Genomic DNA, 72,089 nt, shown 5'->3' on the forward strand with positions numbered 1-72,089 from the left:
TTGTGCAATTATTTAATTTTAAAAAGGGAGATTTAATTAGTAATCAGATTATTGGTTGTCATATTAATTTATTAATTTGACTAGAGTTAATTTATTAGATAAATTAACTATAGGATGACATAAATTAATTAAATTTTAAATATTATACTAAAGATGTCTTAGGATAGAACTAAATAAGATTAATTAATTGTGTAATTAGATTTAGGTTTCCACACCCATAATAACGTCCTAATCTAAAAAAATCTCTGTTAGGAGTTTAGACCAAGTTAGGAGTCTTTACATATATTTAGTACATTAGTTTTTGTGAGAGGACTAGACCTTGTTAGAGGTCTCAACCCTATTAGGAGTTGTAATGTAATGGGAGCTCACTGCTCTATAATGATACATAATCTATATGAAAAGTTATAGATACAATACCAAAATGGTTGTACTAATATCTGCAATATTTGATTAGTCCTTTGTGTATCTCACATTTGATTCTACCCACATAACTGTAGTTCATATTTTACCATCAAAACAACATCATAGCATCATACATAAAGTTCACATAACATGTACATACCCATACTTCACATGACCAAATTCTTCTCTTTATATACCCTTCCAACTATATTTTTCAGTTGACCTCGATGATGAAATGTGTAACACTTCTCCAAAATCAATTACTAAAACTTGCTAACTAAGGGTTAACATCTACGATGTCATCTCTACATTACCAAGTAACTGAATTGACAAGGAAATTCAATTCCTTAGGCCAAAATGCTTGACTGTTTTTTGTTATCTAATATTATATGATATAGACTTTCCTTTACATTCTTTAATCAAAACATGTGCTAACTATCATATTACCTCAAATGAGAACATTGAGATCATATATAGACTCCATTCTATCAAATATCCAAAATTGTGGCTAATAAGAATTAACTTGCTAAGATTTTTGATCAAAATTAATACATCTACAAACATTTTTCACAAGTTATACTTGGTCAATTTTATTAGAAAACCAATACCAAATTTGAACATAAAAGAAACCTTACCATTTGTTTGTATTGCCATGAATGAAAAACATTCATGTCTTAATATTTGATTACTTGCCAACAATAACTCAAAAGACTATCATGCTTAAGGTTGGGTACATGAATTCATGTCAGCTTGACAAATTTGAATATGAAGTTAGTTAGATACTTATCCATATCTTATGACAATGATGGAATAGGATAGGATTTGAGCCTGTATATTATATCCCCTCTTTTCATTAAGATATTGTGATAGGGAACACTCATTGATGTTCGATACCTGCAAACTTGTATAAAAGAGGAGAATAAACAAACACACACACACGCACACACACACACACAAACATAGATATATAGATATATATATTTGTGTATGTATATGTATATGTATATATATGTAGTTATCTGTGTGTGTGTGTGTGTGTGTGTGTGTGTGTGTGTGTGTGTGTGTAGAGAGAGAGAGAGAGAGAGAACAATGGCAAGAAGTAGTACATCATGTAGATCATGATTCACAAGTGAATACAAATCACTCCCTCAACCACATCAAGCATGTCAAGTAGAAAGGTGAAAAAAATGCACACCATACACATGCAAGTGTGGGGTAGTCAAATTTTACATAATCTTCATGAAAATAACCAACAAACACATGAAAAGTGGCCAAAAGAGTCTGCCATCAATAATGAAAAGTAAACTATTAGAGGAGTATTATAAAATCTCTATTGGAATTTTTTGACTTTCACTTGCATTATATAATGTATGTTATTGCATATGGCTTCAATGTTTTAAATTTTCTTTAACAAGAAAATTTATTTGTGTTTTTTTTATCACTATGTCCAAGGATTCCAAGTGGAGTTTTATACTAAGCATGTTAAGAATATCTCATGGGTGGCTTGCCTCATTAAATCTTAGGATATGAGAATTGACATGTGTGGATATTAATACTCCCTATATTTTGTACTCTAGTAGCTAGGTCTAGTAGGATTGTCTAGTACCCTTGTTTATTATTTTATGTTGCATATGGTATTACAATTTGATTGTGTATTTGCATGTTGAGTGTTCTACAAATTTTCTTCTTAAGAGACTTGATGATCTACATTTGTATGTGATGATTGGTGTGAGTGTATACCCACATTCCCTTGTATGCTTACTTCCTTGTTTGGATCATAAAACTACCTCTACAAGCACAATAGATTGGTCCTGAGGGTTCCACATGGTTAGGTGGAATGATCAACCAACATTGGTGATTGATGTATAAGTGATGGAAAAAATTGAGAGTTTTAATGAATTATGGATCATTTATATCAATTACTCTCTAAATTTAACATATATTCTTGTATTTATATTTCTAGTTGTTGTAATCACACACACACACACACACACACACACACACACACACACACACACACACACACACAATTAAGTGTATTTGACCTTAATTTTGGAAATTTGGTAATCTACAATGTGGAGGATGTATGTATTTGGATTTGCATTGGTGTTAGCATTTTGTTTTTTTGCAGTTTTGTTGAGCAAATATCTTTGTGCTTTTATGCATTTATGGAAGAATGTCATTCCCTTGGGTCTAGGCACAAATTAGTTGTCAAGGATTTGAATACCCTTTTTAAGTTTGTGGTAATTTTGACACATTCATAGTTGACTTTTGGGAATTTTTAGTTCATATTGTTTGGTTCTTTGAACCTTTGTATAGTTGGTTTTGAGGACCAACCTAGTCTCTTCCTTGATAAGTCACATGTCATTGATTGAATTGGTTCCTTAATTCTTGGTGTATGTTGTTTGGGGCTTCAAGATATAGTTCATATAATGTAACCATTTCATTTTAGTTGAATGTTTTGGATTTTTCATGAAACCCATTGAAGTTCTTGGAGACTTCTACTTTTGCACAATCATTGTCTCGATTATATTCTCTTATACAATGTGAGTTATGTTTATGCACTTATGTCATTGATATAAAAAAAAAATTGTGTGCATTTTACCTTTTGTTCTGAGGGTTTCTTGATAGAGAATTACAATTTATCCATGTTCTAAAAAGGTATCAAGGAATTTTTATTGATTTTAAACTCAAATTTCATTATTAGATCTTAATACTTCGTAAATTTCGTCTACCCAGTGCCTTTTCTTCCAATCCTTCTTCCATAAACTAAAGTTGTCTTCATATTTAAGAGGAGGGAAGATGATACAAAAGTTGAGGTACCAAGCACTTATATACTACAAGAATCTATACTATACTAAACATATATGAGTTGTTTATGTTTGGTGTGAGGTTCCAATTTTCACACTTTCAAGTTAATTAAGTAGTTTATTCTTCAAAACTTTCAATTAAAGTAACATGCATACTACATTTAGCTATCTTCACCTTTCTCACATCCTTGATAAGTTTTTATTATATCAATGACTAATAGTAGTTAGAAAAAAGTAAATCCTTGTATTGCATTAGATTATAGATTGAATTTTAATTCAACATAGTCATTTCAAACTTCAAAATACCCTTGCTAATAGGGTAAGGCAACAAGAGATGAAGTCTTTGCTAACAAGTCCAAGGTAATAACAAAAGAAAATTAAAATATTTTCTTAAAATAAACAAGTATAATTATTTTGTTACATTTGGTACCCAATTCACATTTCTTGGAAAAATGAAAAAAATGAAAAAATTACTATAGCTATTTATTTCTTGTGTTTAAATCAAAGCATTCGTTTAGTCCATTATTGTTGCAAATAAAAAATTACATTACCAAAGTCCTTGCTAGTAGGTCTAATACAATGAAGCTTATGAAAAACACAATGAAGCTTACAAAAAACACAATCATAAAAATAAAAACACATGTGACACTTTTATAAGGAATTGATCAACACAAACAAAAAAGTATGTACTTTAACCAAACAAAAGTGGCCTTTTGTAGTTTTTATTTAAAAATGATGTAATTAGTGACATGTTAAACTCTTGATTTGTAATGTTTTTTAAAAATAAAAATAATAATGTGATGTATCTTGTTTTAATTTAAAGAAAAAAATTGCACTATTCAAAATTTGAGACTACTTCAGTCTAGTTAGAGTTATAAAAGAAAGAGATGAAAATTATTATTTGTCCTTCATCATTTCTAAAATATACTTCAATAGCAAATATATGCATTTATTTGTTATGCATATTTCTTTTGTAGTAAACTTTTAATGTCAAACATACTATAATTTGTGATATTGCTATCAAGATTTAATTGTGTAATTTTTTAGTCAAACTCATTGACCCATGTTTCATGAGTAGTGATTCAACATGAATCCATCTCTCATGAGAATAAATAGAACACTTAGTACTCATTGGATCTAGGTGATGCTCACAAGGGTGAAGCACTGGGACTTCCCGAGAGGTCACCCATCCTAGTACTACTCCAACTTGAGTGTGCTTAACTATGAACTTGCTATGGAAATTATCTCCTGCTTATCAACACTATACTTTGATAATTTCCATTTAATGTCAACATTTTTCTGATATTTTTCTTACCATTTTCAAAAATTAAATTATAATACCCTTTCAAAAAGGACCATATATATAATTTCTAATTATTCTTATCTTTTATTACTATAGTCTCTCTATATCCCTCCTTCCACCCACTGTATGTGTCTTACACATGCACACATGCACACACGCACACATACACGCATGCACATGTGCACGCACGCGTACACACACACACATACATATTTTGTAGACTTATTTTTTTAAAATATATATTTTAGTTTCTTTAAATTTGTACCCATTAACAGAATATTCAATTCAAGTGTAAAGTTTAAAATAAAATTGTAAATGATGGATAAACTACCAAATAGATAGTTTTTGGCAAAAGGGTTTTAAGTGAAAATTTTTACCTAAATTTTTTCAACCAAATTTTTCACCAACCCAAATTTCACAAAGAAAAATTTAAACTTTTGGTTTCAACCAAAATCCCATGGATTGGATGAACCTAGTTCTAGGCAAACTTCTTTCATTGAAAAGGTTTTGATAGGATCTTTTTTATTGGATGATTGTATGACATGGGTCTATGTTTTTACCAAAAAAGATCAAAATTCTCTCAAACTAAAAAAAAAAAATCCAAGAAGGTAATCAAATCATCAATCAAGTAAATGAATAAAAAAAGAGAAAGCCAAACAAATATTATACTTAAATACACCAAAATTTGACATATTCATTTATTATATCTTATATAATTAAACTTGTGTGTTAGAGAGTTTTGGGTAGAATCCATCATTTTAATAAACTTATATGAACTCTTTCAAGCTCCAAGGTAATTAATCAAGAACAAGTTCAAGAGAAAACTCTCATCCTATAACAAATATAGGGAGATAATATCAAGAAGAGAAACCAAGACAAAAATAGAGAGATAATTAGCCCAACACCAAGAATTGATATGAGTAGAAAATTGTTGGCTAATACCTTTGTTTTAGATTACGGTAAAAGCATGTTTAGAAGGGACCCCGAAACCCTTTAACAAAAAGCAGAAAGATAAAGCATTACAACCCAACCAGGAAAAAGAAACCTGCAACAAATTGTAGAACAGTATCAAAATCAGGTTTTACAGGGACCTGAAACCATTAGAAAAGTCCAAAAACAAATTAACCCAGGTTTTACAGGGACCTGGAACCACAAACAGTCAAAACAATAAAAACCAAAAATAGGACCAGAAACCCCAACCAGAAACCAGACCAGACAGAAACTAAACCAAGGAACTCGACCCAGAGCCACTATTGCAGCTCCAAGATCATTTTAGCAGCTTCCTTACCAATTGCTACAGTCTCTTGAATGGTATCAGCAGCCGAAGCAGCAACAACTTTCATTGCACTCTTCCTCGAGATCTGCCTTGTTCTTTTGCTCGGACCCTCAACCGAAGTAATATCTTCATTAGCCCTTTTGCCCAAGCTTGCAGCAGCCGCACATATACTCAAGGTGACCTGTTCCATCTTAGTGCCACTCTCCTTGATTAGCATTTTGAGGTTCTGCTCAGAGTTGTTAAGTTTGTTAGGAATGTCTCCCATCTACCCTTCTAGTTGGCTAAGTTTGACATTGATAGTATTTAGGTTATGTTGGAGAATTTCCACCTTTTTTCTTCAAACCCATCATTTCATTGTAGATCCAGGAATCTACTTTGAGCATGGTGTCGGCTTTATCCTTTGCAGAATGCAAGAAGGTGAGCATGGTATCCCTCTGCATTGAATCACTATCATCTTCAACAGTCCCGCGTGGGGGGGAGCGGATATTGTCATTGTTTTCCTCCATTTCCATTTGATACTCCTTTCGAACCCTGGCAGAGTCCTCTATGTGAGCAGAGTCCTTCCTTTTTTCTTCCTCTATCCCCTTGACAGGAGAAGCAGTCTTAGCCAAATGGTCCTCCTTATTCTTCTCAACATGGTTCCCAATAGTGTTATCTTTCACTTTATCAGCCCCACTAGATATAACCTGGTTACCCTCATTAACAGATTTACTCTGTTTAGAATTACCTTCACTATTGGCTTCCTCTTTCCCTTTTTCATTATTACCTTCAGTCTTTGGGTACTCGTCCAAATTAGAGCTTAAATCCTCGACGTCAGTATCTTCCTCATCCTCAAGGTTAATATTCTCACAGCTTTCCGATTTCTCAGTCTTAGACTCCTCATCCTCATGTTTTTGAGAAGCCGAGGGTTTCAAATTCAGGGCTTTATCTTTACCTTTAACAGAGTCACCCTTCTTACTCTTAATGGAGTCCTTCTTGTCCTTAGAGGGAGTAGAGGCAATGTGTTTATTTTTACAATACCTCTCAATAAGAAGAATCAACTCTTCATGTAGAATGGGTCTAGACTCTTTCTTCTTATGAGCTTCTAAACTATGAAGTAAAGAAAATTGCAAAAAGAAGGGGAAAGATATTCTATCTTTGTGTCTAAAGTGATTTAAAAAAACAAAGTGGCATTTATGAACTCTTTTACTTCTTCCATCAAGTATGAAATATTCACGGATACAGCAAAGAACATCCCTCCAAATCTCCTTTATCTGATGCACATCGAAGAAATCACAACTCTTTTCCAATTGCTTCTCCTCGTCTTCCGTTTTCATTTGTAGGCTGCATTTCAAATACTGGTTTTCTTGGTGAATTTTATGCCCACCATGGGGAGCCCCGTGATCTCTGCAATAAAATCCTCCGTAAGTTTCACAGTAACACCATGGAGAGTGACTTTGTCATTGGACCAGTTCTTAAAGAAAGCTGTAGTGATGTGTGGCTTAAAACCATTGAGTCGCTCTAGATAACAAGTCACATTTCCTTTCTGCAGAATTTTCCATACATCCTCACGAGCCTTCCAGGCATCACAGTTTTTTGGTTCCTGCTTGCGCGGTTTGCCCCCCATCTGTAGAGAATAAAGAACGCACTCAAACTAGAGTAACCAGACCCAGAGAGTGAAAGGGTTAAAATGAAAACTATTTTTCATCCCATCAAAAGAGACTCCCTTTTTCAGAGATACGTGTGAAAACCACATCACATTCATTTGAGTGTACTTCCTTGGGGAAGAAAATCTGGCAATAATATGATCACTCCACGAAATCATTAACTTTCTAATCTTTACAAATCTTTCCCACTTGCGCATGGATGGCTTCATAATGAATAATTGCTTTGAGATCAACTTGGTTAGTTAATTCATCGATTCACCTCACTATTTGCCCCGTTAGGACAACATAGTTAGCAATCTAATCAACAACACCATTGGCCTCCCGAAAGGTATGGGATATGACAACTTTTTCAAATTTTTGAATAAGGTATTTGATCTCCTTGATTGTGGCCTCTATCAACCATGAGATAAAGCTTTTATTATTTAGGATATTAACAATATTTAGAGAGTCACCTTCCAATCATAAATTCAGACATCCCAAATCCACGACAATTTTCATAGTATAAAGGGTAGTCGTTGCTTCAGCAATGTGACTATTAGTCCTGCCTATAGGGATTGCTATAACATCTTTAACATTTCCCATATGATCTCTCAAAACACCTCCACAACTCGCACTTCCCAGGTTGCCCTTAGCAGCACCATCAAAGTTACCTTTAATCCAACCATAAGGGGGGGAACTCCAAGTGATGATCAATCTTGGGTTATCAGTTTGAAGTTTAGGATTTTTAGAAAGCATTGGATTATCAACAGGAAAGGTTTGATCAGGGTTCTTCAGAGATCTGAAATTCTCCTTAAAAGCTCTAATAGTATTCTGACCAAGCACCCATCCTGGAACCTCTCTGTTTCTAAAATTTCTATTATTTCTTTCTTTCCAAATACCCCACCAGAGATGAGGAAGAGTAATTTTCCATAGGAATTGAACATCAGAATTCTTAGAAGGGCATTGCCAAATTTTAAAAGAAGATTCCACATTGTTTTGATGAACCTAGGTCAAGTTCCAATACATAAGAATCTCAGTCCAGACTTGTTGGGTATAAGAGTAGTTTAGAAATAGGTGCTCTCTATCTTCAAATCCATTCTTGCATAAAATACACCTATTCACCAAATTTATACCTCTTTTCTGCAAGTTATCAAGGGTCAAAATTTTATTTTGAAGCAAGACCCAAAAGAAGATGTTAATTTTAGGAATGAGACCCTTAGTCCAAGCTTGAGACCAAAAGGGAAGATTTTCCTTCTCCTTAGAAACAAAGAAAGAAGAAACTTTGAATTGCCCACTAGGGTCAGCATACCAAATAATCTCATCCTCAAAAGAAGGATGGAGAGAAACAACATTGAGAGATAATTGGATGTAATTGAAGCTTTGATCAATGTCCTTCAAGTTCACCCAAGAGTCGTTCTGCTAGTAATGACTAACAAGAGTGCCATATCTCTGCTTGCATAAGTCAACTTATGTCATATCTTGAACATCTTAAATCAGGGGGTGATCCTTAAGCTAGACATCTTCCCAAAATCTCACCCTAATCCCATTACCAATTTTCCAAGAGCACCCTTCTCCAAGAATTTTCTTTGTTCCCTGCATAACTCCCCACATGGAGGAAGGATGAATAACATCAGAAGAAGAGAAGAAATCAGAAAGAGAAACAAAATTAAGAAGGTACTTGTGTTTCCAAATGGTGCTCCACTCTTTGTTTTCATGGAAAACATGCCATCATTGTTTAGCTAGAAGAGCTTTATTCATGCTTCTGATTTTCCGGATGCCCAGTCCACCTTCCCTGACCGGTTTACAAACTTGGTCCCAAGCAATTAAAGGCATTCTCTTTTTTTCCTCTGAACCAGTCCATAAAAAATTCCTTTGAATTTTGTCAATAGCCTCAACAAATTTAGTTGGGATTTTAAAAAGACTTAAAGCATAAGTTGGTATACTTTTGAGAGAAGGTTTAAGAAGAATTAATTTACCAGCCTGGCTTAAAAGGTTCCCTTTCCAACCAACCAACTTCTTGCTGAATTTATTAATAAGGTCTTCCCAGAAGGAATCCGAAGCCTTCAAGCCTAAAGGAAGACCTAGATAGGAAGAAGGGAAAGAACCTATAGAACAACCAAGGATTTTGGCAATTTTATGTTGTCGAAGAAAAGGGGTATTGAGAAAAAACACAACACTTTTATTCCAGTTAACCAGTTGGCCCGAGGCAGAAGAATAAAGATTAATTGCTAGCTTCAAATTTCTGACTTCCCTGACTTCAGATTTCCCCATAAAGATGGTATCATCAACAAATTGGCCATGAGAACATATAAGAGGATGAGAAGAGGCTTGCTAATACCTTTGTTACTAATGCTTAGTAGGATCTAAATTTAATCCATTATAAAAACACACCTAAGTAGACATGAATTATCATAAGAACTCTTTAGAGGTTTGTTTAAGATCACCATTGCATTACAACCACAATAATGTGCATGAACACAACCATGTTACATAAATAACTTTGTCCTTGTAAAGTGATTGCTTAAGTTGACATAATAACTACTATGCACACAAACCTTGTTGACACTTGTACTCGACTATCTTCCCTTGTGAAAATGTTAGTAATCAAATACCTCATTCCATTGGCTTTTATCATGTCATCATGCATCATTTTTCCATGTGTAGGTTAGAGATGCAATGCATGTAGTGTCCTAGGTTTAGCTCATATAGAGTAATGGTGAGGAGAACTAGAACACCATACCAAGGTCAATAACAATAAGCAAGCATGTAATATGCTTCTAAATTAAATACAAGATGTATTTAATAATTGTTTACATTTTACAAGTGAATGGGTTCTTCTTTAAGTTTTAGATGTTATATTTTGAATTAGGGTTAGTCCTTGTATACACCACCCTACAACACATGTAACTAGATAAGAATTATCATAACAACACTTCAAAGGTTTGCTTTAGTTCGCCGATACATTACAACCACAATAATGTGCATGAACAAAATCACCTTTAATTAACAACTCCTCCTTCCGAAGTGATTGATTAAGTTAACAACAACTATTATGCACACAAACATTGTTGACACTTGTACTTGATTATTTTAACTTATGAACATCTTAATCCTTTAAACACTCCATTCCATTGACTTCTACCATGGGACCATGCACAATTTTTTTGTATGTAGGTTAAACAAGTCAAAGTGCATGATGTCCTAGGTTTAACTCATTAGAGCAATGAGGAGTAGATTTGGAGCAAGATAACCAAGGTCAATAACATCAAACAACCATGCAATATGCTTCTGGAACACTAATGCAAATTGATGTAATAATTCTTTATCTTTTATAAGTAGATATGTTCTTAACATTTTAGAATTTTTTTTTTTTTTTTTTTTGGAAGTCATCAACAAACAAGTTTTAAATATTATATTTGAATTAAGACTCGATCTTAAATACACCACCTTAACATGTAATTTTAAAAAAATACTTTAATTTACTCAAACAACTTTAAAAAAGAAATACAAATTTAATTGACTTTCACAACAACAATAAAATTATTAATAAATATAAAAATTAACTATTAAAATATAATAGAAATATCATTTATTGACTCACAACTTCTTAAAAAGAAAAAAAAAACTTCAATTGACTTTCCCAACAACAATAATTTTTTTTAATAAATATAAAAATAAACTTTTAAAAATAATAGGAATATCATTTACCTCAGAGCAACCCAAAAAATCATTGACATATAACTTTCGCAAGTGCAATATGATTTTCAATAATAATAATAAAATAATAATAATAACGTCGGGCTGGCTATGGAGGAGTGAAATATCTGGCGACAAGGTGCATAACATGAAATTGACCGGAAGATAAAACGGAGCCCGTGTACAACTAATGCAGTCACAACTACCAGTCCTTCAGCAATCGCAACATGAAAATGGAGGGAGGGGGAAGGTGTTGTGAGTGTTTTTCAAGAGCAAGATGTCTCAGTATGAATATGTACAGCTTAACAGTTTGCTGCCCAACTACGACAGCAGTCACAGACGGCTGGGTTTTGGCAAATCAACATGGTGTGAGTGTAAAGCACAATGCAAGCTTGCAGCGCCCACCATCGTTGCCTCTCTCTTTCAGTACATGTTCTTCCTTGTTGCCGAGCTCATGGCTGGCCATCTCAGCAAGTTTGATTTGGCTGCTTTGGCCATTGCCTTCACTCTTGTCAGGGGAATTGGTTATGGTTTCATGGTAATTCTGTTTCATTTTTGTACAATTTTTTCTTTATGCATCCACATACAAAACATCAATTAATTATCGGTACAATTGTTGTATGAAGTTTAAACAGTCGGCACTTTCCGCTTTTCAAAATTTTGGGGCATCCCAAGCTATAATGACAAACAACATGGGGACTCTTTACTTTTGGACCAGACATTGTCCAGTAACCATCTAAAACACTGCTAAACAGTAAATTGGTATCAGTAATGTGCCCGTCAAACGACTGACATAATGTGAATTAGGTTGAAAATGCCTCAGTGCTTGAACGGTTTCTCAACGAATGATTTCTACATTAGTTGTTAAATCTTTCAACTTCTCATGTCTGACACTGACTCCAAACCTGATGAATTTGCTTCAAAATTGGCAGGCATATCCACTATTCAAAAAATTGGTTTTGCAATTGATTCTTTGATCCATGGTCTCACAGCAGAAGTTAAAAGACATTTATTACAACACATCAGATGTTAAAGACATTCATTATATCTAAGTTAATCCATTGGAACTTGAGTAGGATCAGACACATGCCTACTATTAACCCAACAAAACCTATCTCCTCTGTAGACTTTTTCTCCTTAATGTACTAGGTGAAAAATTTAGAGCCTTCAATGCCAAATTTCAATCAATTCATCTTGGATCTCACTTTTAGACCTTGAACATTATGAATTTGAATTCTTCTCCGCTTATGCTTGGCACTCAGCAATTCCTCATCAAACGGATTGTCTTGCAAATTAGACTCAACAGCCAAAAGATTCTCTTGTAACACATTCTTATATCTCCTTGATTGTCTCTTCTTTCAAACCACTTGAAAGAGATATCTCCAACTATTGAAATTGGTGTTCCATCTGTCAATGTGGGATCGCTTAATCAGCAGGATCCTGTTGATTTCTTGTAGAGTAGCATTTCTTTCATTATAGTTTTCAATTTTGAGCATGTGAGCGTTTAGTTTAAAACTGCACATCTTTTAACCTCACTCTGCATTATGTTCTTTATAAGAAGGGTCCTAATCTCAGTAGGTTGATGGTCTGATAGTGCGGGAGGACACATTTTAACAAAGCTACATCAATTTGGTCAATACTTCAGTTATCACTATTAACATAAATTCTATCTAGTCTACTATAAATCCCCTTGTGACCTTTTTGAGAGTTACACCAAGTAAACCATTCTCTTCTGACCCTTTTAAGCCCTTAAAAAGGATCATACAGCTTCAGAGTGTTTTTCATCTTAAACCAAAAAAGAAACATCATTTCATTTTCAACCCATATCAAGATCCTTGAAATTTTTATCAAATCTTCTAACAATATATTATCTTTCAGGTGACTCTAGACCTCTAACATCCTGGCTAGTGAAAGTAGTTAAATTTAGAACCAGATAAAACAGAGAAGAAAAATTCTGAAACTAAAAAACACACAAGAACAAGTTATTTGTCCTGGGAAAACCCTCCACTCGAGGGTGAAAAAACCCAGCCACACCAAATTTGATCCCTTATTGAAGGCACAAAATTTGGATACAATGCTTTTAAACTAATCAGCCGATAAATCTAATCAGGGATTGGTAACTCTTAACAATCAATAGAAGTATTCCCTTTTAACAGTTCAAGCCACACCTGCTTAGCATTCACAATACATACTAAACTTTATGTATCTCACAGATACTGCGAACATGATGAACAAATCATACACAAAATGTCTGAAGCAGATGAAACAATAAGCAGCTACGGTGATGTCTGTAGCAGACATGATGATAGCTGTTTCCATTACAATAATATCACTCCAACTTAAACTTGAATAACTACAACTTTCAAAACTCTTGTCAATGCTCAACACTGCCAAGAAAGACTATACCAGAGGTAGACAAAGAGACACCACTTGAAGTACGATAAACACTTGACAAAATTTACATCACATGCCATTCCATATTCCATCAACCATGTGGTCTCAATCTTTATTGAACCGTCTGCAAGACAGAATAAAATCGGATGACTGTAGAAGACCTTCACAACAGGAGCGTTGCCAGAAAGTACAGTAATCTCAATGGAGCTTTTTACACAACGATACTTCATTATAGATTGTGATGGTTATGGGACAGTCATTTCACCTTCAAAATCCATCATAAGAAGGAGATCAACCGCAGAGGGAAATGATCTGGCAACCGTAAAAGAGCTGCTTCAAAACATACTCATGATGGCAATAGTAATACAGAAGAATAAAGGAAGCAGAGATGATCAAACTGATCAGCAAAACCAACAAAAGAATCATATAATGATAGAACTGTTCATGATAATCTTTGCAGAAAATAGAGAAATGAAAGAACAGTCCACCAATAAATAGGTTGGCTGCAACATAGGAGAAAAGATGACTTCATATAAGCATAGCCATCACAGGTACAATTGGTAGCCCCTGTCGCTATCAAAACATTAGCACTCCCTCTTTGCAAAGGAGATATCATTTACAGATCTCATGCCAGGGAGTCACTTTACATGACAAACACAATGGCTATACACATGCGTTGAACTTCATCACATATTCTCTCAATGTGATAGCATAATGGATTCACTTAACATGATGTTCACCATGGCTACTCCCATGAGTGAAATAAATACAAGCTCACATCATAGAGTCACTCAACATGACATCCACTGTGGCTACTCCCATGAGTGGAAAGAGTGATGAGGGTTTTCACCTCAAATTTGTCGATCTCAAAGAAAGATGCATTACAGGTGCTTTCACCCCAAATTTCTCCATCACAAAGGAAAATGCTTAACAAAGGCTTTCACCTCAAATTTGTCCATGACAGAAAAATGCATTACAACATGAAGCAAGAATCACTGAAGCTGATACGCTCTGTCAACAAGAGCATCACTCTCCATGATATCGTGTTTTTCTTGAAAATAAGAAAACTTCACTCTAGCAAGTGACTTGGTGAGAATGTCAGCTGTCTTCTCATCAATGCTAATTTACTTAAGTTCAGTTGCTTTCCTTTGAAACATATCTCTTAAATAGTGATACTTGATCTCCACAAGGTTGGTTCTATCATGAAAAACAAGATTAAAGAAAGATTAACACAACTTTCTTGTCACAAGGAATCATTGTTGGTTCCAAGGTCTGCCTAAACAGTCCTGTGAGAAGCTTTCCAAGCCACACTGCTTCTCCAGCTGCCATACAAGCTTGCAACATATTCAAGCTGTACTATGAGCTATACATGACTGTTTCTTGCTGCACCATGAAATCATCACAAAACCTAAGCTGAAATAACAATCAGAAGTACTCTTCTTGTCTGGCACACATTCCGCTCAATCTGAATCAGAAAAGCCTTACAATTTCAGATCTTCACAAGAAGTATGTTTCATACCATGTCCCACTGTACCACTCACGTATCTCAGAATATGCTTAGTTGCAAGAAGATGAATCTGTCTAGACTCACACATGAATTGACTGAGAGTGTTAACATCATAACATATATCAGACCTAGCATTGACTAGATATATCAATGATCCTATCAATTGCCTATACATAGTGGGATCAACTAAAGCTAACTGGCTGCAACCTCATGTTTTTCAGATTTGCTTCCATAGGACTTGACATAGACTTCAATCTAACATACCAAATCTTTTCAAAACATCAATAAAATATTTCCCTTTACTCAAGATAATCTCATTCGGTCTTTGCCACACTTCTAATTCAACCAAGATCTTTCATCTTGAATTTAGAAGCTAACTTTTTCTTACATTTTGCAATGAGGTTATCCTATCCAGTAAGAAATAGATCATCAACATAAAGAACTCAAATCAATATTTTATCATCAATTACCTTAAGTAGAGATTTGGATTTGCATCATTTTTAGGAAGCCCAAGCTTAATAAATAGTGACCAATCTCACGCCATGCACGTGGAGTTTTCTTAAGATCAGACAAAGCCTTTTTCAATCACAAAACCATTTGGCTGCTCAATAAGTACCTTTTCTTCTTTTACACCATTCAAGATTGCCATCTTTCCATCCATTTGATGCATTTTCCATCCTTAAAACTTATGCAATAGCAATGATAGTTCTAATAGAAGTATACTAAGCTACAGGAGCAAAAGTATCATAATCTATACCCTGTTTTTGAGAAAATGCTCTTGTTACAAATCTAGAATTATACTTTTCAACATTTCCATCAACTATATGCTTAATTTTGAATAGCCGCTTAGAAGATACAACAAACTTTTCTTTAAGCCTAAAAACAATATCCTAAACATCATTCTTGATAATGGATTGATATTGTTTCCTCATGACATCTCTCTATGCTTGTTGATTTGAAGCCTCTTTGAAACTTGAAGGCTCGAATTCAATAATATGACTGATTAAAGAAACATTACCTACAAACTTATGAGGTCTCTTACTTTCTTAGAAAGAGGGACAAGGGGCTGCAAATTTTTCAGCCTCTTGCATAGTATGTCTTACCCACAAAGGTATCTTCTTGTCAAATGAAACATTACTTGGACCAATTGTGGAATCTATAGGATCAACTAGATCAATAGGATCTTCTAATTCAGGAGAATTCCTTTAAATCTCAGAACAGGCATTAGGGGCAGCAATATCCATATGTTAAGAAGTCTCATGATTTTCTCTATTGATTTCCATAGTTGTCGCTTTAGATCTTTTGTAAGGTACGTCTTCAAATGAAACATCTCTACTGATTTCAATCTATTTTTGTCCTAGAATGTAGATCTTGTAAGCTTTTGAAGATGTACTATAACTAACAAAGACTCCATTCTTTCTTGAAGGCTCTAACTAAGACCTTTTATCTTTACATACATGAATGTAAACTGGACAGCCGAAAATTTTGGAATGATTGACTTCTGGTTTGATACCTGAGAATGCTTCTTCAGTAGTCATATTGTCTAAAATTTGACAAGAACTACAATCAATAAGTAGGAGATAATTTCCACAAGTCAAATTGTGATATTGCTATCAGGATTTAACTATGTGATTTTAAGTCAAACTCATTGACCCATGTTTCCTGAGTAGTGATTCAACGTGAATCCATCTCTCATGAGAATAAATGGAACACTTAGCACTCATTGGATCTAGGTGATGCTCATAGGGGTGAAGCACCAAGACTTCCCGGGAGGTCACCCATCCCAATACTACTCCAGCTTGAACGCGCTTAACTACAGAGTTTCCTCCGTGGGTAAACACAAAGCTTGCAACCCCATTTGCAAAACCTTCACCAAGTGTTGTGCCTTATGAACCATTCATTAGATCCATTGAGTGCTAAGTGTTCCATTTATTCTCATGAGAGATGGTTTCATGTTGAATCACTACTCATGAAACATAGGTCAATGAGTTTGACTTAAAATCACACAGTTAAATCCTGATAGCAATATCACAATTTGACTTGCTGTGGAAATTATCTCCTACTTATCAATTGATGAGCTTAAGGGGCTTTCTAATGAATGGTTCATAAGGCACAACACTTGGTGAAGGTTTTGCAAATGGGATTGCAAGCTTTGGGTTTAACCATGGAGGAAACTCTGTAGTTAAGTGTGCTCAGGCTGGAGTAGTACTGGGATGGGTGAACTCTTGGGAAGTCTCGGTGCTTCACCATTGTGAGCATCACCTAGATCCAATGAGTGCTAAGTGTTCCATTTATTCTCATGAGAGATGGATTCATGTTGAATCACTACTCATGAAACATGGGTCAATGAGTTTGACTTAAAATCACATAGTTAAATCCTGATAGCAATATCACAATTTGACTTGCTGTGGAAATTATCTCCTACTTATCAATTGATGAGCTTAAGGGGCTTTCTAATGAATGGTTCATAAGGCACAACACTTGGTGAAGGTTTTGCAAATGGGGTTGCAAGCTTTGGGTTTAACCATGGAGGAAACACTATAGTTAAGCGTGCTCAGGCTGGAGTAGTACTGGGATGGGTGAGCTCTCAGGAAGTCCTGGCGCTTCACTCTTGTGAGCATCACCTAGATCCAATGAGTGCTAAGTGTTCCATTGATTCTCATGAGAGATGGATTCATGTTGAATCACTACTCATGAAACATGGGTTAATGAGTTTGACTTAAAATCACACAGTTAAATCCTAATAGCAATATCACAATTTGTCTTGTTGTGGAAATTATCTCCTACTTATTAATTGATGAGCTTAAGGGGTTTTTAATGAATGGTTCATAAGGCACAACACTTGGTAAAGGTTTTGCAAATGGGGTTGCAAGCTTTGGGTTTAACCATGGAAGAAACTCTGTAGTTAAGCATGCTCAGGCTGGAGTAGTACTGGGATGGGTGACCTCCCATGTGGAAATTATCTCCTACTTATAAATTGATGAGCTTAAGGAGCTTTCTAATGAATGGTTCATAAGGCACAACACTTGGTGAAGGTTTTGCAAATGAGGTTGCAAGCTTTGGGTTTAACCATGGAGGAAACCCTATAGTTAAGCGCGCTCAGGCTGGAGTAGTACTAGGATGGGTGACCTCCCAGGAAGTCCCGGTGCTTCACCCTTGTGAGCATCACCTAGATCCAATGAGTGCTAAGTGTTCCATTTATTCTCATGAGAGATGGATTCATGTTGAATCACTACTCATGAAACATGGGTCAATGAGTTTGACTTAAAATCACACAGTTAAATCCTGATAGCAATATCACAATTTGACTTGTTGTGGAAATTATCTCCTACTTATCAATTGATGAGCTTAAGGGGCTTTCTAATGAATGGTTCATAAGGCACAACACTTGGTGAAGGTTTTGCAAATGGGGTTGCAAGCTTTGAGTTTAACCATGGAGGAAACACTGTAGTTAAGCGTGCTTAGGCTGGAGTAGTACTGGGATGGGTGACCTCTTGGAAAGTCTTGGTGCTTCACCGTTGTGAGCATCACCTAGATCCAATGAGTGCTAAGTGTTCCATTTATTCTCATGAGAGATGGATTCATGTTGAATCACTACTCATGAAACATGGGTCAATGAGTTTGACTTAAAATCACATAGTTAAATCCTGATAGCAATATCACAAAGAGAACTACGATCATTAACATAAACAACTGTTCTGCAAGCTTCAATGCAAAGAAAGGTTTGTAGACCTTGCTCATGGATCATGACTTTCGTTGTCTCAACAATAGATCTGTTCTTTCTTTCTACAACTCCATTTTGTCTCAACAATAGATCTGTTCTTTCTTTCTACAACTCCATTTTGCTGTCGATTGTAAGAATGCAAAATTCCCTCTTAATCCTTGCTTCAATACCATAGTTACAATACCGTGGGGGATGGGGGGATGGCAAAACAGGGGGACAAGTTTCTAGGACAGGGGGACAGAGGGACCTTAATTTGGGGATGACGAGGGGACAGTGGTGGGGAATGGGAGGGGGTGTGTATATATATACATATGGTACTTTAAATGCTAGTTATGAAAAGATGTATTGCACTAGAAGATATAAGGATGTAAAAGAGTAAATACTTGAACATGAGATGGAATTGGAACATCGAACATTGAACATAAATAGTCAAATCAGCAAATAGTCAACATCAAGACTTCCCCCATCCTTGGCAAAGGTGGTGGAATTTGGTGGCGTCACTGGGGATGGGGTCCCCAAGTCCCTGATGCGTCCAAGTCTCCGGGACGTGGGGCAAAAAGGGGGGGATGTGTCTTTGTGTTACTATGTTCAATACAGAAATTTTGAAAGACCCCAGAAGTATATTCCTCCTCATTGTTATGCCTTAAAATTTGATCCTCTTTTTATAGAAATTCTCAACTCGAGCTTTGATCTCTTTATATCTAGACAACACTCATCAGACTCTTTAGTTTTCAGAAAATAAATCTAGGTCTTACATGAGAAGTCATCAATAAAAGTCACATAGTACCAAAAATTACTTGATGAAGCAACAAACATAGGTCCACAATACTATCACGGGACTATTTCGATATTAAATAGTATCTATTTTCTCTCTCTTCCATCTTTTTCTGATGGTCACGCTTTTTGTAATGTTTCCATAAACTCCTTCTATTCATTATGGAAACTTTCTTTTTCACTCTACAAGAATGTTTCTATTTCCTCTCTCCTGCCAATTATAGGAACATTCTCTTGTATCTTGTATATATAGATCATTCATGATCTTTGTTTAATAACACATTCATGATTTTACCATAATAGGCCTTTTTGAAAATTTTTAAATTCATTTTGAAATTATTAGTTCAAAATTTTCGAAATATTTGCCAATGTGTTCAAAATTTGCATCTTTTTTTTCCCTCCAAACCCGACTAGGGATTCAACGTCCAATTTTTTCTGCAATTTCGTGGCCGCCTTTTTGGGCATTTCCGAGCCAACTTTTTTTGCACATCTTCTGCAAAGGGTGGCGTCTAGGGTGTTTTAAACCCTCTGTCTCTGACTTTTCGTCCAACAATTTTGTTTTCAATCATTTTTTTAACAATCGAGTCTATCTCTTTTTTTTGTTTTTTCAAAAATGGCTAGGATTTCTTTCGAAACTCTCATTTTCTGTAGCAGTTTATAAAACGTTTTGTAGATTCCTAGTGGGTTTTTGTAGATCTCAACTTGGTCGGTCTCTATTTTTCCTAGGTGTATCATTTTCAATGCCTCAATTTTCAAGCTAGCGGAATCAAAATCTAATTTCATATTCTTTGTGGGTTTTTCAAGCTCTCTTTTGGGTGTCTTCAAATTTTTTGGGGCTTTCGTCAATTTGCCTCGAAGCTCATGCCATCTCAATTCTTGCATATTTTTTCATTGGAACATGTGCAATGACATCTCTCACCAGTCTTATGGTGGAATGCAGTCAACAATTCAATGAAAAGAACTACAACACTCGGAAGCTGAGAATGATGACAATCTTCAAGTATCGTCGCCTTGAGGCACTTGTTCTGTTTACCAAGACTCGTCCTACCACAGCCCAACATTGCAAAACATGTAGACCTCTCTCATCGACCTGAGGCTACCTTTTACGCTTTTTAAGGACATGCAAATTTCTGTTTTTTGAAGATAGATTGACCATTAAGGGAGGGTATTATGATATTAAATAGTTTCGATTTTCTCTCTTCCGTCTTTTTCTAATGGTCACTCTTTTTGTAATGTTTCCATAAACTCCTTCTGTTCGTTATGGAAACTTTATTTTTCACTCTACAAGAATGTTTCTATTTCCTCTCTCTAGTTCGTTATAGAAACATTCTCTTGTATCTTGTATATATAGATCATTCATGATCTTTGTTTAATAACACATTCATTATTTTACCATAATAAGGACATTAGATGGTGCCTTCGTAACTCCTCTAACCCTCAATTACTCTTGGTATGATCAAAGCACCTTAGGCCATTGAGGGTAAACTTGAGGGAATCTATTAAAGTAAATGGGTTTTACCCATATCATGCCTAAGTTTACTTAGGTAGTTTATTAGATTCTAATAATTTATGTTTATAGTTTTGATAGTTTGTTAGTTGGTTACCTTTCAACTCTCCCTCCTTTCTCTTGTAAGAAAGGCGTTGTACATTGTGTAAGCATCTTAATATATTTTCATCGTTTGAGGTAATATTTGTCTCATATTGTGAAGGTTTTTGTAGGTTATGGTCCTAGTAGTGGAGTTGATACTCTATCACGGCAATAGAGTGCTCTTGCATTTCCTTTCGTATTTGAGAGGATTTCATCAAGAATTGGTTAAGGACAAATTGTTTCTAGTTGAGGCCATTTGTTCGACAATAATTTTTCCATTATCATTTGGCAAAAATCACTTTTGCCCTCCAAGGTTGTTGCTCACTTTTTTAAGTAGAAAATTATTTATGAGATTGGAGCTTCTTATTTATTTGGCAGATGTGTTTGAGTTTGGAGGTTGCAATTTAAATCTAGTATTGAACATTGAGGGTCGATATTCATTGGTGGTTGCTGCATAATGTTTTGGCATTAACCTCTCTTGATGTTATCTTGATGATCAAAAGTTGACAATGCTTTGAACTAGTTGTAATTCCACTTCAAAATCAATGGTTTAGCAATTGGAAGACAATTGTTTCAAAGTGGCTTAACAAATGCGGTTGAAATATGGGCAAAGCTCAATTTAGGGTTAGAAAATTCATCAGTGTTTTTGATGCAGACAAGATACATGGATCGAGGCCATTGATATCACAAATGCCATTATCGATACCACTCTCTACATAGATTTAAGAGCAAGTTTTTGCATCTCATGCTTAGTAAATTGGGTCCCTCTTGAAGGTGGTTGGGTTCATAGGTTCCTTTGTTGGATTTGAAGTTTCAATCACTTCTTGATTGACACAAAAGCTTTATTCCCACTTGCATCCTTGTGATAGGGCTAAATCATTTGGATACCGTATCTATTTTGCAATGATTTTATTCTTTTGGCCTTGAATTACGGTTTGATGCTTGTAGTTTAAAAGCTCGTGGTGGGCTCACTAGAAGGTGGTATAAGGGTTGTGTGTAGAGAATTTCAGTCCCACATTGATCAAATCAAAATATTTTGCACTCTTTATATTTGCATGCAAGCTTACAATCTTGTGAGTGCTTTTGAAGTCTTCGCGCATAGGCCCTGCCTTTGATGAACGTGCTTATTGTTGCTTGAACTTGGTGCACTCTTGACTACGAGTTCAGACTGCATTTCCCTGTTATTTTGATGATTTGATCACTCAGACTTACATTTTTTTAATCCTTGCACTTGTTGTGGTCACACGTGGGACTAGTGCATACTTGAAAGGTGCCTAAAATAGGCCTTCTTTTCAAACTAGCCCAAGCGTTGCATCTGAAGTCTATTTTGGGTGTTCCATATAGCATTGGAAAGCTGATTTTGTCACCTATGCAGCGATTGAGGTATATTTCTCATATTTTTCTTTTTGATGGTGCTTTTACTCAGTTGAAGTTGCATGTTCGTTTTACTCTCTATTTCTTGTGAATGAAATTGGGAATCATATTTGCTGCGTTCTCTTGTTTGACCATGTATTGGTCCAAGGCTGTACTTGTAAATCCATATAATTAAGCATGATTGGAAGTCACAAATGGAGTTATTGTTCGAACATTAAAGGTATGGATCACATATGGCCAAGATCCTACACCCACCCTAGGTGTGTAGAAAAGAGATTATGTTTTCATAGATGAGATGAAGCTCTTGGTACTGTTCGTTTGTCCACTTTACGTGATCTTCAATATCATGTTGCATCTTGTATACATCCCAATGAGATTTGAACCACCTTGGAGAATCTCTTTGGTGAGCCAAATTAGATGAGGAAATTTCATTTGGAGAATGAACTAATGAGCCTTAATCTAAGACATTTTGATCATATCTAGGAATTCTTCACCAAGCTCAATTCTCTTCACCAGTATTTGTATAATTGGAATTATAAAGGATGATGGGCAATTGATACTATCTATTCTCTTTAAGCTTGGTCCTGATTATTTTATATTTGTTTATGCTACTATGGACACTCTAGGCAGTGCATACAAAATGCCTTCTCTTTATGTTTTTGCAGCACAAATCTAAGAAAAATCAACATAGATGGGCACGTTGATTCGTTCAAGGTCTCAAGCACTTCTTGCAAAAGGTCCATATCTTGAAGGTGCCTAGTAGAAAGGAGAAGAAACATAATAAAGAATCTAGGTCTACTTAGAGAATTAAGGATCTTCTTCACATCCTACTCCTAAGTGCAAGACCTCTTCCAAAGAAGAATCATCACAAAAGAAGAAGATGAAATGTTCTTATTACGAGAAATTAGGACATGATGAGCATAGGTGTTATCCTAAGAAGACTGACGAACTTACATACCTTCTTCAAAAGCACGACATCTCACTACCCTCATTCGTGTCTCCTTTAGCTTTACACTTACAACTTCTCCATCTTCATCCACACATTCAGGAGCTTCATATTTTGGGAAAGGTAAAGCACTCTTGGCTTCTATTGTTCATGAGAATGGTAGATGGCTTTTGTATCCAAGAGCATTTCATCATATGGCAACTTTATGGATATATTCTCTTCTTTTGAGCCTTGTCAATCACCTAACATTTTAATGGGTAACAATACATTTATGAAGGATTGTGGGAAAGGTTCTAGCAATATGGGTGAAAGATCATTCAATGATGTTCTTTGTGTACCCTCTTGACCACTAATCTCCTTTCATTTATCAAATTACTCGCACAACATAAGATAATAGAGTTCATTACTGATCATGTATACATTAGAGATATAATGACTAGATAGATCATTGTTACAGGTGTGGTTGGTCATGCATCTAGATTGTATTCGTTCTCACTTTGTTTTTGATGATGATGTTCTATTGGATGATGTGCACATCCTCTCACCAAGGGTAAATAAATCATGTTTGTGAGAAGAACTTTGGTCATTACAACCTTGGTGTTCTTGAGACTCGTGTCAAGCTTCCTCCACCACAAAATGCTTCTACAACTCTGCAGAGTTGGAGATTGCTTCAATTTAGCGGGTAGATCATAGCATTCCATATCTTGTTATGTGGATGAGTATTTGGCAGATATTGCTGTCTTGGTTGTGGAGACTCATCTTGCAGATTTGGGAGACATATTTGAGGGGTTTTCTCTCCACTTCGTTGATATTATGAGCACTATTGTTGGTTCATCTTTGGATTGATATTGACAAGTTTCCTCATTCACTTGCTTTGTCACATTCCTTGGTTGAGTTTGATCACAAGTATTTGGTGGCTTTTTGTGCTTGGATTATCTTAATCAATTTTCAGCAATTCTCATTTGGACACTTGCTCCCTCCTCCTTGCAGTTGGACATGGAGTCACTTTCTCATCATTTTATGGACTTTTTTCTTCCTAAAGGGAGATGTGTTATTTGCAGGCACAGGATCATCTTTTATTTGCAGGCATTTTTCATCAATATTGGAGCTTCTTTATTATATAGGAGTTGGGTGGTGGGGGGGCATCTTTTCTCTCTTTTATCTTCCTATGAGGAGATGATTGTATATAAATGATGTATGTAGTCCTTAGGGTGTGTGATTGAGTCCATCCACGCATCTTGTTTCTTTTTTTCTCTTTTGGAGAGGAGTATCTCCCATGTGGGTTTCTCCTTTTCTTTGTTTCTAAGAGATTGCATTATATATGGGTATCTGACATGGCCTACTTTTCGAGGCTCGCCTTGCAGCTAGCTCATATTGCATAATAATATTCTCCTTAAGTTACACTTAGGAAAGGGTTTTGCAGCAAATGGGCTTTTACCATTTATCGTGCTTAAGTTTACTTAGGCAGTTTATTAGATATTTAATCATTGATGTTATTAATTTTGGTAGTTTGTTGGTTGGTTAATACCAGCTCTCCCCGCTTTCCCTTATAAGAAAGGTGTTGTGCATTATGTAAGCATCTTACTACATTTTCATCTTTTAATGAAATATTTGACTCACATTGTGAAGGTTATTGCAGGTTGTGTTCCTAGTAATGGAGTTGATGCTCTCCGTCAAAATCAAGTCAAAAATTTGAACACAAAAGCACAATAAACAGTAAAAATAGACATCTTAAGGGGCCCCTATGAAGTGGTGAGAGAGGAAGGAACAAAAAAGGAGTAGTGTGAATCAAGAAACAATTAATGGAAGAGAAAAAAATGAGAAGAAAATAAGGAAGTGAATCCTTCAAAAGGCAAAAGTTAGGAAGGGTTGTGGCTCTTTCAGAGAGTGACAACTATGAAAGGTTGTGACTCTTTCAAAGGGTGAAGAGTTGTGACATTTCTAAAGGGTGGTAATTGTGAAAGGTTGTGACGATTGCAAAGGGTAGACATGATGAAGAGGTGTGACTCTTCCATCTACCTGAAGATTTAAAGGGGAGCTTCGTATTTAAAGAGGACATCCAAGACATCAATTTGGGGAATAATATATTATTCTCAAAGGCAACAAGGAAATGTCGTGACTCAACTTTTATGAAAGGCAGCAACCATCAACTCCACATCAATCACCACTTAATCTTGGGATCAAGAAAACATAGAATTCAGGAATCAAGCATCACTCTATTGAATCAAAATTCATTCAATCATCATCTATCACTATGTCAAACTAGCGTTCATTATATTGTCACTTCTCAAACATTTAATTAACAATTACTTAATCATAACTCACCAATACCTCAAAATATCACCAAAGGAATTCATTCCATCAATCAGGCATTCAACAACAATTGAATGATCAACCAAGATAAGACATTAAAAAAGATCCGTAATCTCATATCAGTGATCAGATCAGATTAGATCAGATCAGAATTTGATATTGATCTGCAGACAGTAACATTCTTGTTTATTGTGGTATGCTGGAGCGTATGTTTAAATATGTATGCTTGGTATAAGCAGCAATATAGTGCACAATTCATTACATATTGAGTAGGACAATATATTTGGCACATAACATTATTAGACATAAGTGATAATGTGGATTTTCAAATGGCAACAGTCCATCGCTGCAAGGTGAGGAAGGGGATAAAAAGAGGGGGAACTACTATTGGCTTCCTCACTAGGTACAACACCTCATATGGACGGTAGAAGGCCATGTGAGGCCAAGAAGGACGGTATGTCCACTCTCGGGCCTAGGTAGAAGGATAATTTTGGGCAGCCTCTTGTAGTTTCTCCTCCAACTTCTACATTGACAATTGTTGGAATGGATTCAAGGGAGTCTCAATCATAAAAGGGTGAATAAGGGTGGCATGATGAGGGAGAATGGCCATAAGATTCCTCACTAAGTACACCTCATACGGATGGCAGATAACCACATGAGGCCGAGGGGGATGGTATATCCACTCTTTGGCTTAGGGTAGAGGATTGCTTCAGACACCCTATCATGTCTCCTTTTCTGTGCTCCATTATGGTTGAATCCAGATTCCAAACAATTAAAGTGATATTTTATGACTCAGATGATTATGAATATATGTTCTTAAACCCTAGAAATAGTTGATCTTATCAATTGTATCTTAAATATTTGTCTAACATGATTGTTGAATCTCAATATAGATCGACCTTGTTTTAATCCTTTGGGTAAAGTTATGTCTCTAACTATATTATGCTCACTGTTTTATTGAATTTGTAATTCTGGGCAAAATATAGGGTAATCCCAAAAGGGGACATTACAGTCCCCAACAAAGTGAGAACAAGAGACAAATTCCAAGGGAGCTATAGAACACCAAGAAGCACACAAAAGAACCAGGAGAAAGCAACGCAAGGGATCAGAAATGGCTTCTGACTGGTCAGCTTCTGCACCAGATACCAGAGCTCTCTCCTCCAAGATACCATCATTTTTGTTTCATCTGCACCGACATCTAGTTTGAATTTTGTGTTCTGCTCTAAAATATTTCTTTAAAGTATTGCATTGCTGCTGCAAAATGACTCCTCACAATTGGGAGGCACAGTCAGACCAATTCCTCAGGATTAGGTGACAATACAAATGTCTTTGGCAAATTTACAACTGGTTTTAAGTTTTAACCACTCAGACTTTTGGGGAAAATAGTTGAGTGGATACAATTTATACAATTAGAGTCAAACTCAGGGACTTATCATGTGAGCAGTTGAGGATATTAAATGGAATAGTCAAGAGGTAAGGCCGGTAAAAATTCCTGGAGAATTTAATCTTTTGGGAGGGGAATTCTCTCTTATTTTGTACTGGCTTTTTCCTATTTGTAGATATTCAATTTCCCGTGTATGCCTACATAATATACTACTTTTTATACGATTGCTTTTCTCTCTGCACTGTTATAGTTCAGTATTTGTTAAATTGTTTTCCTCTGAGCTGAGTGTCTGCATCAGTTTGGTATCAGAGCATTTTAAGATTCTGGGGATGGAGACTTCATGAGAAGGATGACAGAGCTTCAAAAGGGAAAAGAAAAGGAGAGACTCATAACAGTCGTGGTTTAATGTTTATAATAGTAGATGTTTTACCACCGTCATACTGCCACAGCAATTCTGATCAGGCCAAGTCTATTGGTGCGATTGGCAAGAGAAAAGGGAATGACTGATTGTGATTGCTGATTGGAAAGGGGTCTGTTCAGTGCTTTCCCTTTGCTGATACAGATTGGACTTTTGTAAGCCAAAATGTCACTTTGACAAAAAATTTGCACTATTCCTTCGTTCCTTTGTTGTGGAATCTCTACTGCTGGTAAAAAAATCCAGTTTGATCTGTTTGTCATTGCTTTACGGCTTTATGTAGAACAGTGATTTAATTCAAAGTTTGTGGTAGACAATACTCAAACCTCTTGCTGCATTGGAAAAAATTCACGGTGGAGGGCAGAAGACTTATCATCCAATAGAAGAATTTGCATATGCTATGAGCAGCATGGAATTTCTACAAATGACCATGACTTTCTGGTAAAGAGTATTATTATCTGAGCTATTAATTGTCAGGGGTAAGAGAGTTGTTTATATATTAAAACTCATTAGTTGTGAGAAAGTATTGTTTAGGATGCGGCCATCATAGGAGGACATCCTGCTAAGGATGGGACAAGATTCACTCCTTGAAATTCTTGAGGTAAGTAATTCTCGAGTTTTTTATAGGACATGAGTGCGAAGAGGCCAAAACATTGTGATGTTAATAAAAAATTTGCGTTCTGCGACAAATGGACATGACAGTTGTGGCTGTTTAAAGAACGTTTATGGTAGGAAGCATTATATTTTTAGTGAAAGCTTGTTGGAGGTTTGATTTTGTCATGCCCCCTCTCGTTGCCTAATGATAAATGCCCTTACTTAACCTATATTCCTCTTGCATCCTGATAGGCTAAGGGGTCCCATCTAATTAAATGGATGTTGGCATCTTTGAGGACTTATATTACATATGCTGGGTGAATTCCTGTTGTTGTTGTGAGTTATCATTCATCCCCAAAATGCCCGTTAATCCTTGAAAGGCGGCAAATACAACTTGGAGGCACTTCCTTGGTGGCACCAAGTTGGAGTGGGGGACGCAGCACTACAGGACGATACTCTATGATAGTCAGCAGTAATTAATAAAATGCCTCCACAGCTTGGCAATGCCTTGCAAACACCATTAAGCCATAACACTCTTCCTGCTAAGTAACAGATAGAGCTGAGACTCAAAAAAGGGTATAGGGGAATGACGAAGGTAGGAGTGAAGGGAAGAAGATGAAATCAATCTTAGCAATTAGCAGGAAAAACGAGACGATCATCACCTCTACTAGTTTGGGACGAAAATCCTGTAACTAGTTGGGATGTAGCCCCAAACTTCCTCAATCAGATTCACTAGTGCTGTCATCGGAATTTATATTGGGTTGACATCCCTGTTGCAGGAGAACTGTGGTTATCCGCCTTGCTATGTCACAACTGTTATTGGGCATTATAGATGGGTTAGGATAGTGACACACATGTCTCTGTGAAGTGAATGACTGGCATCTATATCGGGTGATAGACAACCATCCATGTAAGGAGTTTGATGGTGAATATAGTGTGAATGTTGCAGGAAAGTAGAAGGGATCTCTAATAGCATTAATTGCAGGATTAGTGGATTGGACAACATGAATCAATCTCAGACATAGGACTAGCATTCCTTATGCACAGGTGCTTGGTATTGTTGCCCTAGTGATATTTGCATCCAGGGGCCTCTATTCCTTAATACAGGTTGTGCAAAGGATTGCAAAACAAACAAATCCAAGCTGTAGCATGGCACCTATACTATTGTATACAGGGGTCGATCATACTCCCACACTCAACATCAGTCTTGACTGGATAATCAACAGGTACCACAGGCGCCTCTCTTTTTAGTTTCATTTAAATTATCGTATGCACTCTGTATTGAACCAAGTTAACATTTAGAAATAAATCTTAGTTAAATCATGAAATATGAATTCTAAGCAATGTATTCTTAAATGATATTTGATGATGATTCCATTATAAGTTGTTTCTTCATGTTTAAATTGCATGCATAGATGTTAATTTAATCATTGAGAAGTTATCAAGCCTTCATAGTCCTCCTTGATAGCACTGTGATTGACTTTAGTAGACAACTAGTCTGAAAGTAGAGAGGTCCAGGTTAAGGAAAACAAGTCTAACACAATTTAAATCCCTAGATCCCGAACTTAGGGACATTACAGTGGTATCAGAGTAGCGAACCTACTGCCTGGTGGGCGTTCACTTTGAATGCATCAATACAACAAAGAACCCCGTAGAGTTTGGAGACCCCCACAAATTCTGGAAGGTAGAACATCATCAGAGATTATTGGAATACATCCAATGAATAAAGGGGTTCCAGACACTATTAAGAATGCAAAAAGGGAAGAAAGGGAAACCTTGAGAGCTCTTAAAGAAGGGCAAAATTACGTTGTTGATGTATTGCAACAACTTACATGGGCAATACAACAAATGAACACTGGGCCTAGAAGACCACAAAGGCATCATAGTGAAGGAGGTAGTGCAGCAGGAACACCTCAAGGCATGGGATTCCCCACTCATACCACGGATAGGCCTTTGATGCACAAGTTTGCTGAACATAACGATGAGATTGAAGTTGTCAATGTTGGTGCTGCAAGAGACATTCCGAATGACGTCATGGGTACGTATGCTAAATTGTTTTCAGACAATGTTAAGGCAGCCTTAAGCTTTGTTCAATATATGGGACAGCAAAGGGAATTAGTGAGAGCAAGAGAGGCTAGGAGCCCAAGGGCCCCAAACAAGGATATAAAACATGCTATGAACAAACTTACCTTACCAATATTTGATGGAAGTAGAAAAACTATTGCCAGGGCACGGACACATTTCTTATACTAAAACCTATGTCTGAAGCATAAGCAATTAAGTTTTCTGCTATGCATTTGGTTGGACTAGCTAAAGATTGGTGGCCCCATGGCTTACTCATTCAAGATCATGGCATGATTAATTCCTGCGAGGAGTTTGTAACAAACTGATTAGCACGTTTGACAGGAAAGACAAAGAAGTTTAGTATGGGGAGTTAGCTCAACTCAAGTATAGTGGAGTTTTGGATACTTATATTGATGAATCTCAATGGATATCTATCATGGTCCCTAAAATGTTTGAAAATAGGAAGGTAATGTTGTTTGTGGAAGGCTTGAGGGAAAGATTCAAGGGATTTGTCAAAGTATTGAAATTGAAACCAAGTAGTCTTCAAGATGCAATCAAGATGGCACTTGATTTAGATAGCTCATCTTCAGCAGTTCCGCCTCCCAAAAAGCCTTTCAAGGGGCCCAAGACCAACCTGAAATCTTCAAATCAGAATAAGGATACTCCATCAAAGGCAGATTTTGAGTCAAGGAACAAGTTAAGGAGAAGAAATGTATGCTTCACATGCAAGGAACCTGGGTCATCAGATCATAGATGCCTTGGAAAGGGTAAAGTTCACCATATTGGGGTGGTTTTGGATGATGAAAATGAAGGTAACAAGTCTGATGACAACGATTTGGATGGTATTCATGAGCAGCCCCAATTGGAGAAGGTGGAGAGGCAGGTTTCAGATCAACCACCTACAATTACTGCCCTCTCAGGAGTTTCTATAAGCAGTCTTATTCCTCTTAAGGGAGTAGTTAAAGGGCAGAAAATGGTTTGCTTGGTGGATACAAGGGCCACACACAACTTCATTAGCACCTCTATAGCAGAAAAAAGGAAGTTAAAGGTGGTGCGATCCCACTCTTTGATGTTAAGGTTGCTGGGGGAGATCATCTTAATTGTTCAAGGATGGTTTCCTAGCCTACGATTCAACTAGGTAGTTAGACACTTACTGCAGATTTTTTATGTGATTGAGTTAGGAGGAATGAATGCTATTTTGGGTCCATATGGGCTCCAGACTCTTGGCACATATAACATTGATCATAATTAGAAATAGATTGAGTTTATGAGAGGAGATCAATAGATCATTCTGAGGGCTATGACTGATAGGGATTCCCAGGATTGTTTCAACTCATAGAATGGAGTTCGTTTTGAGACATGATGATATAGAGTGGGCAACACATTGTTTTATCTCCACTAAGTCTGTTTCAAAGCTAGGACAACAACATCACATTAATATTGAATCAGTGTTGGACAAGCAGAAAGGGGTTTTTGGTGATATTCCTCTTGGTATACCACCTGACCGTGGATTTGAGCATGTGATAAAGTTGAAAGAGGGTATGAAGCCACTTATTACAATACCTTATTGTTGCCCTAGGCATTATAAGGTGGCGATTGAGAGGAACATTCAAGAATTGTTTGATATGGAGCACATCAGATTGAACTCGAGCTCATTTGCTTCATTGGTGGTTTTGGTTAAGAAGAATGATGGGACTCTATGGATGTGCATTGACTACAAAGCCTTGAATAAGAGGACTATAAAGAATAGGTATCCCATACCCCATATTGATGAGTTGTTGGATGAATTACATGGGGTTCTTTACTTTTAGAAGACTAATCTTCATTCCGAGTACCATCAAATTAATGTCCGTGAGGAGTATGTACATAAGACAACATTCAGAATCCACTACAAACACTACGAGTTTTTGGTGATGCCCTTTGGACTCACCAATGCACCTGCTACATTTCACTTATGTATGAATCACATATTTAATAAGCAGTTGTGCAAGTTTGTACTAGTTTTCTTTGATGACATCTTGATTTTCAGCAGGACATGGGGGGACATTTACAACATTTGGATGAGGTTTTGAGTATCATGGAGCAACATTCTTTGTTTCCTAAAGAATCCAAATGCAAGTTTGGTTTGACAGAGACCTTGTACCTCGAACATGTTATTGGTGCTAATGGGGTCAAGGTTCACTAGGAAAAGATACATGCTATACTAGACTGGCCGACACTGAAGAATGTGTTAGACTTGAGAGGATTCCTTGGATTGTGTTCCTATTACAGGAGGTTTGTGAAGGGGTTTCCTTAGCTTGCATCACCGCTTACTGACCTCACAAAGGCGTGTACTTTCAGGTGGTCTATAGATTTGGAGATGATATTTGATAGGGTCAAACAAGTGATGAGTACATGCTCGGTCATAGCATTAACAGATTTCACTAGGACCTTTATTTTTGATGCAGGAGCATCTTGGTTTTGCTCGGTGGCTACTTTGGAGTTCATGGGAGGAGGCTCAATAGTTGCTTTGGTGGATGCTTGGACTGGTACTCGGTTGAAGAAGGAATTTGGTGCTCGGCATACACTGGGAGCTTGGCATGGTCTGTGGAGCTCGGCATGGTCTATGGTTGCTCGGCATGGTCTTGGGACTCAGCATGGTCTTTGGTCACTCGGCATGGTCTTTGGTTACTCGACATGGTCTGAGAGGAGCTCGACTTTGCTTAGGAATTTGGTTCCTGTTGTAATCCGTGTATCTAATTTTCTAAAATGAGTTAGAGGATGAAAATTTTAGAGATGGAAGAGGGCCTAAACTTCTACCTACGGTTCGAAGCTTGAGTTCTAATTCATTCGGAGCTAGGAGATATCGCTATTTTACCAAGACATCGATTTTGGGAATTTAATTGTTGTAGGAGGCCAACTTTGGCATTTAATTTATGTATTTGTATTTAATTTGTGTTCTGGGCCGACCTATGGCTTAGATTGGTATAAGTAGGAGTTGTGGGAAAGTCTTTAGGCATTATTCATCCATTGTGGAGAAGTGGAGGAGCTTGGAAGAGTGAATTTTGAGGAGGGCTAGTAGCTGCGGCTTGGAAAATAAGGAGATTGCTTGGTGGGCTTGTGAGCACAAGTTTAGATCTTCCTTGGAGGTTTCTACCAAAGTGTAATCTGGACTAGCTTGGGCTTGGATTGGATCTTGCAAAACTGTTACTTGCTTTGTATTTGGCCGTAACTGAGAAGGCCTTACAGCCCGGCACATTGCATGTAATCAGTTATATTTTATGAATATATTATCATGATTTGGTATCAGATCTTGCATTGTTTCTTCTTGTTATTATGTTTCCGCTGCATGGTTTTATAGCAGGGGGCAAGGACATCTCCTTTGGGGATTCTCCTGCCTTGCACTGCGTCAAGTGGTATCAGAGCGAAGGTTGTTCCTGAGTGTGCGGACAGATCGCCGAAGTTGAGGCAGTTTGCACCAGGACTTGGGTTGGAGAAGTAGATCTGAGTTGATCTTGATTTGGTGGTGGATTTTCTTTCTGGAGTCCTAGATCTCTTGGTTGTGAGGTGGCAAATTGTGGTTCTGGCTTGCAATTGCAGAGGGCTTACAGATGGGTCGATGGATGCAAAGATGGATGAATAATCTTTTTGAGGCATGATCGTAGAGAATTTTTGGATTGCAAATCCGTGGTCCTAGACTTGTGATGTGGTTCCTGATTGTTCATGCAAGGTGGTAGGTTGCGATTTGACTTGCAAACAATTCAAGGTTGTCACAAGGAGCATGGGAAGGATTTGTTGCAGAGGGTTTTTGAAGATCTTGGGAGATGGCTCTGAGAGGATTGGACCCTGAGATGATTGCAAAACTCCATGATATAGTGGAGAGGAATTTTTCTAAGATGTTTTCTCAGTTGGATGCTAGATTGGCTAATCAAGCTAAGAAGGTCAAGGTGGCAGAGTTTGGTTTTGTTGATCAATTTGTGGAGTCTGATACAAAACCTGCAGAACAGCTGGAAGTTGTTGCTGAAGATATTCCTAACCTTGTTGATGCTGGGATGGACATTGGTTTTCATGATCAGTTGGATGAGTCTAACATGGAAATTGCAGAGCACTTGGTCATGGATGATCTGGTTGCTATTGGTGGTGAGTTGTGTGTTGCAGAGCATCTTGTTGTAAGCAATAAGATGGTTGGTGTTGAGAGTTTGGCATGTGTTGATGGAGATCTTCATGTTGCTACTGATGTGGATTTTGTGGCTGATATGGAGTTCGTTGCTGCTGGTGTGGATTCACTAGTTGTTGTTGTGGATGAGAATTTGATGTTGAAGCATTATGTTCAATTTGTTCCTGGGAGTGAGCATGCTGATTGGATGGTTGAGATTCTGGTGTTTGACAAAATGATGTGGATGTGGATGATGTGCAGATTGGTTTTCTTATCCCTGTTGGCGTGGAAGCCTTTGGTGAAGGTGAAGTTGATTGTTGCTCTTTCTTTGGGTATCAAAGTGTGGGACACACTTTTTTATTTACCTGGGGAGTCTGATGCAGGAGCATCTTGGTTTTGCTCGGTGGCTACTTTGGAGTTCATGGGAGGAGGCTTGGTAGTTGCTTTGGTGGATGCTTGGACTGGTACTCGGTTGAAGAAGGAATTTGGTGCTCAGCATACACTGGGAGCTCGGCATGGTCTGTGGAGCTCAGCATGGTCTTGGGAGCTCGACATGGTCTTTGGTCACTCGGCATGGTCTTTGGTTACTCGGCATGGTCTTTGAGGAGCTCGGCTTTGCTTAGGAATTTGGTTCCTGTTGTAAGCCATGTATCTAATTTTCTAAAATGAGTTAGAGGATGAAAATTTTAGAGATGGAAGAGAGCCTAGACTTCTACCTACGGTTTGAAGCTCGAGTTCTAAATCATTCGGAGCTAGGAGATATCGCTATTTTACCAAGACATCGATTTTGGGAATTTAATTGTTGTAGGAGGCCGACTTTGGCATTTAATTTATGTATTTGTATTTAATTTGTGTTCTGGGCCGACCTGTGGCTTAGATTGGTATAAGTAGCAGTTGTGGGAAAGTCTTTAGGCATTATTCATCCATCGTGGAGAATTGGAGGAGCTTGGAAGAGTGAATTTTGAGGAGGGCTAGTAGCTGCGGCTTGGAAAATAAGGAGATTGCTTGGTGGGCTTGCAAGCACAAGTTTAGATCTTCCTTGGAGGTTTCTACCAGAGTGTAATCTGGACTAGCTTGGGTTTGGATTGGATCTTGAGGGATCTTGCAGAACTGTTACTTGCTTTGTATTTGGCCGTAGCCGGGAAGGCCTTACAGCCTGGCACATTGCATGTAATCAGTTATATTTTATGAATATATTATTGTGATTTGGTATCAGATCTTGCATTGTTGCTTCTTGTTATTATGTTTCTGTTGCATGGTTTTATAGCAGGGGGCTAGGACATCTCCTTTGGGGATTCTCTTGCCTTGCACTGCGTCAATTTTGGAGTGTGATGCCTCAAGTGATGTAATAGGGGAAGTACTGATGTAGGATAGATATCCTATTGCATATAAGAGCAGGAAATTGAAAGATCATGAGAAGTTGTAGTCCACCTATGATAAGGATATACTAGCCATGATGCACACTCTAACTAAATTTATATAGTAATTGGTGGGTGGGCATTTTGTAGTAGGGGCTGATCATAACAGCTTGCGCTTCTTCTTGGCAAAAAAGGAGCTGAATGAAAGGTAACAAAAGTGGATCAGTAAGATACGTGCTTACAATTTGACATTGAGTACTTCAAGGGAAAGAACAACATGGTAGCAAATGCACTTTCTAGGAGGCCAGCCAACGCTGCCTATTGTGCTATGTTAAAGATTTCAGTTGATTGGAAGTCTCAACTGTTAGTTGAGTACTCCAAGATCATGTATGCTTGTGAAATCATGGATCGGCTGATCCAGGATGATGGATACAGGGTTATCTATGACATTATTTACAACAAACACATGATTTATTTGGTCCTTGAATCTAAACTTAAGAAGCCAATCATGTAAACCATTAATGACAGTCACAGAACATGACATTAAGGGTACTTCAAAACCTACATTCAAATTGAAGAACAGTTCTCTTGGAAGATCCTTAAGGATGATGTTCTCCAACATGTAAGGACATGTATGACTTGTTGGTAGAATAAGTCAAAACATGTATTTTCTATAGGCTTGTTTCAGCCATTGTCAATCCCCGAGCATAAATGGGAGAGTATCTCCATGAACTTCATCATAGGACTTCTGAAGGTGTAGGTCAAGGATAGCACATCCGTGATGTAGGATAGATTGGCAAAGTATGCTCCTTTCTTCGCTATAGCAATTGATTGGATGGTTTCATAGGTGGCAGCATTGTTCTTTAAGGAGAATTTTAGATTATATGGTCTACCCAAGACCATTATCAGCGACACGGACAGTAGGTTTCTTAGCATGTTTTGGCAGAAATTATTCAGGCTCATTGGGACATGGGTGACACCCAACTCTAGTTATCATCCCCAAACAAAAAATGGACAGACAAAGATCGTGAATAAATGGATAGAGGGGTACCTCCGTAATTACACTTCAGGACAGTAGCAGGTTTGGGTTAAATGGCTACACTTGTGCGATTACTATTACAAATTGACTTATCACTTGTGGATTGGTATGTCTCCCTTTGGGGCACTCTATAGCTGTGGACCATTATCTTTTGCAGACTTGGCTTTAGCTGATAGTCGTACATCTTTGGCTAAGGATTGGCTACAAGAACAACAGGATATCCTCCCAGCTCTTAAGGAGAATTTGCAGCAGACCCAAAATCAACAAAAAAATTATGTTGATCATCATAGAACCGAGCGATCTTTTGAGGTTGAGGTCATGGTATTCTTATGCCTACATCCCTACAGGCATAGTTCTTTGAAGAAAGGTGGCATAGAGAAGCTGGAACCCAGATTTTACGGACCCTACCGCATAATCAAAAGGATCAGGGAAGTGGCCTATGAGCTGGAGTTACTGGAGGGTAGTAGGATTCATAATGTCTTCCTTGTTTTTTGCCTCAAGAAGGCACTAGCCCAGCACACAATGAGCTCTTTCAGATTTCCTCACTTGATGAGGAAGGAAAACTTGAGTTAGTCCTGTGGAAGTGCTGGAAACACAAGAGAAGCAGCTAAGGAAGAGACCTATTAAGGAATATCTCATATGCTGGAAGGACTTGCTCATTGAGGATGCAACATGGGAAGGAGATCAAATACTGCAGCATCCAGCTTAAAGATTGCTTGAGGACAAGAAATCCCGGGAAGGGAGGACTGTCACGTGCCCTCCCATTGCCTAATGATAAATGCCCTTACTTAGCCTATTTTCCTCTTGCATCCCAATAGGCCAAGTGGTCCCATTTAATCAAAGGGATGTTGGCATCTCTGAGGACTTATATATAACATGTCGTGTGACTTCCTATTGTCGTAGTGAGTTATCATTCATCCTCAAAATGCATGTTAATCCTTCAAAGGTGGCAAATACGTCTCGAAGGCACTTCCTTGGTGACGCCAAGTGGAATTTGGGGACGTGGCACTATAGGACAATACTCTATGACTGTCAGCAGTAAAAAATAAAATGCCTTCGAGCTTGGCAATGCCGTGCCAACACCATTATACTGTAATGCTCTTTCTGCCAAGTAACAGATAGAGCTGAGACATGGAAAGGGGTATAGGAGAACGATGGAGGTAGGAGTGAAGGGAAAAAGATGAAAGCAATCTTAGCAATCACCAGGAAAAACAACGAGACGATCATCGCCTCTACCATTTCAGGACAAAAAATCCTGTAGCTAGTTTGGACGTAACCCCAAATTTCCTCAATCACATTCACAAGTACTACCATTGGAATTTATATTGGGTTGACATACCTGTTGCAGGAGAATAGTGGTTATCCACCTTGCTAAGTCACAACTGCTACTGGGCATTGTAGACTGGTCAAGATAGGGAACTGCATGTCTGTGAATTGAACGACTGGCATCTATATCGAGTGATAGACAACTATCTGGGTAAGGAGTTTGATGGTGAATACAGTGTGGATGTCGCAGGAGAGTAGAAGGGATCTCTGATAGCATTAACTGTGGGATTAGTGGATTGGACAATGTGAATCAATCTCAGACATGGGACTATTATTCCTTATGCACAGGTACTTGGGACTGTTGCCCTAGTGATATTTGCATCCAGGGGCCTCTATTCCTTCGATACAGGTTGTGCGAAGGAGTGCAGAACAAACAAATCCAAGCTGTAGCATGGCCACCCGTGCTGTTGTATACAAGGGTCGATTATACTCCCACACTCAACATCTGACTGGATAATGAACAGCTACCGCAGGTGCCCCTTTTTAAGTTTCATTTAAATTATTATATGCACACCGTATTGAACCAAGTTAAGATTTAGAAATAAATCTTAGTTGAATCATGAAATCTGAATTTTGAGCAATCTATTCTTAAATGATATTTGAAAATGATTACATTATAAGTTGTCGCTTCATGTCTAAACTGCACACATATCTGTTAGTTTAATCCATTGAGAAGTTATGGGCCTTCATAGTCCTCCTTGACAGCACTGCGATTGACTTTAGCAGACAACTAGTGTGAAAGTAGAGAGGTCCAGGTTAAGGAAAAAAATTCTCACATCTGAAAATTTGAGGTCCCGAACTTAGGGACATTGCAAAGTTCTCTATGGGTTTGATTTCTCATTCCAAGATCTTTCCTGTTTAACTGTACCATGTTGATGAGGGGACTGTGATAGCAGAGTAGTAATAGACTTGAATATTTACTAAGACAGTGGCTTTGTAGGATATACAAGGACTTCGAATCTTATTTTACATGATTTATTGATATAGTGTTGCAAATTGTAGCTAATTTGAAGATTATTCAGAGTTGGAATTTATATTGTACTGGCCAATGAAGTATTGACTTGGAGATTTGCTCTCCATTTTTCTCTTAATTTGTTTGAAAAAGATGAAAAACACAAAGAATGTTTGTACATGGTCAATAGATCATTCATTCAAGAATCAAAACAGAAGAGGAGGAAGAACTTGCAGCTGTATTTTAGGGTTATGGATATGGTTATGGATGATATGGAATTTTATCATAATGTAAGAAAGAGGATAACCAAAGTGTAAGAAAAGATAAACAAGGGCAGATGCAATAGCTAACGAAGGACCAGCAAAAGGAGCTACATCAATTAGAGTTTGAGTTGAAGGAATTAATAAATTATGTCACATGTTGGTAGATTGAGAAAGAAATCTACAGCGAGGACACTAAAGAGTTATAAGCAAGTGAAAAAGAATGGTGAGGAAAATTGTGGGCAAGAGCCATTCTCAGAGAGGAAGGTCATTGAGTCAAAAGCATTAGACAAGAGTGGAACTGCTAGAGCAGGGAAAGATCAAATTCCTTGAAAAGTTGGCAGAAATATTAGTAGATAAAAGACCCTTGAATGAGATTCTCCAAGAGTTACAAGGAGCAGAAAGAGATGAATGGGATGATGATAAAGAGGATGAGTGGAATGGACCTGTTGAGTTGTGTTACCTCAAAGAAAGGGAAAAAGATGAAGATTGCAATGTAGAACAAGAAGAGTTGGGGACTGCAATGAAAAGAAATGCAGCCTATAACAAGAAGAGTTCCAAACTGTTGTAGCAGTGAAACTTTGAAAGCAGTCCATGTTGAAGAGGAAGCTGCAACAAAGATGGAGAACCTTGAGAGCCCTTAATATTTTTAGACAACACGACTTGCCAAAAAAAGCTAGATCAGGTCAAGAAACCCCATTAGTGTAGAATATCATCACTTTCTTAAAGAAAGAACAAGGGTGATTGAGGAGGGAAATAAAATCACTGACATTGGTTTTGCAGAAGAAAAGGACAATGAAAAAAAGGAGTTGACTGTGAACAATATCATGCAAAGTCAAGAAACAAAGTCCTCATTAAAAGAGAACTTGAAAGCATCCTTAAATGGCATAATGTAGAGGAGGAAGGGCTTAAGGAAAAATTGTATACTCTTAACTGAACTATTTTTAAATGATTAATGTGCAGGTGATATATATGGTGTAAAGAACAATGACGATTTTCAGTGGAGGAGAGCTCTTAAGCCTTCAAGGAGCTGGGAAAAGAGGAAGGCAATCAACTGGTAAAGGAGGACGATCTGCATTTCAACAAGTGGTTGGATGTGAAAGAAGAAAAAAATGTGACAATTTGAAGAGATATCTAATCTTGGGGAAGGGAACATTGTGGCTTGGTTCTTTGAGTCAGAAACATAGTTCTATTAGCTATTCCAAACTCTTTCTTGGATGTTTGATGTGGCAGCATCCAGGGACAAAAAACAATCCTCCATTACAAAAAAAAATGTAATAGTTAGGTGTTAAGATTCCTAGTGTTTAACTTTAAACTGTTGAAATTTTTTCATGTAAGTAGGCTTTGAACTAGGAGACTCAAATTTTAAGAGGGGAGAATGATGCAAACTGACTTATCCTAATTAGGAGGCACAATCAGACTGATTCCTCAGTTTCAGAAGGCACAAGTTGACTGTCTTTCCTAAATTTAGAATTGGTTTCAACCATTCAAACTTTTGGGTAAAAAACAGTTGAGTGGATGCTATTTTTAGAAATTAGAGTCCAACTAGGGGAGTGGTTGTATGAGCAGTTGAGGATTTTGAATAGAATGGGTAGAAATTTTGGGAGAGCAAGTCCTTTGAGAGGGGGGTTCCTTTCTTAATTATAACCGACTTCTTCCTATTTTGTAAATATTAAGTGTCCTATTTATGCCTGCATAATGTGGTACCTTTTACTGTGGCTTTTCTCTCTGCACTGTTATAGTTTGAAAAGTTTGTTAATTTTTTTTTGTTCTGAGTTGAGTATCTGCATCAATTGCAAACAATAGAATGCAGATTTGAATCCAGGACTCATGATGTCTCCTTGAATGTAGGGAGTTGTCCCTCTTTCTGAACATAGAAGGAGCTAATTCATCCTTCTCCATCAGATGCTATTTCCTACTTTTTGGTTATCCTTTACTAGAATGTGTATTCATGCATTATAGTGCCCCACTACTTTCTATTGTTTTTTTTCTTATCTCTTTCTATAACATCTTAGTATTTCGTTTGCGTGGAAACAAACAAAAAATAAATAAAGGTCGTTGATTTGTACTCTTATATTTCATTTTACTGTTTGGTTATATTTTACCATTGTTTTCCTCAGTTTTTCAATGTATTGGTTTTGGGTATTATCTAATTTGTTAAGTTTGGTGATTATCATGAGGTATTGTCAGAAAATAACAAGCATTTGTGCATCTTTTTGTCCAGCTAGGAATGGGAACTGCTCTAGAAACATTTTGTGGACAAGCTTTTGGAGCGAGGCAATTCCATATGCTTGGCATTTACATGCAACGATCTATTGTCATACTTTCAGCAACTGCAGTTCTCTTGTCTATACCATGCATTTTTGCAGAGCCTATATTCAAACTGTTAGGACAATCCACTGCCATTGCTGTTAAGTCTGGAGCTCTCTTGAAATGGATGCTTCCTCAACTGTTTGCATTTGCAATAAATTTATCTGTGGAGAAGTTTTTACATGCACAGAGTTTAATTTTACCAATAGTCTGGATCTCTGGGGGAGTGCTAATCTTCCATTTTGTAGCCTGTTGGATAACTGCTTTCACATATAAATTAGGTCTCCTTGGTATTGTTATGACACACAATGTGTCATGCTGGTTAGTTGCCATCTTTCAGTTCCTGTATGTTGTTTTGTCTGATTCATGCAAAGCTTCATGGACTGGCTTCACCATTAGCGCATTCCGTCAACTTCTATCATTCTTAAGACTTTCTATATTTTCGGCCATAATGGTATTGTAAGTATCCAACTTTAGTTCTTCTTTGCAGTAGTTTATACAAGTCTTTGAATGCTATTAATTTTTTGACTGGTTTATTCTTTGGCTCATTGTGGGTTATGTATATTAGCCTGCAGATTTGGTACTATCAGATCCTTGTTTTTCTTGCTGGCACATTGAATGATCCAGAAGTTGATATAGATGCCCTTTCAATAAGGTAGTTAATCCTGATGCTTCAGGCCATTGCTTAAGAAAGGTGATTAAATATGGATATATTTATAGTTGTTGTCTGATTTACATTTTGTTGATTATTTCAGCTATACAGAACAGTTGATAATTTATAAATTAATACTAGAATTCTGAGTTGGTTCAATTTATTTTATGTGATAATATTTTTGGGTGTGATGAATTTGGTTTTGATGGAAAAAAACATTGAGAAAAATGAAAACTGAAGTGAAATGATTTTGAGTGTGTTCTTGTCTAATTTGCAGCATTAATATGATACTGTTGGAGTTGATGATACCACTTGGCTTTGGCGTAGCCATAAGGTGTGTTAAACCTGAAAATCATTTCTATCTACACACTTAAATTACTTTGAGATTTTGAATGGCAATACAAAACACAGTAGAGTGGTTTTAAATAGTTGAAATTACTATTCTTGCACTTAACTGTCATTTCAGTTATGTATGCCTATTAAAATGAGATAACAATGTCAATGATAGTTTCTCCGTCTGCCTGCATTGGTAACTAAGGGTCACTATATTTTCTTAATACACGTATGCAATCAATAACATGCTGCTTGCAGGATATTGTCCTGACAATAAACTCAGTTTGGGCTTAAGCATCTTCGTACATATGTTATTTATATACAATTATTCTAATTTTTTTTTTTTCAATTCTATGGGATAGAAAATTACGGGTCTATGATGTATTTTGTCATCCTCCTATCACACATATATGAAGGAACATCAAGTTCAAATTTTGATGCACAATAGTCCATTGTCATCAATCTTTTCTAAGTTAAGTATGCAGGCATTTCATTGAAGAGAAGAGCAGTTCTAATCGTCTACAGTTGGAAGAGGTTGCAGTCAAATGAAAAATCAAAACAAGTTAGACACATTTAGGATTCTACTATTCTTTATTATTATGCTGTACTACTACTAACTATGATGCTTTACTTAAATAAACAATAAAATGTAGATTGGCAATCAACCTAAACAGCAAGCATTCTCTAAAAGTGGAAAAGGAGCTAGATGCAAATGGCTAAATTTTGATCTGCTTGATTTTTTCATGCTTTAGTTGCATCATTTTGTTAAGTCAAAGAAATGCTATGCTCAAATAACAAAAACTGAATGGTCAAGCTGTGTGCATTAGATAATTAAATCCAGTGATAGTTCTTGTTAGAAATGGTAGGAGCATCACAACATCTTATTGTTTAAGCACTTTGATTGTATTCTAACTACAATATACATGTCACATTCAATTATATAGCAATCTAATCTACTTGGAATGCATGACCCATTCTGTTTAGATTTTATTTTTTACTGGCAGCATTCGTGTTGCAAATGAACTTGGAGCTGGGAATGCTGAGGCTGCATGCTTTTCGGTTTTTGTTGCAGTGGCCACATCCTCAATCATAAGCATTTTCTTTGCAGTAATTTTTCTTCTTTGCAAAAATGTGCTGGGATATCTCTTCACGGCTAGTTCAACCGTTGCAGAAAGTGTCTCTGAGCTGGTTCCGTTTCTCACTGCATCCATCCTTCTTAATGGCATACAGGCTGTACTTTCAGGTAAGTGCATACATCTCCGTTGTTCCCCAGAATTTTGGTTGGGACTATTTGGTGACGACGTACAATTTACCAATTGTATGAATATAAGAAGGAAACTGATGCATTTTATGTTATGTAGACTGACATTGTAAATCATTACTTGATCAGGTGTGGCAACAGGATCTGGGTCCCAAGTCTACATTGCTTATGTGAACATCATATCCTGTTATTTGGTGGGACTACCACTAGGCATACTTATTTGTTACAAGTTTAGCTTGGGAATAACTGTAAGTGGTCAGGGTCCTTTTCTCTGATGAACTAAGTTATCAGTTGGACTAGCACATGACTCATGGTTAGGGATGATTTAAATTGTACTTGATTTCTGTTTTCTGTATACTCTTGCTTTCATAGGGCATCCTAGTTGGAAAATCTAGTTCTAATAGTGTTATAATTTAAATATAACCATGACTGTTCAAACTTAAGTCTGTATATCACTGGCTTTTTGAAGTGCGTATTTAACATTTCGTTTCAGTTTCATAATTCATCTTTGTCATATACAATTTAGAGAAAACTGAGTTTTATTCTGAATTTCCACAGGGCATCTGGTCTGGAATGATAGCTGGGACTTCACTGCAGTGTCTAATCCTCTTCTACTCTGCATGGAATACAAACTGGAATGAGCAGGTTGGTAAGACGTGATGGACACTGTATTTGACGAGTAATTTGTTGTATTGATTATATATTACATTTGAATGTAGGCCAAGCAAGCATCAGACTACTTGAGTGCATGGAGAACAGATGTTGGAGTCTCCCGCTGCGAAACATGAACAACAAACAAAGAACTGGAATGTGTATATAATATTACACTTGTAAACAATGACCAATGACATTGGTTAACAATTCAGAGGTGCAGATTCCTTCTTGCAAGTGGTTCTGTATGAATGTAGAATTATTGTATACCAAATTTCATAGTTATCAACCATGCTTGTAAGTTAATGAAGCAAAAAAATTCGGCGCCATGCTTCCATCAGTTGTTTCTGATAAGAGAGAAAATTGAATAGGTTGGGTTTTCCGGTAAACCAATCTTATTTGATTAGGATACAGAATTGGATACGAAGAAAAAGATTATATCAACTCAGGTGGATATATTATTAATTTGTTTAATGTACGAACAGTGTTCTCCAAAGCCAGACGTTGGAGGTTCGAATTGAGGATCGAAAAAGGCCTATGTACTGCTTTCTGTTGATTATTTAGGAACTGATTCTATGTTCCATGTATAGACTCGAATACTGAGCCGACTCGATCATAGTTGACCATCCCTCTTTGTTGGTTTGAAAAGGCTTTTTGAAAGAGCCATTCATCATTAGGGCTAGGAATAGTAATTGTTCCTAAATAATTAAACCTTCTTTTTTGGGGGATGTATGCTCGGGAGGTCGCTTCCATATAAAGCAAGCTAACAGTCTCAGCAAAAGGAGTTGTACGAATTTGCTTACACTTGAAGAAACATGTTTTTAGATAATTGTAGAAAACTATTTTCAATATAGAAGAGGTTTACATCTATAAAAACATATCTCGTATGTATATGGGCATAAATATTGAGTTAAGAGAACTGGAATTTATATTGTAGACAAATACAGAGTTTAACTTAAAACTCTTTTAACTCTTTATTTGCTAAACTGTAGCTTATAGTTATGTGAAAATTGTGCGATACAAATATAAAGACATACCTCATATGTTATTAATGAGTTAAATGAAAGGGGATTTTTTATTTTCTAACAAATTTAGATAAGTAAAATAGGCAAATAAAGAGCTTGGCTATCTACTTGGTGAATGATGACTTGCAAATATGTAACAATTGCAAGACATAAATATAAAGAAGTTTTTAATGTTATGTACTTCTTAGTTATGTGTTCATGTTCAATTGTTATTATTCCACATGGTTTGATCCTAGATTTACAGACTTGTATTGCCACAACAAGATTCACTATTAATATTTTGACTATATAGTGCACTTCAATTATCACAGACTAGTAAGCTAGTGTCTAGACTTCATTCTTTCCTAGAAAGTCAATATTTAAATGGAGGAAAAATTGGTCAACAATTGGTTCTATTGTGAGTACCCAATCGAGTTTGTTATTATCGATGTAATTTAATTTTTTTGGGTTTTGCTAGGATTTGTACAATTTTACAGTGATATGTCTTATTGTTGCAATGGGTTTTTTACTACCAAAGAAGAAAATTGTGTCAATGAGGTTTCATCATAACAACAACAATATTATGAAGCCTTAAAGTGTCGAAGAATTTGTGTTGCTAGACAATGGCAATAGAAGTACCAAGCTGACATCAAACCAAGAGCAACCAACTCAAAACGAAGAATTGGTGATGGGGTTTAATCATAAAAGAACAATATTGGAAAGTTTTAGTTGTATTTTAGAAAAAATGGTATTGCTACATAGTGGTAATGTGTATAATTACAGTAAGGAAACTTGCAACCAAGCATACAACAATTTCCACATAACTCAATTGAGAAATGAAGCAAACAAACATTCTAAATCCACATGCAAGGAATAAGAAACACAACAATGAAAATGTGACATAAAATATACCTTGGGAAAACTCTCACAAAGGAAAAACCTAGCTTGCAAAAGTATACATCATCTATATATTATTTAGCAATGCAATATTGCAATACATCTATGAAAACCTTCAAGACCCCAACAATCAATAAGGACTCCATGTGAACAAACTTGCGACCACATCTCATGTCATATTTCTAACCTCTACAAATGTTAATCTAAATAAACCCAACAAATATCGTCCTAGTTTTTTTTTTGTAGAAATACTCCTACAAAACTACAAAGTGGTATTACATAGACCATGAGTCAAATTCATATACTACCTGACCCTTGGCCTCAAGAATATTTCAAAAGAATCTCTACATGTTGGGTGCCCATTTAGGTGCTCGTAGGTGCATCGTATATAATAAATAAAATATTACAATTGTAAACATTATTATGCAAGGTGTACACCACCTATATTTCTAACATTCTTCCACTTCTTGTATACGATATATAAGGGGTACTAACCAACTACAAATATGAATAAGCGAACAATCCATCTAGCCACATAAACCATCATGAATCGAAGTGCTCTAAGTGCTCCATCAAGATACTTAAAACAAGAAGCAAAATTATTACCGTTCTATACATGAATGCTCTCAGTCCATCACATCATTACCACTAGACATACATAAGAGTCTTTCCAAAGATAAAGTCACACAACTTGTCACAAGAAATTATAAGTCTTGCCTCAACTAATATTCTAGTGCAAACACTCAATGAAGGTATCAATATGAATCATTAGCCAACTAAAACCAATACCCATAGTTGAAACAACACCCACAAGTGCTAGCACATTCAACTATTCATACCTCCAAGGTATGCAAAATATATCAAATGAATCTCACATTATCAACATATATATTGGAGAGTGGAGAGATATTTTGACTTCAAAGTACGCTAACAACCTCAATCTTCTTTAGTTCATCAATAAAGAGGTCCACCCCAGTGGCTCTTTCATTTGGAATGGGCTCTTGCGATCCAAGGTCCTGGCCTTTGGCAAAGCCAAATGGTCAATGGGCAATGGTGTCGGCATCAATTTCTGGAGGGATGATTGACTTAGCCCAGGCCCACTCAGGGAGAGTGAGACCTTCAATCCCTGGGCTAATGCTTGCACCGAGAGATTTGGCAACAAGGTTAGGGACTACAGAATCAATGACAGTTGGATAGACCTCACTGTGGTCTCTGAGGACCTGAGACCACTTATGGACCAGCTGAGACTCATCCCTTTATCCAATAATAAGGATGCTATTGTATGGGGGGACACTGCTAATGGTCTCTACATAATTGCCTCTGGTTATGCGTCTCTCCTTCCCCAGGTCTAGGCCCCGGAGTGGGCAAAAGCCTGGCTTCATGGCCTTACTCTAAAGATTAACTTCTTTTTCTAGACTCTCTTGCAAAATCGCATTCTCATGGTTGACAATCTCACCAAATGTGGCAACATGTTACCCAATAGATACATCCTTTGCAAAAGGCATTGTGAGAGTGTGGATCATCTGTTTTTACATTGCCCCTTCACTGTTGCAGTTTGGTCCCACTTCTTGTCTTTTTTCAATGTTTCCTGGTGCTTTCCCTTAAACACCCTCGAGCTCTTTGTTCAATGGCAGTTTGGTTTGGAAGGAAACCACCCTAATTCTTTATGGATTTGGGCTCTCCCCCATCTCTGTCGGGGGGTGTGGAAGGAGAGGAACAACTGCACCTTTAGGGACAAAGAGGCATAGGAGCTGGTTGTTTTCCAAAAATGCTTCCATGCCCTTATGGAAAACCACACCATTGCCAAGGGCCCCTCCCCTCCCCCTCTCAAGATCAAGAATAATAGAGAGAATTGTTGCTAGTCTCTCCCTCCTCTTGGTTGGCTCAAGGCCAACTTTGATGGGGCTGCTAAAGGCAACCCAAGTAGGGCTGGAGTGGGGGGAATTATCAGGAATGAACATGGCAAAGGCATTATGGCTTTCACTGCTCCCATTGGGCGACAAACCAATCACTTTTCTGAGGCCCTGGCTCCTCACCAAATTATCAAGTTGGCCAAAGATGTGGGAGTGAAATGTCTCTGGTTAGGAGGAGACTCCAAAAAAATTATCGACTGCCTTAAGGGGAAAATTAAACCAACCTGGACTACGGCGAATATTATTGGGGAGAGCATTGAAGACCTTCAAACCTTTGATAAAATTCACGTGGCACATGAATTCCACAAAGCCAACAAGGTGGTGGATAGGCTGGCGAACTGGGGGATCAAAAATGGTGAGTGACATTCCATCAGAAATTAATGAAACCATCGATATGGATCGAATCCCAGGCAGATTGGGTATTATTAATGATAATAATGAATATTAGTTGCCTGCAAGGTGATTTCAGTACACACATGTGTGTTCTCAAAAGGGTAATTATTTTCTTTTTGGGAAGGCACAGATCTATGAAGTGAAAGTACAATCTCACGGGTACTCCCCATGTCATCAAAATTTTTCACCACAAGCCGAGCATCCTTTATGACAAGGAAAGTGCTAGAAACTCGAAAAATAGAGGTGTTTATAGTTGGAAAATTTTGTAGGTTTCGGCTCTCAGAGGTATAGGCAAGAAGAGAGTCATGGTGGGCGAACAACACAGATGGGAGCCGGAGGATGAGGCCTTGAAATGGAAGAGAAGAACTAAAGTCTGGGAGATCTTGAAGAAAGGGGAGATCACCAATTACATTGAGCGTCTCCATGGCTGGAAATCTTCGATCACCAAAGGTATGGTGAAACACTAGAACGAGGGCAATGTGGAGATTGATGGGGTGAATTTCACTATCACGAAGGAAATTATTTCTCATGTAACTGGCATCCCCATTACTAGGAAAAAAATTTACAGAGATCGCAAAATCTCAGGGCAAGCAGTGACAGAGTTCACCAAAAACTTGGAGGAGAAGAAAAAGCTAGCGAAAAGTGGAACCCACTATCTCCCGAGGTCTATCAAGCCCATTTGGAGGTTCGTGCTGAGAGCTATTATCAAATACATAACCCTGGACACCAGGTTTGATCGCATCTGCACCTACCACTTTGTGTTGCTAAACCACTTCAAGTATGGGGTTAAAGTTTCCATTCCTTTTTACCTCTATTCATCAATGAATGATAATATCCGTGAATTTCAAGATAAGAAAATGAGGAACCTTGCTTTCCACGAAGGGCTGCTCTTATTGTTATATGAATATTTCAAGTCTAAAACAATAAGCAAGCAAATTAAGGAAAAGAAAGAGGGAAAAAGGGTTAAAAGGGATTCAGGTGATACTAATGAAATTTACTCCCCCTCTAAGACTAAGGAGGTGGAGTTGTACATGGATTCAGATGAGTCTGAATCCCCTTAGCGTAGTATGGACAAGTCTCCCTATTTCAGCAAGGAGGTTGCTACTCCCCTTGAGACTGGGAGAGATACCTCTTCAGACAAAGGGTATAATGAATAGGACAATGGCATGGGGACTGGGGGTGACAGTGCTGATGGCGAGGAGACAACCAAGGCTGAAAAAGGAAAAGATAGCAAGAAGAGTAGGCATAAGATTATTATCAAAGTGCCTTCTAGCAGAGACAAGGAAGCCATGGAGACAACCAAGAATAAGAGGAAGAAGGTGGAAGTCAATAAGGAGAAGTAGGGCGAGGGAAGTGCGATGATGGAGGAGAACCCAATGGACAAGCTCGAGCAACAGCCTGAATTGGAACTTGACCAGGGTTACGATGATGTGGGCACTCCCACCTATAGGTGCTCCATCACTGGCAAGGACAAGAAGGTGGTCTTGAGAAATTTCAACCACACCACTACCAATTTGGGGATCAAGAGAGATATTATCCGTACCCAGATCTGTGAGAATGAGGAGGGCAGGATCCAGATAGAAGAACTTATAGACCCTTCCTTGATCATCCTCAACGACATTGCTAGGGACAACTCAGAGATGGATGTGCTGAATAATGCTAAGAATAGCACTGTGGATAGCTATAGGACAACTAAATGGCTCTACCATGAGATTCTCAATCTCAAACACAGATTCAGTGAGTTGGAAAGGGAGACCTACAACCTTAGGAACAAGGTTAACGAGGATGAACTCAGCACGAAGAAGAAGTTGGAGGCTTTCAACACTACCTCCTTAGATATGGTGAAGACCTTGCAAGGCATATCTGAGCAAAACCTCAACATCCTCAAGGATCATGATAACATAAAGAGGCTCATCCACCATGGTGAGGATCAAAGCGGCAAGGAGAAGGAATAGGGTATAAATAAAAAAGACAAGCCCCTGGAGGAAGGTGTTCAGAAAAGAACCAGGGCTAGCACCAGAAAGAAAGACACCATCGCCCTTGAGCAGGACACTATAGAAACGAAGGAGGAGACGAGCAAGCTATCTGAGCTTGAGATCAATGTCGCAGAGATGCTTAGAGACATTGGTTGATCTGCCCTGGCCTTTGGCGGCCTGCCCTAGTTTTTGGCACTCTTCCCTGGCTTTTTCTTGCTTTATGTTTTAGGGAGTTGTTGTTTTACTTTCAAGCTCTTGGTGGCCTTTCTCGTTTAAATTGTTGATTGTCTTTTCTATGTTTGGCATTTCAGGGCCCTTTTAAACCCTGTTTTCCTTAATCAAAAACATATACAACACATAACATGCAACCGCAATATCCAAGTGCAATACCTACCACATATACACCCAAAAAGTCTCACTACATAGGTAATGCCAAGTTTGAAAATAATCAATATACCCCAAAGATTCACTATTAACACCATATAGAAGGTGGAATTGTAACCGTGTACGACTAAAATAACATCCACAATAATATGCATAACATGTAAACCAATAACCACATTATATTTAATGTGGTCTTCATGCCTAGGTATAGAGCATGTTGCACATTGATGAAATTCTCTCATACAATGTCCTATTATGTTTCAGATTACCAAAAGTTAGATTAAATTAGGATGGAATAAGTTAACATTTGGTAATATCTTTAGCCCCTAAAAAATAAATTGACATTAATCTCAAATAAATCTAGGAAAGAATGACCATAGGTGAATATGCACCAATGATTATAGGGAAAAAGAAGAGTTGCATGATAAATAGAGAATGATTCTTAACAAAGAAGAAACTTGTTGGAAGCAAAGATCAAGAATCTAATTGTCAAGGGAAGGAGTTAAAAACTTGGTCTACTTTCACAAGTCTATTAGTAAGAATATAAGAAGAAATTTGATACAAAACCTAAAGAATGAAAAAATCATGACATCATTGAGGGCAACTAGTTATTTGAGATGTTCATAGATTATTTCCATAAGGTCTATGAAGATAAAAGGATCAAAATATGAGCTTAGAGGAACAACTATTGCAATGCATGCAACCCTCTCTCATCCAAGAAGATAAGGCATAGATTTGGGCCCATGTCTCTAAACATGAGGTTAGGATGATTATGGGTACTTACAAAGCCCCCAACCCTAATGGATTCACTCTGGATATCTTATAGGATTTTTGGGAGATTGTGAAATTCGATGTCATCTTTGCTAGCAAAGACTTCAAAATAGGTAAACTATTGAGGAAAATTAATAATACTCTCTAAGATACTAGAGACCAAGAGGCTTGGATATTTTAGACACAATAGCCTTTGCAATATTATCCATAAGATATTTTCTAAAGTCCATGTAAATTGACTTAAGCCCTTCCTTGGCTACATGATCACTTATAACCAAAAGGGCTTTGTTCTTGGTCATCAAATGTGGATGATGTAATTATACTTCATGAAATCATCCACTCAATGGATATATGCAGTATTCTTAGGATGGTTTTTGAACTTGATATATCCAAAGCTTTTGAGAGAGTAAGATGGGGCTTTTTTGGTAAGGTCTTGGAGAACCTAGTATTCAACAATAAGATGATTGGTATTGTTGAGAACTATGTCAAGACAATGAAGTTATTGCAGAGAAAGGAGTTAAAGGTGATCCACTCTCCATATACCTCTTGATTATCCTTTCAAGGGTCATGCTACAAGAGCAACCTAGGTGTAAGGTCAATATTGCATCACCCAAAACTATTATATGGTTTATTTATAAGGGTTGTCTCAATGCAACATTGCTATTTTTGGAAGCTTACTATTTATGGTATGTCGGTCATTGGAGCTTGGAATGTTCTAATTAATTCTCTAAAGGTTCTCTTTGGATATATCCTCATACCAACAAAGTTTCATTGCAAGATCAAGTTTAGTTTTCAAGAATTTTTTTTTTAGTATTGGCAGTATGGTACAAAAACTTTCAACTCAGTTTTGAAGGATTTAGTGGCTCTGAAAGGGGGTCAAATCTTGGATAATTAGAGCTTGCAAAAGTCAAGTGGTGTAGAGCACTTCATGCCATTTTTTAAATGAGAATATAATAGCCAATTGGGTCTACTAGTGATGAGTTATGGTCTCCAAAAGTTGCACTACCTAGAATATATAAAAATGTAATTCCTTCATAATGTCTTTTGAGTTCCAAAACTTGTTTGGGACATATTCTAATGGAATAAAATATGAATAATTATATCTTAGGAATGGTTGGCCTCAAAGTTTAGGATTAAAATTTCTAAAGCCTTCTTGGGTAGCTAAAAATTACCTATTTAATGAAGGCATGTAGGATATCTAAGATAGTTTGGAGAATGTATATGGTGACTATCTTGTAAAATATTGGAAGGAAAATGCCCATGTGGCTTTGCATGTCATATTTATGAATATTGTAATTCCATTTCATTAGTGATAATGAAAAGCAAATTTCTTGTCCTTGCAATTTGTTGTTCTTTCTCTAATTTAATTGTGTGTACTTGTGTTAATAAGGGGATCTTATGTGTGTAGATAGATCACTGAATGTGAAGTATTTTATACCAGAACTATGGTTGTGCATTTGAGTGATAAGTGTGAAAAAATCTTCTACAAAAGAACTATGGTAGAAGAGTTGAGGGTGTGACTAAAGAGGGTTTTATAACCCTCGAAAGATAAATGCAAGCATTGAAAGAGGAGCTACATTGAATAAATATTGTAGTTACGGACAAAAGTGAGGATGAATTTGAAGAAGAGAGACATGTTGAACATGAAGCACCAAAAGTGGCTAGGGATCCTGAGGAGGATATATTTTTGAGAGTTATTTCCAAGATTGGAAAGAAACCCACAATTGAATCCCACATTTTTGAAAAATATTAACCTAGAGGAATTAAACAAGTGGATCAATGATCTAGAAGAACATTTTGAGTATGAAGATGTTGAAGATCCTAAGAGAGTCAAATTGTTGAGGGCCAAATTGAAAGGGCATGCAAAAATATAGTGGTAGGAGATTCAATTGGAAATAATTAGAAGGGGAAAGGAGAAAATCATAAGATGGGATAATATGGTGGAGAAATTAAAGAGACAATTCAGTTTCATTTATTATGAGCTTGATCTACTCAAGAAAATGCAAGGGTTGAAGCAACAAGATCTATTGAGAAATATATAACAGAGTTCTATCAAGTCCTCATTAAAAAAGGGCATGCAAAATATGACAAGGGAAATGTTGCTTGTTACCTTAATGGGTAAAGCCAAGTATTCATAAGGAATTACATACAGAAGCATCCTGGTTGTAAGGGAAATATTGTATCACCCAAAAATATTATCTCATTTTTCAATAAGGGCTATCTCAGTATAGAGTTGTTATTTCTCAAAACTTACTAGTTGTAACATGTTGTTTATTGGAGCTTAGAATATTCTAATTTCTTCTATGGAAGTTCACTTTTCATATTGGTAGCCCTAGTTTTTGAGTCGCCATGGTTAATCTTTTATTTTCCTCTTCTCTTTCCAAAATTTTCCTTTTGAGTTATGTGTAACTCCCCCTCCCAAGATATTGCTCTATCTTAGCCATTAAAGTCAAACCTCATCATGAAATCCTTGTAAAATCTCTTTTGAACTGCTTTGAACATCTTTGAACCTCAATTCAAAGTAGTTCAAAGTAGTTCAACCAAAGGTTTTTTTTGTCCTAACTTTTGATCTTGCAGGTGGGACATATCAAGTGCATTGCTGGCTTTCTTTTGAACCTCTTTTAACCTAGGTTCAAAGTAGTTTGAAGTAGTTTCGACACTAGGAATCAACACTCAAGTATGTTATTGACGTTTGACAAGACAATTGTCCCTAAGATGTAAGAAATGATGTCATTACAATGATGATCTCAGCATCTTCTTTGGGTCATTATCACTAGATACGAGTGGTGAGTTGGGGACGTAAGTGCTAAATCTTTCACTTGGGAGCTAAATCATGTTGTTAGGAGAATAATAATGATTGTGACAACACTTTCCTCAAGTGAGCATTTAATGAAGAAGCATTGTAACTCCTTGAAGCATGTGTACTGGCCTACAATAATCTCACCATAAAATCCCCATCACTTGCTAGTACTTTGTCCAATATGCTAACCTCTTTAAAAAACCAAGTCTAAGACTCATTTGTTTTCATTCTACTCTATGGTAATCGAGAACTGAGCAATTGGAAAAAAAAAGGGAAGTGTTTTGATTCTTTCTACGGATTATAGGTGAGTTTGAAAAATCCCTCTTTTCCTATTCTGTATTGTCATTTTCTTTTGGGAGAGAGGTTTTGGAAAAAAAAAATTCTTGTTAAAATGAAGTTTGTCATGCATTTTTTTGGAAATGCCTATAATTTCTGATACTGATTTGATGGGGGTTGAGGTTGATAAATTACAAGAAAAATTCGTAGACCAAGCTAAAGGTAAGGGATTCCTAGAAGTCTTGATGAGTGGTCTTCTTGAAGCATCCACTTTCCCTCCCACTCTTCTAAGTCTAGAATTACTCCATTTTTGTGTAGACCGTTATGATGTGAAAACCAAAAGTATACTGAGTAAAAATGGAAAACTTGCACTGCCTATTACCAAAGAAACCATCTTGTCTATCTCAAAGTTTCCTAAATATGCCTTTGCAAGTTTTGGCCCTACCCAGTCATTGGCTACATACCAATAAAATCCTTCAAAATGTTGTAACCAAATGGCCAGGAAGTCGACATAAACATTTTATGGGGGAGGTTCAAGACTACCCAATATACTTACTAAGGATCATCTGAAACCCCATATACATGATCGGATGATTTTATTACATCGAGCTAAGGGATCAACTAATGTTTTGATTTTCTAAGAGTGGATGTTTCATTTTATAGATATTTTTCTAACTGGTAAACAATTTCTAGACTAGGCTAAATTGATAGCCAGTTCCTTAAGAAGTCAACTCAAACACTCACATGCCTCTAAAGAAATTTTTTACATGTCTTCTTATCTCACTTATTGCCTTGCATGTGCTATTGATCTTACCCCTATCTCTCATGAGCCCTGGAGTGAGGATATAACAATATATCAATATTGTTCCTTATTAAGGAAAGATGGATTGTTAGAAGATTTTAGAAAAGTACATGATGTTTTTCTAGGAAAAGTACCTCTTAGTCTTGTGAAAGCACCAATGCAGAGGATATCCTTAGAGGCTCAAATATTGATTCAAATTTATGGAATCTTGTACATACAATTCCCTAGGTTCACTTATTTGAGAGTAGGAGGATTTGAAGAAGAACCCATCAAGTTGTCTAGGTATGCTTTGGATTGAATTGTCATAGCTAAGATACGCAGGAAAATGTTCCCTATGATTCAAGACAACCTTCCTGAACAAAGGTGAGAGTCTGTTTCCCCCATCAAGCTTGGCTCTCTAGCTTGTAATGCAATGATCATTGCTTCTACAATTGGATGCGGCCTATTGAACTTCAATTTTGGGTTCTACCAAGGGAGGAGAGATTGTAACAACAAAAGGTTTGCAAGGCTAGTACTCAACATAAAAGAAAAAATTCAACCAGTACCTAGACTTGTGGGAAGATTGCAACAACGAATGTGAGGTAATAAAAAGAGATCACTCAAGTTTAACATTATCCTAGATCACCTTATTGAAGCTGAAGTTCAAACTAGAAGGAATGACTGAAGATAGTTTAGAAGTTATTGAACCAGGTTGGGAAGAAGTGAACGAATAAGCTCAACTCAAAGTTGATTGGAATAGGGATGAGGATGAACACATAAGCCTTAGGAATAGATCCACATTGGCTTGCATGGATAATTAGTTAAGAAGAAAAAGAATGAAGTCACTCAATGAGAAACAAATTGCAAAACCCACAAAGACAATCTCTTTCTCTAAATCTTTAACTTCTGACATCCTGCTTTCATCCGGTGCTACAAGTTGTGTTTTAATAGCTAAGAAAAAAGAAGAAGTAGTGCCACCAAATCAATTGGAATCTCATAGAACCAATCCTAGAACCAGGTCTATAGTGTCATCTCAAGACATAGTTCAAGGGATTAACACTATGGACAAAGAACAAAACAAAGGAGAAGGTCTTGCTATGTTGGGCAATCAAGAATTGGATGCTGAAGAGATAGGGACCACATATGTAGTTCAGTTCAATTTCATGACTCTCTAAGAACCAACCAAGGAGTAATAGTTGCCAATGCTATCCTGCTCTAGTTGTCTAATTCAGTGAATAAAAAACATAGCTTTCAGCCGGTGTCTATGCTTGTTAAAGACATAGTCACCAAGTATGTTGCTCATACTCCAAAGAATAAAAAAGATAAAGAATGATGCATTTTTGACTAAGATCCTATCATAGGGAAGGTGACAACAAAAGTGGCCACAGACAAGCAAAAAGAGGGTTCGAGTGAGATGGAAGCCAAAGAGTTTAAGGTTACTACTATGGATTTGGGAATTCTTACTAGGGACACCGGAAACCACATCTTCAAGTTCTCAGCTAATTATATGTTGATTCAATCGAAAAGGATAGCAAAGAAAAGAGGGAACTGAAGAAATTGGTCATCACCATGGTTGAATATATTGATTCTATGATGAACATTGGTGCTCTCCCCTTGATTTAAGTACCATAATCTTTTGACCCCAACTCCTCCAACAATTAGCAGTTACTCGGATAGATGCTTTGGGGGAGAATTATTTTGAAGGAAATGAATGAATGGATTGGATTTGTCACGAAGGAAGGAGATAAATTTATTTTGGATTTCACCACTACATATGTAGAAGGAGAAGTCTTACTGGGGGAAGTCTAGACTCTCATTCCTGTGTGGGAAGTAGACGAAAGCTGATGTTAGGCAGTTTTTTTCCAAGTACATGAGGTAGAGAAGTATGGTGTGGTAAAATTCGTAAATGAAAATCCTATGAAGGCTATAGATCCTTGCATGCTCTTCATTTTGAAGAGTATTTGTAAGGAAACTTGGCAACAAAGAATATAACCGTTTCCACATAACCCACAATAGATCTAAAATAATAATGAAATTAAAATCCACATGCAAGAGAATAGACAACATACCCATAAAATGTGACACAAGATATACCCTGGGAAACCCTCATTGAGGGAAAAACCCAGCCTCCAAAAGCATCCATCATCATGTATTATTCAACAAAAATACCATTGCCATACAACCATGGAAGCCTTCATGGCCATAGCCACAACCGAGAAAACTATGTGAACAAGCATGAATCCACACATCCCATGCCATGCTTTCAACCTTCACAAATGCTCCCTTGGCTAACCTGTCAAGCCTTGTCCCGCTCGACTCTTGCCTTTTTTCTTCTTCTTGTCACTCTTTCTCTCTCTACATCAACTACCCTTGTGGCTGCTTATATAGTAGCAAGTCCCACAAAACCACCAAGTGGTATTACATAAACCATGTGCTACCTAACCCACTGACCCCACATTTAATATTGGGTGTTTAATTCTTTTCCCCAATATTAAATAATTACATGAAATATTTTCACAATGTTACAATACAACTCATCAAGTATATCCCATGGGAATCTTTACATGTTGCATGCCCATCTAGGTACAACATTACATAATAAAATAAAATAATAAAATAAAAATATTATGCAATGTGTGCAATACCCATTATCTCAACAATCTCCCACTTGTTGTATACATTGCATAGGGTCAATCTGTAGCCACACAAAATGAACAAGGGAACAATCCCTCCCAGCACATCCACCATCATGGATCAAAATAAACCAAGTGCTCCATCCTGGTACCCGCAACAAAATCAAAGTATACAGCATCTCAAACATGAATGATCTCACCTCCTATAATGCCACTCGCACTGGACATACATAGAAGCCATCCATAGAGAAAACCACCCAACTTGTCGCATTAGAAGATCATAAAATCCTGTACCAACTAAAATTTAGAGCACACAAAAAAAAACTTGATCCAAAGGTAATCACATCTATCCGTAGTTGTCAAAATATCCATAACTGAAATAGCACCCACAGCAAAGTGCCAAACCCATCCAACTATCCATACCTCAAAGGTATAACAAGTGAATCTTATATCACCCACATATCCAATCTATAACCTGCAATCACAAGCCTCAAGAGCAATACCTGCCACATATATACCAAGAAGCTTCCATTGCAAAAGATAATGTCAAATCTATAACCAATCCACTCAACACATCTCAAAGAAGTGAATCCATGTAGTATCAAGGAAATCCACAATACATAAATTGATATTCTACAAAAATAACTCTCATAACAAGTCTCCAATAGTCTCCCAAATTCTCCACAACCAACAGAGGAAATAGATAAAGGAATAACCATGTCATCTCTCACATGACATACATGAGCACAAACCAGTGATCACAATCTCTAACCAATCTCAAATCCAATGTAAGCAAAACTAAACATCCAGGAAGATAACCAAGACCAGAGAAACCATGCAAATCATAACCTGTATCATGTCCTTCTACACACACCTCTAGATGTAAACTGTGCAAGTATGATCTCCTCCATAAAACCCCAAAAAAAAAGCCTCAACAACACCCAAACCATACCATATAACTCATCATGGATGTAAGCCTCTCACAAGAAGATCAAACTCAATAAACCATTCCTAAACCAAGGAATAACCATTCCTAATCCAAGGAAAATGCCTAATATAAAACCATCTCCCAAATTCAACCAGCATAACAACATATGCACATGGAGATAACCAATGCTTAACCATCTCTCAAATGAATCCTCCAAAACTAACTCATGTACCATAGCTCAAGATCCATATCCATGAAAGACAAGCATAAATATAATGCAACTGAGAGAAAATAATGGGCTATACCTCTCAAGTAGCAAACCGTCGAGTAGACCAAGAGTGGGGAATGAGAATGCTCATCAAGATACCCAAGTCTCCAACCAAGACTCATCTAAGAACAATCTCCTCTCAAGTCCATATCAAGTGACTGCCCCTCGGACTTCCTGTTGAAACCATCAACCGTCCCAACAAATACTTCTCTAATCCAAGAGAAATCAGCGTCACCACCGTCTCTAAGTATCCATGAGCACCTGTAACCAATCAATCCATGCCAACTCCAAATGCAACATAGCAATATCATGAAGTATCCAGCTTATGATCAGTGTACTCAATACCAAGAAACTAACCAAGATCAATGTCCAAGTTTCGACCATGGCCTTAGGAACATAAACATGACAACATGATCTTACCATCTCAATTAAAGAGATAACATGCTCCATATGAACATACCATAACATGTCACAACTCTAAATGCGTATCAAGAGTATACCATAACATAATAATGAAACCATCTTCATACCAAGGATAACATGCCAAATAAAAGTATAAACCACACCTTTACCAAGAACCCTGTGAGTCCTCAAGATGCAACCATCTCCACACACCATGAAGAAAAACCATCTCCACATACCAGAAAGAACCATCTCCACACACCATGAAGATAACCAAGAACTCCATGAGTCCTCAAGATCTAACCATCTTCAAACACCATGAAGATAACAAGTGCACCATGCAAATGTTAAAGACGCTTCTGCAGCAACAGGATCTAAGACAAATCTCCAACATCTGCAAACACTCAATAAATATATCAATGCCAACAACTCCCACTCAACTGTGGTACCAAGTCACCTATGGCATCATAAAATCCATCTCCTATATGAAGATCCAAACTAAATCAGGAACTAATCCTGCACTGTCACCCCATCACTATCACAAGCTCCCACTAAACCGTGTATCCAAGCTATCCATGACATAGTGATGAAAAACCATCCTCTAACCATGAGAATCAACCAAGGCATCAAACCATCAAAGAACTCAAAGTGCACATCATGAGCTCCTCAAAAAAAACTAAATAACCATGATCCTTAACCAAGAAGATATACCACCATAACCAAGTCAGAAAATCCAAGCTAATGAACATCAAGGATGTACCTGAACCAATCATGTCATGCCAAAATTCATGACACCATGATCACATCCATGAACCGAGCATCTGGTTCTCAATATGTCCAACCTGTCAGCATAGTCAACCACAATCCTCCACCATGACTGTCCCTGGTAACAACATCTCATCCCTTCTACATGAAGATAAAATCATAAAATCATGTGACTTAGGGCATAGACAACCCAAATCCAAGCCACCAATCTGAATATGCATCAATAATGAAAGATCAATGGGCAAAGACAACCCATAACCAAGCCATAAATGCAACCTGTAAGTATAGACCGCTTACAACACTGCACAACTTGTAGACCCAACAAGTCATCATGCATATCCAAACCAAAAAATGATAACCATATCATCATGAGACCAATCTGAAATATGAACTGAGTATACAATGACATCAAATCTTAAATCTCCAATGCCATAAACTCACAATGTTACCATAGTCAAAATATACCTATAAATTGTTCAGATCAATATTTCAACAAATAAATCATGCCAAACCTGTACCAAATCTGAACCAATTTGTAGATCTCTCCAAGAGCTTTCCGTTGACTACTTGAAGTCCAAAATCCGACTCTGTATGCCCAAGTTATGCCCTAATTTGTGCTCAAAATAAACAACATATGACTTTAGGGCTCTTAAAACATGAAATATTTTCAAAATCACAGAACCAAACCTACACCATCTTGTAGTGCTCTGAATTAGCTTTCCAACGCCTATAAGAACTCTGAAATCTGATATTCTAAGAGAAAGTTATGGCCGTTTTACTAAGACAGTCTTTTTACCATTTTCAGTACGATTTTTCATTTTTTATTTTTTCAGTGACGAAAATTCCGACGAGATTAAATTTGACGGCCATCATGGGCTGAAACCAAAAAACTCTTTCATTTCCTCTGAACATGGCCAAATAGGGCATATTATATATCATAATTTATGGAAATGTCGACCCGGATCCAATGGTGAGGTCTGTTTTTACCCAGGAGGTCATTTTTGTAGGCTACCCCCCAAAACCCTCATTTTAAATGAAACATCCGAAAAAATATTTTTGTCCAACAATTTTACATGCCCAAATCTTTTAACATCCCATCATAACAACACATCCAAAACCCTCATATCTGCAATAAATCATTCATATATCTTGCCCTTTTCTTTTATCCTCTCATGCATTCCCATGGATTCAATCTAGGGTTACAATAATAAAACCATAGCTCTGATACCACTTGTAAGGAAACTTGGCAACAAAGAATATAACCGTTTCCACATAACCCATAATAGATCTAAAATAATCATGAAATTAAAATCCACATGCAAGAGAATAGACAACATACCCATAAAATGTGACACAAGATATACCCTGGGAAACCCTCATTGAGGGAAAAACCCAGCCTCCAAAAGCATCCATCATCATGTATTATTCAACAAAAATACCATTCCCATACAACCATGGAAGCCTTCATGGACATAGCCACAACCGAGCAAACTATGTGAACAAGCATGAATCCACACATCCCATGCCATGCTTTCAACCTCCACAAATGCTCCCTTGGCTAACCTGTCAAGCCTTGTCCTGCTCGACTCTTGCCTTTTTTCTTCTTCTTGTCACTCTTTCTCTCTCTACAACAACTACCTTTGTGGCTGCTTATATAGTAGCAAGTCCCACAAAACCACCAAGTGGTATTACATAAACCATGTGCTAAAACCATGTGCTACCTAACCCACTGACCCCACATTTAATATTGGGTATTTAATTCTTTTCCCCAATATTAAATAATTACATGAAATATTTTCACAATGTTACAATACAACTCATCAAGTATATCCCATGGGAATCTTTACATGTTGCACGTCCATCTAGGTACAACATTACATAATAAAATAAAATAATAAAATAACAATATTATGCAATGTGTGCAACACCCATTATCTCAACAGTATTATGAATTGGAAAGAATCTCTTTATAAGGCTATTACAGAAGAGATGCATAATGGAATACTAAAAGACATGAAAATAATAAATCCTACTGGCATTTTACAATTCGATGACGGGAGCACAAATTCAAAGACTTTGACAAAGAGTTTTCATGACATCATGTTTAAGATTAGAGATAATGGCATCCCTACTCCTCAAGATTTTACTACCAAGCCTAATGTAGAATCAATGTTGTATCTAAATAGGGAGCTCATGTCCAGGCAGAGTAGGAGAATCAAAGAAATGAGGTGGTAGAAGGACGCTTGTAGGTCAAGGTTGCTTAGCCTAAAGAATTCTCATTCTCACATAGTCTAGGAGTTCGCAAGCACTTTTTGGAGCTAGAAACTACTAAAGAAAACCATAGTGGATGATGATTAGCTTGGAAAAGAATTTTAGTTGGAAACAATTGCCTTTTAGTTTCTTGTTTTCAAAATTATTTAACTGTTTATGCTAGATAACCATTTTGTAACCAAGATGGCTCAGTTTTGATGGAGGCCTATCAGGTTTTGAAAAACTATATATGTTGGGGCATAAAACTAATAAAGGGATAGCTTTTAGGCAGATACAAGATAGTTTTAGTAGAAGTAGTATTTAAAGAATTTTTGTATAGTGATCGATGAAAAGTGAGGATAATATGTGAATTTTGTTTCTTTCTAGACTTTGTGCTTAGAAATTACATTAATATATCTATCAGTACTCATTATTGTTCAAGACTTTGAGTTTGAACTTAGTTACTTATAGTTACTTTGCGAACTGTTATGTTGATTATAGGTAACATCGATTGCTATCTTAAATTGCTACACCTGATATTTTAGTTCTTATTCTGTTTCGCATTGTTGAATAAATGTAGTTTTTTTTCTTAAGTTTAAGTCAGTTTGAAGAGACTTTGTTCTTTTTTAGTTATTTCCCATTTCTAAAAATTACATATTGTACTTTCGTACCCAAGAGTACGTGAGAGATCCTTAAGCAGTTTCTAGTAAGAGTGCACACACATGTTTATATTATTGTTAATTTAGATTCATTGATAATCCATAAAAGGGAGCTATACCTTTTAAAATTCGAAGGGAAATAGTTAATAGAACATTTACCCAACTGTTGTGAGCATTATCGATTTCTTACTTTAGGCGTAAATCAAGCTATTTAATTTTTAGAGGGAAAACAATTTGTTTGCCAATAGACTTTTGGTGACTCTACTGGAGAGTCTCTAGAAAAGAGGACTAAGCCCTTTAAGTTAGTAATGAACCACAATGGTTCTACCGCATAATGATGTTTTTCTTGTCTTGTAGCCAATTTTAGGATATGTAGTTGGACATAATTCAGACTTAACTTCCATCACCTGGAGACTCGAACAAAGTAATCAACAATTCTAGCAAGTCCTTAATGGTCTAGAAAGGGAAGAAGAATGTGTTAAAGCTTTAAGAGGTTTACCTATAGTCCAGGAGGTAGTAGTGGTCGATAGACTTGCTCAAGCCTTAGAGGGACCTCAAATTGACAATATAAACTCTATTTTGGCTAATAAAAGATACACTAGGGGAGATAGGGATAAGGGAATTCTTGACAAAAACTTTGCACCTCTGAAAAACTTGAATTTTCTCCCTTATTTTAACACCCCAGGAAAGAGGAAGACCAAATCCTATAGCAAACCTAGTTCTCCTCCTAAATTTTCTCCTACCTTGCCACTTGTGCAATCCCTCCTTCCACCAAGAAATTTGATTCCCTCTTACATTAATATCCAACCATTGAATTTTAGCCTTCCCAATAAGGTGGTTAATCAACCTTGGGGAAAAAATATAAGACCTCTAAATCTTGGGGTGAATCTTGCCACTTTACCCAAAGGTACAATTGAGATTTTACCCAAATTCAGTGGTGATGGAAAAGTTTCTACGGATGATCACCTGAGTGCTTTTCATACAACATGTGCTTTTATCAGTGTACCTACTCAAGAGATAGCGTTGAGACTTTTTGTTCACATACTTACTGATGTAGTTGCCAATGAGTTCAATCATTTGCCTCAACATTTAATAGCTAGTTGGGATGATATGAAAACATCTTTCAAAAATAGGTTTAAAACTCTTGATAATGAATGCTCTCTACTGCATCAATTGAGTCAGTCAAAGAAAGAAATTCATGAACCTATAAGAGAGTTCGTGGCCAAATTCAATGGATTGTTACAAAGGGTCCCTATTGCCTCCAGACCAAATGGTAAGAACCAAAAGATTTTCTTTATGAGTGTCATTCTGCCTGATGTAAGTTTGTATTTGCTAAAGCATGTAGTAGATGATCTAGCTGTAGCTTAAAGACAAGCCATTCAACTAGAGGATGCCTTAATTACAACAAGAAAATGGAAAAGAGAAATATAGTCATCCAGACCTGCCTCTATGTCTACCCCCACTAACCCTTTCATGCAAAGGTTGATGAATGATATGGTCATGCTCAAAAGACAACAAAATAAAATCGACACCCCTTACTAGTCACCATATCAAGATGTTATCAAAAGACAACATCATCCAGGTCATGGAAAGACTCTCTCCTGATTACACCTCAACAAAGACTACAAATCAAGGAGGTGCCTAAAGAAACCATGTGTTCCTTTCACTTAACCATAGACCATGATGGTTGAACGTGTTGTGATTGGTAAGGTGCATTCAGATTAATGCAACAAGAGATGTCATTGCTGGAGAATGGCCAATGGAGAGAAAAGGAGCTAAAGCTAAAGTTTTTGGTTCCTATTTCCTAGGATATGAGTTTGACATAGAGAGAGGAGGAGATATTTTGGTGACATTACAAGACCCTACATGTACTATTCTCACATGAAATAAGAGAAACCAAAAATTTAACACATGTATCAATATTGTCGATGCAGGATCTAAAGGGAAAGATCCAATGCATAATGATTCCAATCCAAATACTAAAGTTGCTGACTTAAAAATTCTATCTAGAATAGATTAACCACCAAATCTTCTACCTTTGATATCATTGAATTCTATAATTTTTTCACCATTTCCATTTCCCCAGTTGAATATCTAAGAATGAATCCCAAAGAACTAGATAAATTAGTTCAGTATGTGAAAAGGGAACCTCTTTCAAATGCTTGGTTCACTAAATCCCATGCCACTAAATTCTCGACGGCCTTTGAGAGACCCACTTTTGTATCAGAAGGCACTTCATAAGAACATAATGTTGGGCCTTGTACCCATGCCATAGAAAATGAAATAGAAGAAAGGAAGCCTAACCCTTTTTACATCTCCTTACTATTAAATGGACAGAAGCTTAGCAATTGTATTATTAATTCAGGGGCTTCTAATAATATTATGTCATCTCCTGTTGCCAAAGCCCTTGGCCTCCCTCTCACAAAAACCTTTGGACACTGCTACTCCATGGATGGAAAGCAAGTACCTCTCATGGGACAAGTTAAGGATGTACAAGCTATCCTCACTACTTGCCTAGAAAAGAGGTTAAAATTAACAATTTTAGTGGTTGATGTCCTTTCTAGCTATGGGATAATGCTAAGTAGAACATTCTGCAAGGATATGGGGGGAGAAATTAAAAAAGATTGGTCTGAATAATTGATCCTAGTGGGTAAAAAGAAGATAAAATTGGAACAAGAACCAAAAAAAGTATACCGCGGTACCTTCATATAATCCAAAAGCTTAAATATTGTATGAGAGTGCCAATTTAGAAACTATATGATTATTCCTGATAGTCCACCTGAGGCAGCTATGGATGATTTTGAGCCAACGGAATTGTGGACAATGGAGTTTGATGATAGTTGTTTTAACTCAAGATCTGGCACTGGAGTAGTTTTGTTTTCCCCTTCAAAAGATTGATCTCTTTTTCATTCACATTGGATTTCAAAAACACAAATAATACATCAGAATATGAAGCCCTACTATTGAGATTGCAAGAGGCTAAAACCAAAGGAATATAGAGGTTGATAACAAAGGGTGATACTGAGTTGATCATGAAATAGGTAAGAAATCAATTCTCTATAAAAAATGATAGATTAAAATATTATAAGAACTTGGTTTGGGATGAGTTAGAGTTTTTTGACACTTTCTTAATTGATTTTGTTCCTCAATCTCAAAATTCTAGAGCTAACTCCTTAGCAATCTCTGCTTCATTTCTCCTACCACATCCTGACTTTAAAATTGATGCTTATAGAATAGAAATGATTTATAGGCCAAGTGTACTAGATAATGTGGATCATTGGAAAGTCTTTCATAATTATTCATAGATGAAAGACTTTATTGGAAGTGTTCAAAACATTGCTAATATGTTTTTTGAAGGATCAAAGAAAGATGGCAAAATAGTAGGTCAAGAACTAAGTGGATCTAGTGAAGTAATTCAATTGAAAGGAAACAAATCCCAAAAGGATTGATTTTCCTTGAACACCTTTTTTGATGGAGAGATGACAGTTCTACTAAAAGGGTGCAACTCGTAATGAAGTTTTAAAAGACTATGATAAAATTAATATTGGTGATGAGAGAGATCCTAGATGGATCTCAATTGGGAAAACATACTCTGAAAGAGAGAAGGACAATCTATAGAGGCTTTTGGTAAAATATAAAGATGTCTTTGCTTAGGGGTATGAATTTTTTTTAAAAATTAGGAACGATGAGTTTAGACACCATACACCATATACCTTTAAAGCTTGAGGCAACTCCCTATTGGAAAAAACTCAGGAATTACAATCCCAGAGTGTCAAAGGCCATATTGAAAGAAGTGGAAAAGATGTTGAAAGCCAGAATTATGTATCCTATTCATCATTCAACTTGGGTAGAAAACATTGTACCTCTAAAGAAGAAGAATGGTGAAATAAGGATTTTCATAGATTTTAGGAATCTCAATCAGGCTAATTTAAAAGACAATTATGCACTCCTTACAGTGGAGCATGTACTCTTGTCTATCATCGAATCTGAAGTCATGTCCATGCTTGACAACTACTCAAGGTAAAATCAAATAAGAGTATCTCAAGAGGATCAACATAAAATGGCCTTTATTACCCCGTGGGGTACTTATGCTTACATTAGAATACCTATCGAGTTGATTAATGCGGGGACAACATTCTAGAGGAACGCAGGGACAACATTCTAGAGGGTAATGAACTCTTCTTTCAAAGACCTATGAGATAAAATTATTGTGATATATCTGGATGACTTGATTGTCTATTCGAAGAGGAGAAAATGCCATTTGAGAGATCTTAAAGTAGTGTTAAATAGGTGTAAGCAACATGGGATATCTTTAAACCCTAAAAAATCAATTTTCTTTGTAGAAGAAGGTAAGCTCTTGGGACATGTCATTTCTAGCAAGGGGATAAGGATTGACCTTGACAGAATTGAATTCATTCAGCAACTATCCCTACCCTACAAATAGAAGCAATCTAAAATCTTTCTTTGGCCAAATAAATTTCCTAAGAAGCTTTGTGCCCGAGTTCTCAAAGAAAGTAAGACACATGCTAAGTATGATGAGCAAGAAATAGTCTTTCAAATGGATCGAAGAAAGGAAGAAGGCCTTTGAAGACATCAAGATAGCCATTTTAATGCCCCAATGTTGGTTAGTCCTGATTTTAAGAAGGATTTTATCATATACTACTATGTCTCATAATATACCCTATCGAGCATTTTGACTCAAAGAAATGACCAGGATGAAGAAGCTCATATTGCCTTCATGAGTGTACTTCTAAAAACACATGAGTTGAATTACTCTCAAGTGGAAAAGCATGCATTTTCTATGGTGAAAGCACTAAAACAATTTAGGTATTATATTTTGCAATTGCATTCAACTATGTATGTATCAAAGATCGCAGTCAAAAGTGTGCTGACTCAACAAGAGATTGGAGTAAACAAGAGAGTTGTATGGGTGGCCAGGATCCAAGAATATGATCTCACTATCAAACCCATTAACTTGGTCAGAGTTCAGGGATTATGAAAATTAATAGCAGAAAACAAGGAATTTGTACGAGAAGATACACCTGATGTCCCCACAATGTTACTAGTCAGCTCAACCTATTCCTAGTTCACTAATGCGGTATACTATTTGACCTATGGTGAATGCTCGAAAGATTTGAATTACAAAGAAAAATGCAACCTTAGGTTGAAGGAAACCAAGTATGTGATTTTTCAGGGTATATTGTACAGAAGAGGTGTCGATGGAACTTTCCTAAGGTGTGTGGATGGTGAAAAACAAGAGAAATTATTAAAGCTATATCATTCAGATGTGTGTGGTGGACATTTATCTTCTACTATGACTACCTTCAAGATTCTCAAAAAATATTTTTATTAGCTAGACATGTTCAAAGATGCATCCCTATACGTCAAAAATTGTGAGAAGTGTAGACTTTTCACTGGTCCTCCTCAGCTCATGGCATTGCCTTTTAAGCCTATGGTGATAGATAAGCCTTTCCACTTCTAGGGCATAGATTTAATAGGACCATTGAATCCACCATCCAATTTTGTTCACATCTATATCCTAACGGCCATCGATTAATTCACTAAATGGGTGGAAGCAATCCCTATAAAAGGAGAAAATTCTCAAGTGGTGTGCAATTTCCAAATGACTTTTTTTTGGTCCAGTTTGGGGTCCCTCAGAAGATAGTAGCAAATAATGCCAAATATTTCTCTTCCAAAGAAATTTAAATGGTTTTCTATGAACATGGTATATCTCTAGCTTATTCTTCATATTATTTTCCCCAAGGTAATGGACAGGTGGAATCTAGTAGTAAAAACCTGGTCATGATAATGAAAAAACTAGTGGGTGACAATGTTTGAAACTGGCACAAGAAGCTTTATGAGGCATTATGCACTAATAGAATCACACCAAAGAGAGCTATTGGCATGGCCCCTTTTGAGTTGGTTTATGGAGTGGGAGCACAAATATTTTTACCATTGGAATTATCTCTTAAAAGGTTACAATCAATGATCGAAGATCCGTTCTTTTAGCACTCTGTAGAGAAGAGAGTGATATACTTTAATCAACTTGAAAAAGAGAGGGATAAATTAGTGGATCACATCACTGAGCACCAAATGTAGGTTAAGAATATATTTTCCATGAATGCCAAGGCCCACAACTTCATAAAAGGTGACGAAGTCCTACTGTGGGATAGAAGAAGGAAACTGAAGGGTACACATGACAAGTTTGATTCCTTATGGAAAGGCCCCTTTATTATCTTAGAAGCCATTGGTTTAAATGCATTTCACCTAAGTTTCCCAAATGATACTAATTTTACCTTTACTTGTGATGGGAAGGATCTAAAATTGTTCAAGTTGTAGTTTGTGTGTGTCTTTGCCCCTGTACATATTCTTTGTTTTCTTTTCTTTTTCACTTTTCCTTTTTGTTTCTTGTTCCTTCCCTTTCATTCAATTTATGTTCCCAATATTTTGAGTCCTCTCTGCACTCCATGTATGCAGTCTATAGTCAAAGCCCCTATTAGCCCTAGTTTTTGAGTCATCATGGTTAATCTTTCATTTTCGGCCTCTTCTCTTTCTGAAATTTTCCTTTTGAGTTATTCATAACTCTCCCTCCCAAGATATTGTTCTATCTTAGCCATAAAATTTGAACTTCATTGTGAAATCCTTTTGAAAGCTTTTTTGAACCACTTTGAACCTCAGTTTAAAGTAGTTCAAAATAGTTCAACCAAAGGTTTTTTTTAGCCTAAATTTTGATCTCATAGGTCAGACCTATCAAGTGTGTCACTCACTTTCTTTTGAACCTCTTCAAACCTCTTCAAACCTCGATTCAAGGTAGTTCAAAGTATTTTTGACACCAGGAAGAAATACTCAAGTATGTTATTGATGTTTGACAAGATAATTATACCTAAGATGTGAGAAATGATGTCATAATGATAATGTAAGCGTCTTCTCCAGGTCATTATCACTGGATGCTAGTGGTGAACAGGCGGTGTAAGTGAAAAAGGGTAAATCTTTCACTTGGGAGCTAAATTGTGTTGTTAGGAGAATAATAATGATTGTGAGGACACTTTCATCAAGAAAGCATTTAATTAAGAAGCATCATAACTCCTTGAAGTGTACATACTGGCCCACAATAATCTCACCATAAAAGCCCCATCATTTTCTAGTAATTTCTCTAGTATGCTAACCTCTTAAAAAACCCAAGTCTAAGACTCATTTGTTTTCATTCTACTCTGTAGTAATCAAGAACAAAGCAATTGGAAAAGAAGGGAAGTGCTTTGATTCTTTTTGTGGATTACAAGTGAGAGTTTGGAAAATCTCTCTTTTCCTCTTTTGTATTGTCATTTTATTTTAGGAGAGAGGTTTTGGAAAATTTGTTTTCTTGTTAAAATGAAGTATGTCATGCATTTTTTTAGAAATGCCTCTAATCTTGAGTGCAAAAAGCTTGTAATTTTTGATACTGATTTGATGGGGGTTGAAGTTGATAAATTACAAGAAATAGTCCTAGACCAAGCTAAAGTTAAGGGATGCCTAGAAGTATTGATGAGTGGTCTTCTTGAAGTAGTTGCTTTCCATCCCACTCTTCTAAGTCCATAATTACTCTAGTTTTGTGTAGACTATTATGATGTGAAAACCAAAAGCATGCCAAGTAAAAATGGGGAACTGTAAGGAAACTCTCAAAAAATAATATAACTATTTTAACATAACCCATAATAGATTTGAAACAAATATATAATTGAAATCCACTTGTAAGAGAATAAACAACATACCCACAAAAATTGTGACACAAGATATACCTTAGGAAACCCTCATTGAGGGAAAAAACCTAGCCTCCAAAAGCATCCATCACCATGTATTATTTAGCAAAAACACCATTGCAATACAACTATGGAAGCCATAGCCACAACCAAGCAATCCATGTGAACAAGCATGAATCCACACATCCCATGCCATACTTCCAACCATCACAAATGCTCCCTTGGCTAACCTGTCAAGCCTTGTCCCACTCAACTCTTTCCCTTTTTGCCTTCTTCTTCTCCTACCAACAAAAATTACCCTTGTGGCTGCTTATCTAGTAGCAAGTCTCACAAAACCACCAAGTAGTATTACATAAACCATGTGCTAAAACCATGTGCTACCTAACCCATTGACCCCACATTTAATATTAGAATTTTAATTCTTTTCCCATATATTAAATAATTACATGAAATATTATCACAATGTTACAATACAACTCATCAAGTATATCCCATGGGAATCTTTACATGTTGTACATCCATCTAGGTACAACATTACATAATAAAATAAAATAATACATTATAACAATATTATGCAATGTGTGCAACACCCATTATCTCAACAATCTTCCACTTGTTGTATACATTTCATAGGATCAATCTGTAGCCACATAAATGAACAAGGGAGCAATCCCTCCTAGCACATCCACCATCATGGATCAAAGTAGACCATGTGCTCCATCTTGGTACTCACAACAAAATTAAAGTATCCAACATCTTAAATATGAATGATCTCACCTCCTATAAT

The 72,089-nt window shown here is 36.8% G+C and overlaps 1 protein-coding gene across 2 annotated transcripts; it reads left to right on the top strand.

Annotated features, from left to right (window-relative positions):
• The first annotated feature begins 11,371 nt into the window (after window positions 1-11,371).
• LOC149567713 (protein DETOXIFICATION 40-like) lies at window positions 11,372-45,342 on the top strand. Of its 2 annotated transcripts, none has more exons than XM_089820970.1 (8): window positions 11,372-11,650; window positions 41,484-42,028; window positions 42,138-42,224; window positions 42,499-42,555; window positions 43,559-43,797; window positions 43,945-44,063; window positions 44,374-44,460; window positions 44,535-45,342. In XM_089820970.1, exons 1-8 carry the CDS (start codon window positions 11,390-11,392, stop codon window positions 44,601-44,603), a joined length of 1,464 nt encoding a protein of 487 aa, XP_089677096.1. In that variant the 5' UTR covers window positions 11,372-11,389; the 3' UTR covers window positions 44,604-45,342. The 2 variants fall into 2 exon arrangements, with proteins under 2 accessions (XP_089677096.1, XP_089677097.1); XM_089820971.1 differs by lacking the exon at window positions 11,372-11,650 and adding an exon at window positions 28,469-29,351.
• The last annotated feature ends 26,747 nt before the right edge of the window (window positions 45,343-72,089 follow it).

Source organism: Cupressus sempervirens, chromosome 3 (assembly GCF_028749045.1).
Source record: "Cupressus sempervirens isolate cs-2001-9-10 chromosome 3, ASM2874904v1, whole genome shotgun sequence".
Lineage (NCBI taxonomy): Eukaryota > Viridiplantae > Streptophyta > Pinopsida > Cupressales > Cupressaceae > Cupressus > Cupressus sempervirens.

Excerpts from the sequence above, each read along its gene's own strand:
- LOC149567713 (XM_089820970.1), top strand. The coding sequence starts at position 11,390 with ATGTCTCAGTATGAATATGTACAGCTTAACAGTTTGCTGCCCAACTAC. Across the intron at positions 42,225-42,498 it reads ATAGATGCCCTTTCAATAAG|CATTAATATGATACTGTTGG; the intron begins GTAGTTAATCCT and ends TCTAATTTGCAG. Across the intron at positions 43,798-43,944 it reads CATACAGGCTGTACTTTCAG|GTGTGGCAACAGGATCTGGG; the intron begins GTAAGTGCATAC and ends TTACTTGATCAG.